Source organism: Chenopodium quinoa, unplaced genomic scaffold (genome assembly GCF_001683475.1).
Source record: "Chenopodium quinoa cultivar QQ74 unplaced genomic scaffold, ASM168347v1, whole genome shotgun sequence".
NCBI classification, from domain to species: domain Eukaryota; kingdom Viridiplantae; phylum Streptophyta; class Magnoliopsida; order Caryophyllales; family Amaranthaceae; genus Chenopodium; species Chenopodium quinoa.
The window spans coordinates 603,339-675,106 of record NW_018745650.1 but is presented as its reverse complement, the minus strand read 5'-3'; the positions used below and the strand labels follow the sequence as shown (position 1 = coordinate 675,106).

The window sequence follows — 71,768 nt, the reverse complement described above, 5'->3', positions numbered from 1 at the left end:
CCACCGAGACTAGTCAAACACCAAAAAAAACAGCATCACTAACTATATCCTAAAGGATCTACCGGAAAACCCAAATCAAATGTATCCCAAAAAACCAATCCCGTCGGATCAACACCTGGTATGACAAAAGCGGTGGTAAACCTAGTAGATCCGATGGGAACCAACTCTTTATTTAAGTTTGGAATGCCAGTGACAGGTCCGAATAATGAACCCATCATCAAAACACCTGTAACCTAGAAATCTCAGCCTGTCAATATGCCGGCCATTCTCCAAAACCTTTCTAAGTGTAGAAAAGAGCAACTGGCGGCAATGATGACAATACTTACCAACTTCGGCAAAGGAACGAGCTCAGCACCAGCAGCTACTGCTTCAGAGGCAGTGCTCAAGAAGCCTGCATCTCCAAACCTCACCCCCGAGTAGAAGGAATTGATCCAATTGAGGAAGAAAGTCCTAGAGCTGGAAGCTCGTAATCTGAATCAGGAGTGGGGAGAAGATGCAATAGCAGACAAAGGCAGCCCAGAGGCACGAGTCACTCGCAGCAGATCTACGATCTCAAAGCGACGACCAAGCCAAGATAGGGGAAAGCGTGCGCGACTCCAGGTGATTTCGGATGATTCCGCATTTTGCAGGAAGATTCTGGAAGAGCCGTTGGAGAAGATTAAAATGCCCAGCTGTAAGTACATTGGTACAACAACACCTAAGAATCACGTCTTAGCGTTTGAAAACCACATGGTGTTGTACACTATGATTGACTCGGTTTGGTGTAAGGCCTTTCCCCCAACCTTAGAAGGACTGGCTGCCGAGTGGTGTGGAGCCATCCCGAAGGGATCTATATACTCCTATAACTAGTTGAAGAGGATGTTCATGGAACACTTTGTCACGCTGGTAGATCAAACCAAAATGACTACCGAGCTGATGTCATTAGTCCAGAGGAAAGAGGAGCCAAGAGATAGCCCTAATAGCCATGCAGAGTGGTCTCCTACGCGGCTCACTATTCAAAGCATACATGGGACGAAAGAGTCTCAAGACACTGACTTAGCGCTGAGAAAAGCTCCTGAGTTCATAAAGGCAGATGAGACTGATAGAGCCATGTTGAGTAGGAGGGCACCAAACAACCCAGTCAAGTGGGCTAAAGTCACCCAAGCAAGGTTGAGCAAGGTCGAAGGGATGCGGATAGGTCAGCACGAGCTGGCAAGTTCGAGTAGTACACTCCACTTACTCATTCAAGGTCCCACATCTTCAGCGTTAATAAAGCTGATGACAAGTGGCAAAGACCACCCAAAATGGTGAACAGAAACCATGATCCTAGCAAGTGGTGCGACTTCCACAAAGATCATGGTCATACCACGGATGAATGCACACACTTGAAGGACAACATAGAGGACTTAATCTGACGTGGATACTTAAACCAGTTTAAGCAGCACTCTGACTACAGTCGACGATGAGAGGAGGATAAGTCAGGCTATGACCGCAAAAGGGGTCAAAAGGATTAGGGTGAAGGTAGAGATCGAGACAACAAGCCAGAGGGCAGGGTATACATGATCAGTGGTGGACCAGTGCATGGGGGAACAATGAATAGAGCAAGAGCTAACCTGCGAGTAATGAATCATCAAATAAACCACAATGAAAGACATAGATGGCCGCCCCTACCACCGCTGCCAAGAGCAGTGTTTGATGAGTATGCCCAAAAAGGCATAATTTATCCTCATGATGACCCCCTCGTAGTCACAGTGAGAATTGCAAACTGGGAGGTGGACAGAGTATTGATAGATGGTGGCAGCTAGGCCAACATAATCTTCATCAGCGCGTTCAAGGATTTGAAACTGGACAAAAAGGACATGAAAAGGGTGAGCTATGAAGTCGCCGGGTTCAATGGATCAAGCCTTATACCAGAGGGTACAATGGAGCTGTCAGTCCGAGTAGGGGAGGGATCCAAGCGACGTGACGTCCGAGCTGAATTCTTAATAATAGACTCACCCTCACCCTACAATGTGATTATGGGAAGGCCACTCATTCATAAAATTGGAGGAGTAGTCTCTACCTATCATCTAGCTATGGCCTACACTACCAATGATGGAAGATCCGCCAAGCTCAGAGGAAGTTAAAAGACAGCACAACAGTGCTACATCACAGCCCTAAAGCAGCCAGCTAAGGCAAAATTGCAGCCCAGTTTGGAGAGGAAGCAAGAAGGTCAAAGTGAAAGAAAATCTCGGAGGAGAAAACGAGAAGGATACCGCAGAGAAAAGGACAAACAAAAATTGGTCTTGGAAAACTTTAATCCTGCAAAAGAAGAGGCAGCCAGACCATTACCTAGTGGTGAACATGAAGTAATTGAGCTCACATAGGGAGACAATTCTAAGACAGTGAAAATTGGAAAAGACATTGAACCTGAAGTAAAGGTGAATCTAGTAGAGTTGCTAAGGAGAAATAAAAGCATCTTTGCATTTTTAGAAAATGAAATGCCTGAAATTGACCTAGAGGTCATGGTCCATAGGCTGAATGTGAAGGAAGAGGTCAGGCCAGTCAAGTAGAAAAAATGAAGCTTTTCTACAGAAAAGAACCAGGCCATACAAGTTGAAGTGGATAAGTTACTAGAGGCTGAATTTATAGAACCATGTGATTACCCAGAGTGGCTAGCCAATGTAGTCATGGTGAAGAAGGCAAACGACCAGTGGAGGATGTGCGTTAATTTCACAGATCTCAACAAAGCATGCCCAAAAGATTGTTATCCACTGCCGCGGATTGATCAGTTAGTAGATGCAACAAGTGGGCACGCATTGCTAAGCTTCATGGATGCTTTCTCAAGGTACCACTAAATCAGCCTGCACAAACCAGATAGGAAAAAAACTGCATTCATCACCGAAGGGGGAGTGTACAATTACATCGCTATGCACTTCGAGCAGAAGAGCGCATGGGCCATGTTTCAGAAAACAATGAACAGAGTGTTCATCCACCAAAAAGGGCGAAATGTGGAAGTGTATGTAGACGACTTGATTGTCAAAAGCATCACATAAGCTGAACATATTTTAGACTTGGAAGAAACATTTGCCACGCTGAATAAGTATCACATCAAGTTGAACCCAAAGAAATGTGTTTTCGGGGTGAGCTCAGGAAAATTCCTTGGCTTCATGGTAAGCGAAAGAGGAATTGATGCCAACCCTGAGAAAATAGAAGCATTTCTCAGTCTCCTAAAGCCTAAATGCACCAAAGACATTATGCGCCTATCAGGGAGGATAGCAGCGCTGACCCACTTCATTAGTAAGTCAGCGGACAAAGCTTTACCGTTTTATCAATTGTTGAAAGAAAATAGAGAATTCAAGTGGGGATGAGGGAGAAAAGAAAGCTTTCGTAGGGATCAAGGAGAATTTAACCAAGCTCCCCACCATGATCAGTCCAGAGCAAGGTGAAAAGCTCCAGTTGTATATCTCAGCCTCGACGTAGACAATAGGAGCATTCCTCTTGGTTGAGAGGAATAAACAACAGAAACCAGTTTACTTTTTAAGCCTTGTGTTGACTGAAGCTGAACATAGGTACTCGTTGGTGGAAAAGTTAGCTCTGGCAGTGGTTACAACAGAAAGAAAGCTGAAACCCTACTTTGATGCACATGTAATCCAGATCCTTACAAATCACCTGCTCTAAGTAATGATTGTTCTGTTTTCAGTGAATGTTTGTGAATGTGTCCCCAGGTGGGAACATCTCCCTATTAATAGGATCTTGGGATGCGTGCCGTTATTCCTAAGATACGGGAACCTAGGAATGATGGGCTATCCCGGGAATTGGGCCAGGAAGGCCGTCTTTTTCCCAATGATTAAGGATGCCACGTGTCAGTAGAGGATTGGTTCATTTTGAACCTCTCTTGAGGTGATACGTGTCACCATTTTATTGGGCCACGTGGCCTTGGGTATTTTTACCCAAAACATTTGCCCCTCACAGGTGTGACGTGGCATGCCACGTGGCACCTGTGACACTTGTCACTGGGATATTGGTGAACAGTTTTAACTTCACTCGTTCAGGTAACCGTCGGTTCTCTTACTCTTAATTTTCTCTTTATTTTATTCTTTTTTGAAATGGCACCACGGAAGCACACGACACGACCTAGGTTAGTGATCAGCCGGTCACCGGGGACGACTGAATATAGGACTAGGAGTGCCGCCTGCCCTTTTCCGGACCCATCTTTGCCCTTTATACAAAGTCCGACTGTCTCTGTGTCTATGCAGAACATGATGGCCAGAACAAAAAGAACTGCTAGGATTTCGAACTCAGACGGCTCCTCCCACAGGGTGCCGATTAGTGAAACATCTAACAAGGCGCTAGATGTGGAAGTTAACCAAAGGGGCTTGAAAGCCGACAGTTCTGAGGGAGGAGTCAAAGTGACCCCTTCTAATTTTACAGTTGACAAGTCTACATTCTCTCCTGCTCCTTCTGAAGGAGAGGAGGCGGGCCCCTCTGGGAGAGGGGAGGAGTCGTCCTCTTCGGACTCGTCAGAGGACGAATCCGAGTCTAGCTCTTCTGATCATGCTTCTCTGGACACAGAAGAGAAAAACAGCCGCCTACAAGAGGCAAGGCTTTCTCACGCAGTTGAGAAGGGGGACAATTGGGCGGAGCCATCCGCCTCTTACCGAGAGCAAAATACCCCCTACTACTGCACTGTCCCACGGGGCCAGATCACGGCCATGCAAGAAAAAGTGGGGAGCTTTATTGCGAACCACACAATGGGCCCCGACTTTTTAGTTTTCGTGCCGGATCCAGAAGACACAGTCGTCTGGCCGGCTGGTACTAGTTATGATGGTGCCTGCTTTGGCTGCTACGAGGCGGCCATCAAGGCTGGGCTGCGCTTCCCACTACATCCGGCTGTTCAGCGGATCTTGGATGGGTATGAGTTGGGGTTATGGCAGTTAGCCCCGAACTCCTGGGTCAACGTACTCGGCTATGTGGCCGGGTGCGAACTGCACGGGGTGGAGCCAAACTTCGAGGCTTTCGCCCACATGAACTACCTCAGCCGGACCCCTAAGGCAGGCGGTACCGGCTGGTATCAATTGACGAGCCACATAGGCTACCTCATGACAAGAGGTAAAGCAAACAAGTGGAAGGACTGGCGAAGCACCTTCCTTATCATTGAGAGTTCAGACACAGAGCTAAACAAGCGCTTCAACAGGTGGAACAGGAATTCGCCTTTTCTTGCAGGCGGCCGTAGCATGTCGCCTGTTCCCCCCAAAGCTAAGAAAGAGATCCTGGATAAAGGACTCTTTAAAGTAGAGTCGAGGGTCAACTCTACTTCAGGGGTACGAGAGCAAGTACCCCTGCACTGCGTCCCGAGCTTCAAATGGCTCTATGACGAGTACTTTTTGGCCGCCTGTGGCCTCAGCAGTCGGTGCTCAAGAGGTAGCCGGCCTGTCGAATACTCTGTTTTTCCATGCATTACTGTTATGACTTTTTATTAACTTTGCTATTTGTTCTTGCAGCGGACGCCATGAGCAAAATTACCGCCTCCAAGACTGCGGCAGCCATGTTGCGAGCCTCCATCATGCAACAATCCTCAACCGACTCCCCCAACAAGGGGGCGCCCTTGGTGAGCTCTGAACCTTTCACTCTCTTTTTGGAGTTGGGTTTATGCATATACTGACCGAGTGTTTTTTTTTAAGATGGGCACTCCAAGAGCCTCTTCTTCCCAACAGCCGGACTCCAAGACCCGGAGGACGACTGTTGCGAGCTCTCCTGGTACTGCCAGGAAACATGCGACAGCTGAGAAACAGCCATCCACTCCTTCTAAAACTCCAATCGGGCCGCCTAGAAGTATGAAGCTGTCCTTGTGAATTTAGACTTGCTCCCTTCTTTACTAGGTCTAACTCGTTTGTTTATGCTTGATGCAGCCGGCCCTCAGGAGCCGGACTTGATCGAGGTGGCCAATTCTATGATCAAAGCCGTCCTCCAGCTGAAAGGGAGGCGGTCAGGGGTGTCGGCACCCTTGACCTAGACGGGATTGCAGGGGTTCTTGCTGAGGTATACTTAGCATATTTTTGGTTATTTAAATTCCAGGACGCGTGTTTTTATTTGGAAACTGACGCCTGTTCCCTTTTACTTAGGCCCTGCTCCGAGTGAACGGCCTTCGCAAGCCGCTTGACAGGAAGAACAAAGAGGTAAAGGCTGCAAAAGCTATGGCCGCCTCTGACTGTGATAAGGCAATGTTTCAAATTGCCCAAAATGAGGTTTTGACAATTGATATTCTTTATTATCAGGCGCAGGCTACTTCTGCTATCCGGGCTCAGTTAGAGGCGGCCCAGAAGAAAAATAATGAGCTGGAGGCGACCATCAACAATCTCAAGGCCGAGCTGAGACCTCTTCGGCAAAAAATGTCCTCATACGACACCTTGGAGAAATCCTTGGCGCACGTTAAGGAACGCCTGGTGACCCAGGAGAAGAGTCTTACTCAGGAGCTCTCGGCAAAGGCCGAGCAAGAAAAGAAAGAGCTGGTCCGAGAGATGATGGAAGACTCTGCTCAGATCCAGCGCCTGACCTGGGGCCGCCTCTTCCCCAATGCCGACTTTTCCTCCTGGGAAAAAACGTACCGCAAGTGTTCTGATAGATATAATCAAGAGATCATGGCGGCTGCTGAGGACGAGGCGTTGGAGGAGGAGGAGCCGGTAGTGGCGCTTGTGCCGCTTGGGGGTGATGCATCGAAGAAGGATGCAGCTGAAGCCGAGTCTAGCAAAAAGAGTGCTGACTAGGCGGCAGCTGCTATTATTGAAGATCTGCCCCCTTCTTAAGCTTTATGTCTTCTTTTCACGGCCTGCGTGCCGTTTTTTTCTATTTACCCGGCCAAGGGGCCGGGGTTCTGAATATTTTGCCGGTCTTAATGACCGGCTTCTTTTTGTATCTTTTACCCAGCCAAGGGGCCGGGGGTATGAATGTTTATGCCAGTCCTTCGAATTTGTTTCGTTTTGAATTTGTTAAGTATCGAAACTCTGATATCCAATTGCATACTTATACCGACTGTTTTGCATGGCCGATAGTTGCGGACAGGTACGAATAGTTAGCCACGCCACCTATGCCCCTAGACGACTGGTTGTCTGTTTCCAGGATAAGCGATCAGTCGGCCACTTTAAAGACTGTATCCCCTTCAACCAAGTAGGAAGGTGGTTTCTTACCTGCCTTGTTTGTTTTTAAAGGCTAGAGACTCTAGTCGGTCCAGGCCGACTGTTCCCCGCCACAGTTAATCTAGTGTGAATAGGCGCTGTATGAACACCTTTTTAGTTTCATACTAAATTTTTAAGGAGTGACCAAGTAAACATAATTGTTACCTAGTCGCCGAGTGACTGAGTAGTAGAGGTTTCAAGCGGTGGGTACCGGTTGTTCCCCTTTATTCGCCAATGTTTGTTGGCTATTAACTCATAAGATACCGACTGTTCTTATCCCAAGTAGTTCAGTCGGTTTGGTTGACACGGATGGTTACTGCGAACACTTGTTTGACCTGATTAGTCAGTTAAGTGAGAGGTATCCTTGTCCGGGAAACGGCTACGTGGTTGTCTTGGTTAGACAGTCGTATAGGTGCCGTGTAATGATTTTATAGAACAATGTTCCACCCAAAAGGGAGCTTCTCTCTGCGACGAATTTCATCCGGATGGATGCCGTCGGACGCCTGCTATAATGTTGGGACAGGTCGAATTAAACTTATATTTGGATCAGTTGGCTTGGCGCCTGGTCTGATCATTTCAGCCATGAGCCTTTGATAGTTCTTGGTGAACTGTGTTATGGGAGAGTAGCCAGTTGTGTGGAACAAGCGGCGTGCCCCTCTTAAGTAAAAATGAAAATTAAACATGGAGAGTAGCCGACTGTTTGTCAGTAGGCATGCCCCTCTTAAGTAAAAATGAAAATTAAACATGGAGAGTAGCCGACTGTTTGTCAGTAGGCATGCCCCTCTTAAGTAAAAATGAAAATTAAACATGGAGAGTAGCCGACTATTTGTCAGTAGGCATGCCCCTCTTAGTACAAAATTGAATGAAACAGCGATCTTTTATTAAGTAGCCCTCGACTATTTACATCATTCAAAAGAAATATTTCTTAAGATTATCTACATTCCAGGTTCGAGGCAACGATTGGCCGTCTGGTGTTTCCAGACGGTAGGTACCGTCCCTGACCTCTTCATAGATTCGGTAGGGTCCTTCTCAGTTGGGAGTTAATTTGCCAGACTCATTAGCCCTACCAACTGCTTCCATTTTTCTAAGTACAAAGTCCCCCACTTTGAGTGGACGCCTGTGTATTTTTTTGTTGTATGATCTGGTCATTCTCAGGCGGTAAATTTCGTGGCGCAAGACAGCATTGCCCCTCCTTTCTGGGAGTGAGTCTAATGCCAAGCGCATGGCTTCCCAGTTTGCCTCTTCGTCATATAGCATTACTCGAAGAGTCGGCTCGTAGTGTTCAATTGGAAGAACAGCTTCCGCACCATAAGTTAGGAGGAATGGAGTTTCTCCAGTCGCCCCTTTTTCAGTCGTCCTAATGGCCCAGAGAACATGTGGTAATTCATCCGCCCATAGGCCGCCTACTCGTTCAATCTTTTTCTTGAGACCGTTTGAGATGATTTTATTTAAGGCTTCTACCTGGCCGTTTGCTTGTGGACGGCCAACTGATGCAAAGTGGTGTGCAATTCCTTGGTCACCCAACCAGCTTTTTAGAACAGGCGTCTCATATTGGAGACCATTATCAAAAACCATAGACATGGGAACCCCGAACCGAGTGATGACATTTTTCCAGATGAATGAAATTACATCCTTCGTCTTGATTCCCTTTACAGCCTCCGCCTCCACCCATTTAGTGAAGTAGTCGACTGCAACAAGTATGTACCTCCTTCCGCCTGTAGCAGGCGTATAGGGACCCAGAATATCCATGCCCCACTTAGTAAACGGTAGTGGGCTATGAATGGTAGTGAGGTCAGTAGCCGGACGGTGAATTAGTTTGCCAAACCTTTGGCACTTGTCACAGTTTTTTCACCATCTCCATTGCATCTGCTTCTAAAGTAGGCCAAAAGTAGCCCTGTCGCCTTGTCTGTTGAGCAAGCGACCTACCGCCTATATGGGAAGCGCAATAACCGGAGTGAAGATCGTCTAGTATCTCTCGTCCCTTTTCTGGAGTAACACACTTTAAGTAGGGTTGAAGGTACCCTCTTTTGTGAAGTTCTCCCTTTATCATTTCAAAACAGGCTGCCCGTTTTTTCAGCGCTGCCGCCTGGTGATGATCATCCGGCAGGGTACCGTCTGTCAGATATGCCCTGATTGGATCCATCCAGGTTGAGCTTCTGTCTAGGATTCCAATAGGGTCTTCCTCGATGCTTCTCTTCTCCATTACTTCCCAAAAAACAGTTCGAGGAGTATCACAAGAGGCGAATGATGCTAATTTTGAAAGTGCATCCGCCTGGTTGTTTTCTGATCTCGGCACTTGAGTCAGATGAAAATCTTCAAGGGATCCGACTGCTTGTCGTACCGCCTGTAAATACTTGATCATGACCGGATGGGTTGCTTCGTATTCGCCATTATACTGACTCACTATCAATTGTGAATCGGAACAGGCGTCTATCTTTCGTGCCCCTGCCGCCTTGCACATGCGGATTCCGGCTAGTAAAGCTTCATATTCCGCCTCATTGTTTGAGGCCTGAAAACTAAAGCGTAGAGCATACTCGTACCTGTCGCCTTCTGGCGACTGAAAAATGACGCCTGCTCCACAACCATTTGAAGTAGAGCTTCCGTCCACATATACCTTCCAGACTTGGTCTGGATCTCGAGAATCAGGGGGACGAGTCATCAAAGGCTTGCCCCTTCACTGCTTTTCTAGGCTCGAAAGTAACTTCGAGGCTCTGTATTTCTATGGCCCATTTGATCATCCGGCCTGACGACTCCATGGTGGTCAGTGGCCGCTTGATAGGTTGATCTGTATACACGACGACTGCATGTGTGATGGGCGTTAGAACGGTCGTACATTCCATACTCAATCAAACACATTTATTAACAAACACCTTACAAACCAAGCATAATGACAAGTAAGAGTTCGGTCCACAAGGAACGGGATATGATTGCCAAAGATCTTTACACTTAAGCTAACTCGAAGTCAATTGGTGAATTGGGGTTCGTCAAGAAGACAAACAAACTATGGTTCTAAATCAATGAATTAAAGATACTAGGGAATGAGATCCACTCAACCAAGGCAAATAGGCAAACGGGGAGTAAAATAGACAAGATATAGCAAGGACTATATGTAAAATCAACCTCATACAATTAGAAAACAACTCACACTACTAAACTTAGATTCCTCATTAGTTTAGCAATAGATGATACATAATCAAATTACAATAAGTAATGACGTACTCAATTTACACTTCCATGTCAAATTAGGCATATCATACTATCAAGCTCCTTAGCCAAGGGTAGCTAAACCTATCATGAGGAACTAACAAGCAATCTCATATAATCAATTTAATTGCAATACAACCATCAATGCTTCTCCCACATTTGCATAGTTAACCCAAAAGGTCGAGCTTCACCCAACCCCTAGCAAGAAGACTACTCACAACTCATGTTTATCAACATGCAATCAAGAATTAGGGTTCTAAATACTTCAATAATTGGGGAAAAGTGGTTAACAATTGAAATAACTATCATCCAATAACAAATTACCAAGAACTAAGAAGATTTAAATAACATGCAAATACCAAATAAAATCTGAAATTAAAAGGAAGAAGGTTGGAGAAATTACTAATTGAAGCTTCAAATGTTGAATACAAATTGCCAAACTTTGAGAATAATTCTTGAATTTCACTAATACATTGATTTGATTTAATGAAAACTAAGCTAAATTAATCCTAAGGAATGTTTCAAACTAAGAGAGGTTTTTGAAAACTAGGCTACTGTACCCCCTCTCTAAATGAGCTAAAGGGGAAGTATTTATACTCCCCGAAACACATAGGGAAATCCGTCAAAAGAAAACGGATTCCCAGCGAGGAGCGCCCGCTCCACAATGAGGAGCGCCCGCTCCTAAGCTGGGAGCGCCCACTCCTTTCAGCTGCACGCCCTCTCCAGAATGCTTCAATGAAGGATCAGATTTGAAAGTGTCAGGGAGGAGCGCCCGCTCCTCACATGATGCACGCCCGCTCCCCTGTTCCAGCAGCATGGCAGATTCAATCTTCAAAGGGAGTAGCGCCCGCTCCTGTTGAGGAGCACGCCCGCTCCTGGTGAGGAGCACGCCCGCTCCTGGTGAGGAGCACGCCCGCTCCTAACAGCACCTGAACTTGGGCAGAATGTAGCTAGAGTCGAGGAGCGCCCGCTCCATGAGAGGTGCACGCCCGCTCCTAACAGCACCTGAACTTGGGCAGAATGTGGCTAGAGTCAAGGAGCGCCCGCTCCATGAGAGGTGCACGCCCGCTCCCCTGGAGCGCCCTCTCCAATCTTTAATCCTCTTGTCTTAAACACGATTCATGCACCGAAAGCCTGCCTAATTGAGCTCATAGACCTGCAAAACATGGACAAACACAAACCAAGAGGGGGGGAAAGCCGAGAAAAAACATTTTCATTCAAAATTGGGTTAGAAAGAGGGGAAATGATCGCAAAATCGGGTTTAAATTTACACAATAAGTGGTCAAATAAACCACTTATCAAATCCCCCCAAGCTAGCCAAATGCTTGTCCTCAAGCAATTCACATTGCCCAAAAACAAACCCAAAGATCAATTTGCTCAAAGAAAAGCACATGCATAGATATGAGAATCCTTAAGCAATAAAACTCGAGCATGAGGTATATGCCTAAGATCAACCACGGTCATGACTAGCCAAGGCCTAGCTAACCTTCCCGAATGTACTCAACTTTGGTCCATTCAACCAATCTTACCGCGTCCCCAACACAAAGTTCAAATTCCCCCTAATGGTAATGTCTCATGACTCCTCGAAGGAGCCGAAAGAAAAATAGACCAAAGAAGGTTTAGAGCACTCGACATCTCAATGATAAATACCCTCTCCATATGCTTGTGAACCAACTCCCTCCACCGTCTATGGCTTCAACTATTCTACTAACATTACAAGACTCAAGGAATACGGCACAAAGTTAAGGCATAGAGAAAACTAGAAGTGCTTTGCAATTAAAGTCAAGCTAAGATATATAGCACTAAGAGCAAACCTAAAGAGGTTTCTAACTTTGACCCAAAATACAAACTATGAATAAACTTGAAACAAAAACGCACCCCCAAGCTTGTTTAATCGCTAGGGTGGTGAATATATAGCACTTTTTTTTTTCTTCAAACTTGGGCATTTACATCACAAACTATTATTAATAACAACTTAAAGATTGAACTAAGGAAACAAGAATGACATGCCTTAACTTTGTGCGAATGAACAATACATAACAACTTCATATTACTAAGAGTAGTTTAGGCCGCGATCTTGGGAGTCAGGACTCAAGTTCTCGATCTAGGTACTAAATCAAAGATGATCCTTGCCACTCATTCAAAATATAGTAGGCTTGAAAAAAAAATATTACAACCTCACTTTTGGGAACAATGTGGGATCAATTACTACCTTTCGGGGTTCAAATTCCTTTGATATGGGCGACTCCATCTTACCACAAACCTAGACTTTAAATTTCGCACATTCGGGAAAGTTATTCTCACACTAGCCTAAACTAACCAATTCTATGTTCCACCAAGGGCATCTAAACCATGCTCGAAATTTTATTACGAAAAGAAAACAAACATCCACCACATACAATTCAATATCATCATTGCAAACCGATTAAAGGCAAACAAAATCCTTTTTAATTTTTTTTTTTTTTTTTTTTTTTTTTTTTTTTTTTTTTTTTGGAAAAAGGTTGAAAATGGGGGAAAGAGAAACTAATTAAAGAATTTGGATATTAGGGATTTGGATATTAGGGAATTTGGATGTTAGAGGGGTTAGAGGATAAGAAAAAGAAATTTGGATATTAAGGGAAATCATCATCAAAATTCACCATCAAGCAAGACCAAGAACAATGCCAATCAACCATGATACCAACCAACAATCAAACCAACCAAAGAATGATCATATCAAAGCCATATATGAGATGCTCCAAATAGCACACACATAAAGAGAAGTGAGACAAAAACATCAATATGCAATTGTTCTAGCCTAGGCATGCCATAAAAACGTGAAAAGGGGTAACAACCAATCTAATATAGGCATGCAAACTAGAACATAATACCTTATGAATCCTACCACAAGTCCCAAAGGCTAGACTAATCCTTTCATGCCAAACATTCAACATACAATCTCAAATTTCTCCATACATAGCACAAAAGGCATCACAAGAAAGCACATTTCCATTCCTGCCTAATGTAGCTCATAGACCTGCAAAACATGGACAAACACAAACCAAGAGGGGGGGAAAGCCGAGACAAAACATTTTCATTCAAAATTGGGTTAGAAAGAGGGGAAATGATCGCAAAATTGGGTTTAAATTAATACAATAAGTGGTCAAATAAACCACTTATCAGTGTGCCAAAAAGTAGGGCTTTAATTTTTTAACAGCCATGAAGAGTGCAAGACCAAATTTCTCCACTAAGGGATACCTCAACTCGGCATTTTTTAGTACATGACTGACAAAGTAGACCGGTAGCTGACAGCCGTCTCTTTCAGCAAGAAGAACAGCGCTTAACGCATGATCAGAGACGGCCAGGTACATGTAAAGTACTTCTTTGGGCTAAGGACTGACTAGCCTCGGCAAGGAGTGCAAGTGAACTTTCAATTTCTTGAAGGCCGCCTCAGCATCTGGCCCCCATTCAAACCTTGCCTTTTTCTTAATGGCCTGGAAGAAGTATAAGCATTTGTCGCCTAATCGGCTTAGAAATCTTCTCAAGGCCGCCAGACAACTTGTCAACTTCTGAACCTCTCGGACGGTACGAGGCGACTGCATGTCGATGACCGCCTGCACCTTCTCAAGGTTCGCCTCTATTCCTCTCTGATTGATAAGGAATCCAAGAAATTTCCCAGACTCAACTCCAAATACACATTTCTTGGGATTGAGCATGACATGGTGCCGCCTGAGTGTGGCGAAAGTTTCTCAGAGGTCCGACAGATGATCTATCTGAAGCTTAGACTTGACAATCATATCATCAATCATATCATCAATGTATGCCTCGACGTTTCTCCCAATCTGATCAAAGAACACAGTGTTTATCATTCGCTGGAAGGTGGCCGGGGCATTCTTAAGACCAAACGGCATGACCGTGTAACAGTATAACCCTTGATCAGTGACGAAGGCCGTCTTCTCCTGATCTTTCTTCCATAAAGGAATTTGATGGAAACCAGAGTAGGCGTCCATAAAGCTCATCAAAGCATGGCCGGCTGTTGAGTCGACCAGGTTATCAATTTTAGGCAGAGGGTAACTGTCTTTGGGGCACGCCTTGTTTAAGTCTGTGTAGTCTACACACATTCGCCAAGTGCCATTCGGCTTTTTAACAAGCACCACATTTGCAACCCAGTCTGGGAAGTAACATTGCCGAATGAACCCTGCATCAAGTAATTTTTTAACTTCGGCGGCTGCCGCCTGACTTCTCTCTTCGCCATGGTTCCGCTTCTTCTGCCTTACCGGCTTCTTTTTCGGATCCACGACCAGTTTATGTACCGCCAGATCAGGACTGATGCCTGGAATTTCATGGACTTCGAATGCAAAGATGTCCTTGTATTCTTTCAATAGTTTGTGAAAGTCATCACCCAGGACTCTCAGAGCAGTCGTCCCAACTTTGACTGTTCGGTCAGGACGCGAGTCATCTAAGATCAGGTCCGTATGCTCACCAGCCAGCTGAGGGCGGAATTCATCCGACCGCTCCTCTGCCAATGATTGCTATTTTCTGTCTTTTCTTGCGGCCCCCGTCTGGGCTGCCTTTCTCTTCTTGCCGCCTGCTTCTTGAACAGGCGCACTCTCCTTGATATTGTCAAGGTCTGTTTTTCCACCACTTGACCCAGCGGCCATAATAGTGGGCTTGATATCCGAGAGATAGCACTCTCGGGCCATCCTCTGATCTCCCCTTAGGGACCCGACTGTTCCATTATCCCTCTCAAACTTGAGCAACATAAGAGATGGAATTATAACAGCCTTGGAATTATTCAGGGTTGGTTGTCCCAGAATCATGTTGTAGGCCGAGAGTTCTTCTACTACCAGGAAAAAGACTACCATGTGTCGTCCTTCCCCTTTTTCACCCAGGCGGATGGGTAAATCCACTCGTCCCAGTGGGTGGACGACTCCTCCTCCAAACCCTACTTAAGGGTGGGATGCCGGATGTATGCAATCAGTCTGATATTTTAGTTTTGACAGACATTTGCTACTGATAAGATCTGAGGAGCTTCCAGTATCTATAAGGATTCGGCCAACTTTCTGGTTGGCCACTTTACATTCAATAACGGTAGGGTCGTCATGCGGCCCCCTTACCCCTCCTAGATCTTCTTCAGTGATGACAATCTCAGGAAATGAATATTTAGAGGGTCGTTCTTGGTGAACGAAATTTACGTCTAGCCGCCTGATATTGTCTTTGTTGCCCCTAATAGAAGGGCCGCCTCCTGAGAAGCCGCCTGCAATGGTGTAGACGACTGCATCATCTGTATCAGATGTCGGCCTGTTGACTCTTTTTGGTCGACTGCTTTTTCGAGGAAGTGTTCCCCGCAGATTTCTTGATATAAGAGTCAAGATCGCCTTGCTTAGCCAGGCGGTCCAGATACCGCATGAGACTGATGCATTCGTTGGTGTGATGACCAATATCTTCATGATAATCACATAATTTTTCTTGGTTCCGGTTGCTTGCAGAACCCTTCATGGGGGCCGGCTTCTCAATTGAGATCCGTCCCTTGATTTCCTATAGAATAGCTTGGCTATCCTTGTTAAACGCATACTTTGGGGAGTATGGTTTGAATTCTTTCCTCTTCTTCTGGGCCGTCTGTTTAGAGGAATCAGCCGCCCAGACCTCTTTTCTCTTCTTCTCATCTTTATTCGACGACTGTTTCTGTCGTCCTTCTCTTTTGTCGAACCTTTTCCCGTCCGACTGTTTTCCTGTACTACAAAGATCAGTCGCCTGTATATAGGCTTCCGCTTCAACCAAGGCCTCTTGAAGAGTCGCCACCCTCTTTCGGACCAAATCAAATTTGAATGTCGATCCGTCTTTGAGGCCTCTGAAAAAGTCAGTATAGGCTACCTCATCCAGTAACCCTTGAATCTGTATTCTCATCAGGTTAAACCGCCTGATGTAAGAACGAAGCCCCTCCTTCTCGCCCTGCTGAATCGTTCCTAAATCAAGGGTCGTCTTCTTCGCAGGTATGTTCATGGAAAAGTTGGAGGTGAATAAGTAAGCAAGCGTCCTGAAGTTATTCACACAACCAGTCGGCAGGTTGCCGAACCATTGTTGTGCGATTCCTTTGAGAGTCGTTGGAAAACACTTGCACCAAGTGGGATCATCCAACCCTTGAAGGTACATCAGGTTTGTGAATGCCATCAAATGGTCTTCTGGGTTAGTAGTGCCGTCATAGGCGCCTACTAATACATTTTTCACTTTGGCCGGCTGAGCGGCTTCAGCAATTTCCTTGGAGAAGGCCGACGACTGTTCCCCAAGTCTAAGCAACCGTAGCTGCCAGTCTATAGGTTGGACATTCTTTGCTGCATGCCCACCAAACAGAGGTGGCTGCAAAAAATATTGTTGTTGCGGTACAAATGGTAAGTTTAGTACCGCCTGGTCACTATGAAAGCCGGACTGACGGGAGGTGCCGCCTGACTGAGTCTCATGATGCGACTGAGTATACTTCATCGAGGTATTGCGTAGACTGTCTTGGAAGTTTGAAGTAGAGGCCGACTCTGACAATCGGTCATTCTTCTTCTGCTCTAGCAATAGCCGAGCATCTGTGTATGTTTTCTTCGACCCGTCCGCCTGAATATGACGAACAGGTTTCCTCTTTCCTGGAGTAGGAAAGCGATACTTTGTGAAATCAAGGACAGGTGGCTCCCACTTCCTAGAGTTAGGATGAGGGGTCGCCTCTCGCCCTCGAATAGGCTTCCTCCTCCCTGAAGAGGAAGGTTTCTTAGCCGACTGCTCCTTGGCCAGAGCAGGCGGCTTCTTGTTGAGCAACTCTTGAATCTCTCCCTTGAAGCCCCTCATGAAGGTCATGAGTTCGTTTCTTGTAATGGGAGCAGACCCATCAGCCGGCTGCTGCTGAACAGGCGGTGCGCCCGGCTGGATCACTGAGTCCAGTTTGAAGATGTTCCCGTTCCCTTCTTTCGGTATGACGGGTGCGTCGGGCCCTTAGGGTCCCGTCTGAAGCTGTGTGAGCTTCAACTTCAAATTCTTCCTCAGTATCATGGTCCGACTGAACTTGAGGGTCGTCTAGGGGACGCCTCTCTTCAGGCTCGGTACAGACGTGGATGCCATCTCAGAAGTACTCTCCCCACAGACGGCGCCAAAATGTTTCGGGGTTTTCTGATGTCCTGCGGGAGAGTTACAATTCCGAGACTGGAACCGGACGCCTGTACCTGCAAAACAAACGGATGCTCCAGATGATTGGAGATCCGCCTTCGACGGTCAAGTTAGTACTTTATTAAGGAGTAATTAATGCGGAAATAAAAGTGATATGGTCTCTCTAGGTGAGAGTGTTAAATGTGCGTCCTGCCCCTTAATGAGGATTAAGGGAGGTATTTATAACCTTGGGAAACGTGCCAATCCTAGGTTTAGGTTAACCTAGGGCTGATTGGGCTTCCCTTGGAAGTTGGGCCTAGGTGGCCGGTTTTTCCATTAGGCATGGAGGATGCCACGTGTCATGACATAATAGGTCCAGGGTGGACAAATAGGCGTGTGCCACGTGGCAAACCTTGACAGTTCCAACTGGAGGACACTTGGCAGGACCTGATTGGCCCACGTGGCGCATTCCGATTGGTGGGAGGAAAATCCCCTAATCAACTACTAATTCAGCAAGTATTTTGGGTTTTCAATTACTACTAATTTAGCAAATAACTTTGGGTCAATACTAGTAATTCAAATTACTACTGATTGAAATTACTACTAGTGAAATTACTACTGCCACTTCAAATTCATCCACTTCAAATTTGGGTCGAAAAATAATTCAGCAAATGAATACCTAGAAAAACAAATTCCTAAGTAAGACTAACAAACCTTATGAATGAGAGAAGAAAGAGACTGAGATGAAAAAAGGCGAGCAAGATGAATAGCAGAAGAAAGACTCGACCCACGACTCTCCAAATAAGGGATTTTCCCATTATCACCTTTCTCCATGGCAATGTGCTTAATCTTCTCCTTCAAACTGAGGGGTGCTGCCGTCATTTCCACCCTCATCAAGGAGTTCCACCCAGCGACAGATCGTCGAACTCCGAAACACTATCCCTCAGCATCTTCGCATACTGCGGAGCCTTAGAAGCGATTAGTTCCAAAGCAAGTTGTGGTTCCACCCCGGCTTCGGCTACAACCTCGGCAATGCCTTCCACAACTTCGCTCGAGGAGTGAGATTTTAGGGTGAAATTGGTGTTGTTGTGAGAAAGTTGTTTGAGATATTGATGATGAGGAGGAGGAAGAAGATGATGATAAAAGAGGTTGTAATTTCGGTGAAAAGTTGAATAAGAAGATGGTGGAAATAGTGGAGAAAATGACATTGTTGAAATTGAAGGTAGTAGCATTTGATTTTGATTTGCTGAGTTTGATTCTGTGACATGTATTTTGTTTGTGTAAGGAGAAATGATTGTGTGTATACCTCGCAAAAACAAACCCGACACGATATTGGCCTGGAAACCGAGTCGAAAAATTTGGGTCATGAACAAAAAATAGAACCCAAAACACATTTTTGACTGAACCTAGAAACATGCAAGTAACATCAATGTAGTTGTATTTAAAAAATTTCTTGCAAATGTCACTTTACGCACAAAAATAATGACTTGTTGCTATAAATAAAGGCTGAATTGGATTGAATTTGAAGGGTGCGACTTCATAAGAGAAAGTTTTCTCCAAAGGAGGTCACTAGATTGATTAAAATTAAAATGTTAAAGGTGGTGCTTTGTTAGAAGGTTGAGTTTTTCTTATATAAGACACTAGATTGATTTGAATTGAATAGTATAAAATTGAAGGGTCCAAATTTGTAAGAAGTTCATTATTCTTGTAAGGAAGATGTATAATAAAATTTGAATAAAATAGAAAGGTAAAATTCTCATCTTGAATTTGGATTTGAATATGAATTGATTTGAATTTGGAAAATCCCGCTTTACTCAAGGACTTGATTTACGCTAAGAGTGTGTTTGATTTTGAAATTCTAAGCATAGACTAGTTTAACACTAATAGTAGGATAATGGTTGGCTTGACAGACATAGAGTTGACTTGTCTAAGGTGTAAAAGCGACTTATTTGAGACATAGAGTTGGCTTTACCAACATGGGTTACAAGTGAGACAAATTTGGTCATGAGTGTTTTTAAAAATTATTTTATAATGGCAAGATCCGTAAGATGAGTGTACGGATTAATATTTAAATTAATTCGAATCAAAGTGTCTTAGCTAGAATAATAATTGTTATTTTGTAAATATAACCCCTTGAAAGAGAGGGAACCCTACCTTGAGAGAGAGGAAAACCACCTTGCGAGAGAGGTTTATCTACCGTGACTTTTGTGTTGCGGTTGCCGGCAATAATGGCCGACGAACTAATTAAACAGTATGAGGCTCTAAACATTAATACAGAAGAGGAGGAAGTCATCGATATAGGAGAAGTAGACACGGAGGGAGAAGAAGCTAGGGTTTCTTTGATGCTGATTGGAAGATTATTAACATATAGGGGGATTAACGTAGAGGCTTTTAAGCGTACAATCTCCCAATCCTGGGCATTGAAAGGGTGTGTAATTATCTGTTGCATTGGAGTAAACCTTTATGCGTTCCAATTTCTCCATTGGAAAGACAAAGAGAGGATCATGATGGGTAGACCGTGGTGTTTTGAACATAATTTGCTGATTCTCAATGACATTACTGGAGGTGAAAAACCGCGCGATGTTAACCTAAATTTCTCACCGTTCTGGGTGAGAATTGAAGATTTGCCTTTTAACAGCCGCACAAATAACCATGTGCGAATGATAGCATCGAAATTAATTGGGAGAGGTAATTGAGGTGGAAGAAGATTCTGTGGCTATATGCAAATACCGCCGAGTTAAGGTAATGTTGGATGTCCGAAAACCTTTGAAGAGATATCAGACCCTACGTACAAGAGAGGGTAATGTGATTAAAATCAACCTTAAGTATGAAAGATTAACTTTCTTCTATTTTTCATGTGGAACGATGGGGCATAGTGAGAAGGACTGTCTTTTGGTTGCGGATGACTTGAACGAACAAGGCCACAGATGGGGAGTGTGGCTAAAGGCCTCTCCGATGAAGGGTAAGACACAGGATGGTATGGAGGTGAGGGAGATGTTAAAGGGGAAAAAATTAAATTTCACCTCAAAGCTGGAAGTTCATAATAAGGCTAATACTAAGTTAACACCTTATAGCTATGGGAGAGGGAGGGTGGAGATGGAGGGGGGAAAGAGCTCTGGAATGGACTATATTGAAAAGCAATCAGTAAGGGGGGATAAGGATGTGAATACAGGGGAGGGTATGGAGAAGGGGGAAGAGGCCTTGACTATAGTTAGAGAGATAAGGAGTTCACCTCAATCTTTAAGGGATGAGATGTTACATGAGGGAGATGAGGCGTTAAGTGTTACTGGGGGGTTGAATTAGGAGTAGCAGGGAGGAAGTCAGAGGGAGAACAGGGTGATAGGGGGATAGAGAGAAGGAATGAGAGATGTCAGGTTGGATATGAGGGAGCTCTGTCTACTACTATGCTCAATTCAGAGGGGGCCACTTTAGTGATAGGGGAGCCACTGAAGTTTAATCTAGGAAAAACTCCTATTGATAGGAGGAAACAGATATCTGAGAAGAAAAGAAGGACCATGAAAAACACACACAAGTCAAAATTCGGGAGTGGTCAGGATGTCCTATCTTTGCAGAAAGATGAACTTAATAGACCAAGGGAGTTGGGAGAGAAAAGGAAAGCAATTGATGAGATGGAAGTGGATGGAGGGGATGATGAAAATGAAGTGACAGTAAACAAAAAAGGGAGGTTCCAGCACCTTATGCAAGTCGATGAACAAATTATGAAAGTAGCGGAGGTGGTCAAAACTCCACCCCGTGAACAACAATGAAAATATTTAGCTGGAACTGTCGAGGGCTTGGCAACCCTCGGACAGTGAATTCTCTCCGGGAATGGTGTTGGAGAGAGATGCCGAACTTGGTTTTTATAATGGAAACCAAAATAGATGCAAAGAAACAAGAAGGTGCAAGGAGGAAATGTGGGTATGTCAAAGGGTTTGGGGTGAGTAGTATGGGCTTATCAGGTGGTATGGGCTTGTGGTGGAGAGATATTCGAGTAAAAGTGGTGTCTTACTCAGCAAACCATATTGCAGTAGATGTCTTGGATGAGAATGATGTGGTGAAATGGAGGGTGGTGGGTGTTTATGGATGGCCGGAGAGTGTTAACAAGAATAAAACGTGGTTTCTTATGAAGAGCTTGCGACATGAATGTCCTGATAGGGTCATATACTTTGGGGATTTTAATGAGATTCTGAGTGATGATGAGAAACTAGGAGGTGTTCAGAGAAACGAAGGTTGTATGGATGGTTTCCGTGAGGCTATTGATAGCATAGGGGTTCGGGATTTGCTTTACAAGGGGAATAAATTTACATGGCAACGTGGGCTGTCCATTAAAACGCTCATCCAAGAACGCCTAGATAGGTTCCTAGCAAGTAATTCGTGGTGTAATCTGTTCCCAGCGCACGAAGTAATCCATCTCCCAATTAGACCACAACGTTCGGACCATGCCCCTATACTTCTGAAGGCGGGCTTGCGTGAGGAAAATAGAAGGAAAAAAAGACTCTTTCGTTTTGAGGCAATGTGGCTGTCAAACCCGGAGTGTGAGAAAGTTTTGAAGGAGGCATGGGAAAATGCTATCACTGGTAATACTTCGGACAAGGTGGTCTCATGTGCGACTAATTTGAGTAAATGGGCGGCCAAGACCTTTGGCAGTATTAAGAAGAGAATAAGGGAAGTAGAGGAACAACTCCTGATCAATCAATCGGGTGTGATGGATAATGTGAGATTGGCAAAGTGTAGGGAACTGTCGGAAGAAATCGATAACCTCCATCTACTTGAAGAGTCGTATTGGCATGCTAGAGCTAGGAATAATGAGCTCCGTGATGGGGATAAAAATACCTCCTATTTCCATCACAAAGCAAGTGCTAGAAGGGCAAAAAAATACGATTGTGGGTATCGAAGATCAGAGGGGTAGTTGGGTGAAGGACGAGCAGGGTATCCAGAAGGTAGTAACAGATTACTTCTCCCACTTGTTCACTTCAGAAGGGGTAGCTAATTGCCAGGAGGCTCTGGAAGGAGTTCGTGTAGCTGTTACAGCTGGAATGAACGACGAGTTATGCAAGGAACCAACGTTTGAGGAGATTAAAACGACACTCTTTGAAATGCATCCAAATAAATCTCCGGGGGTAGACGGTATGCATGCTCTTTTTTACCAGAAATTTTGGCACATTGTTAAAAATGATATTGTGAGTTTTGTCATTAATTGGTGGCATGGTTTTGTGGACATTTCGAAAGTTAGTAAGACATGTATCGTACTCATTCCTAAGTGTCATGATCTAAAAAAGATTACCGAATATAGACCAATTAGTCTGTGTAATGTGTTATATAAAATTGTGTCAAAATTCCTGGCAAACCGGCTTAAACCATTGTTACAACAATTAATTTCCCCTCAGCAGAGTGCGTTTGTTCCCGGGAGACAAATCACTGATAATGCTCTAATTGCTTTCGAAGTTTTTCATGCTATGAAAAGAAAAAGGGAGGAGAGACATGGTACAATTGCATTGAAATTGGATATGATGAAGGCCTATGATAGGGTGGAGTGGGGTTTTATTGAGCAGACCATGATAAAATTGGGCTTTGATATCAGTTTTATACAGAGAATTCTGAACTGTTTATCCTGCTACTCTTTCAAATTCAAGATGAATGGCGAATTGGTGGGAGATGTCAAGCCTCAACGTGGACTCCGGCAGGGTGACCCTATATCCCCGTATTTATTTTTATTGGTTGCTGATGCTTTCTCCTGTTTGTTGTCAAAAGCAGTGTTTGATAATGTTATCCATGGAGTGAAGATATGTAATGGAGCTCCCTGTATTTCCCATTTATATTTTGCAGACGACAGCATTTTATTTGCCAGATCTACTGATGTAGAATGCAAGGAAATTGCCCATATCCTTAATGTATATGAGAGTGCCTTGGGCCAAAAAATAAATCTCCAGAAATCGGAAGCGATTTTTGGCAGGAATGTTCCAGAACCTCAAAAACAGGCTATATGTAACCTGTTAGGGGTCAAGCAAGTTAACAGGCATGAGAAATACCTAGGTATACTTACGGTGATTGGGAAATCCAAGAAGGCTATCTTTGCAAATCTGAAAGATCGAATATGGAAAAAGTTACAAGGATGGAAGGAGAAATTGTTGTCAAGGGCGGGGAAAGAGATTCTCATTAAAGCTGTAGCTCAAGAAATACCAACATATTTAATGGGAATTTTTAAAATCCCGGATAGCCTGTTAGAGGAAATCCATGGTATCCTAGCTCGGTTTTTGTGGGGAAACGGAACTCAGAAGAAGATCCACAGGAAACGGTGGGAAGATTTATGCTTACCAAAGGCAAAAGGTGGCATGGGCTTTAGAGACCTCAAGGTGTTTAATCAAGCTCTTCTGGCAAAGCAATGTTGGCGGTTACTTCATGGAAAAAACACCCTAGTATATAAGGTGTTAAAAGCACGATATTTCAAAACTACGGAGTTTCTGGATTCGTATAGAGGCTTTTGTCCGAGTTACACTTGGAGAGGTATATGGGGAGCTAAGGCGTTGCTAAAGGAGGGCTTACTATGGAGAGTAGGAGATGGCTCAAGCATCAGGGCTTGGAGGGGTAGTTGGGTTCCATGTAATGGAATGACTGTAACTATTGACCCTCCTCGTAATGGTCTTCATGATGGAGATCTTCGGGTGGCAGCTTTAATTGATGAAGAACGTAGATGCTGGCAGGAGGAGGAGCTAGCTTTGCATTTTAGGCAGGAGGATATTAAAAAAATTCTGTCTATTCCGTTACTTCAGGATGCTGGGCAAGATATGATTTTCTGGAGTTTGACAACTAATAGAGCATACTCGGTCAAGTTAGGGTATTGGGTTGGCATGTTGGGGAGAGCAACTACGAGTAGTGTGATTAGGGAAGACTTATGGCGGTGTATCTGGAAGATGAATGGCCCCCCTAAGCTCCGCCACTTCCTATGGCGAGCATGTAATAACACTTTGGTAGTTGGGGGTGAATTGCAAAGGAGGCATATAAGCACCTCAAGGATATGTCAGCGATGTAACGATGAGGAGGAGTCTTTACAATATGCTCTATTTTTTTGCAACTCTGTAAGCGAAATATGGGAGCAGTGCAGTTTCTGGAGGGATGCCCAACACAGGGTAGGAGGGAATTTTGTAGAGACTTTCACCAATATGCGTGATCTTTTGCCAAGTCAGGAGCTATGTGTTTTCTCAACTCTGGCCTGGGCAGCGTGGACTAGCAGGAACAAGTCAGTGTTTGAGGAAACCACCCACAACCCTCAACAGTTAGCTGTTCAATTAGTGAACTATGTACATAGCTATCAACAATATCCCAAGAGAGTGAGTAGTGTAAAGCAAAAACAAAGCTCTCGTAGTAGAAATAGCTGGAAAAAACTGAGAGAAGGGGTCACTAAAATCAATGTGGACGCTGCTATCTTACACAATGGGGAAGTGGGTGTTGGTGTTGTTGCCAGGGACTACAGGGGAGAGATCTTGTTTACAGGTGCAAGGAGATACAAGGGAAGGTGGGAAGTGAAAATTGTTGAGGCCACTGGCATGCAATATGGGATCGAGCTTGCTATCCGACTAGTATATGAGAAGATATGGCTAGAGAGTGATGCTCTTGGGATTGTGCAACAGGTGAATGGGATGAGGCGAGGCTTCAATTATCTCCATTTAATCACTGGTCGTATCAACTCTTTATACAATTTTTTCTCCTTCTTTTATTGTATCCATGTTAAACGTGGGGGTAATACAGTGGCCCATTTACTTTCTAGGTCATGTTTATCTGGCACTGAGGAACATGTATTGATTAGGGGGATTTTCCCTCCAATCACCCCCTCGCCATGTGGACCAATCAGGTCCTGACAAGTGTCACCCAGTTGGACTTATCAAGACCTGCCGCGTGGCACACTTCAGCTGGTCCACCATGGACCTCCTATGCTATTCCATGTGGCCCTTTCAGCCTTGTCTAAACAGGTAGCAAATTGGGCCCAAATCCCAAGAAAGCCCAATCACTCCTATGGTTGGCCAAAAACCCTAGAACCTGGCACGCTTCCCAATGCTATAAATACTGTCATAAATGCTCATTAATGACATAGACTGTTCACAAAAAACACACGGATTGCACAAATCCCAAGACAATCACACACCACTCGGTACCGCCTGCTAGACCCTTTCTAGCATCCGGCACCTATTTACATTCCGCATTACAACTCCTTCACTCGCTAACTTGATAGTTGGAGGCGGAGCTCCCTACCCAAGGAGTCTCCGTTATCTTGCAGGTACAGGCGCGTGGTTCCAGCCTTGAAGTTGTAACTCTCCCAAGGGACACAAAAAACCCCCGAAACATTTTGGCGCCGTCTGTAGGGAGAGTACCTTTAAGATGGCATCACAATCTGTACCGACTAATAGTGACAAGCGTCCCGAGGAGGACCAGGCGGCCGAGTCCAGCTCAGAAGAGGAGGAAGAAGTAGTGGCCCTGTAGTCGATTGGGGTGGAAGCATCTAAAGAAGCTGCCCCTGATGCCGAGACAAGTAAGAAGGATGCCTCTCAGAACCAGGCGTCCCTTGCTGATCAGGCGGCATTCAATACCGAAACTCTACCACAAACTTAGAGCTTTTTATATTCAATCTTATCTTCGGCCTGCGTGCTGTTTGTTTTTGTATATCTTTACCCGGCCAGGGGGCCGGGGCTTCTGAATATTTTGCCAGCTTGCCTGGTTTTAACTTAACCTTGCCAGCTTGTCTGGCTTTAATTTGATATGATTTGGCGACTGTTGAGTCGTCTTTTGCTGTTACATATGCTGTTGTCTTTTGACTTTTATTTTTGTTGAATTTGCCAAACATTTTTCATGTCGCGACTTAATAGCCGCTTGTATGGCGTATCCATGTTAAACTTTTTAGCTAAGTTGTTGGATCCTGATGCCGACTGCCCTTGCCCCTGGACAACTAGGTTACTTCTTGAAAAGAGAGTAACTAGTCGGCCATAGACAGTCGGACCTCAGTAGCAAACATAACCAGTCTTGGGTGAAATGCACTTAGTCACAGTTGTAAGGTACCGACTGAATTAGTGCATTTCAAGTCACAGGAGTCGCCTAGTTCTTAGAGAACAGTCGGCTAGTCGCTGTTTTATCAATTGTCGTAAGTTCCTTGGTATGTTTACGAGAAACATAGTAGGATGCTTGTTGTTTGGACGACTGTCAATTCAGACGGTTGTATCAGTCGTTATCACATCCAGTCGGACACCGAGAGTAGGGGAGAGCATGGGACGGGTACCCGTTCCAATAACGTTATTGGTTCGGGTACCCGATAACCGTTAAGGCTAAAACCAATTTTCGAAACCGTTCCGATAAGGTTCGGGTACCCGTAAATTCGGATACCCGAAAATACGGGTACCCGAACCAAAAAACCGAGCCGAACCAATAAGCAGAATATTTTTTTTCGGGTCTTTTTATTTATTTTAAAACCTGCTTTGCAATTCGTTTTTAGATGCTTTTTTACTAGTTTTTTTTAACTTCATATTTTTTGAACTATAACAATTGAACTTAAATACATAAATAACAAAAATAATTACAAAAATCGCTGCCTTAAGCTTTGGAAGCCTACCAATCCCTGTCCTTGAGGCTGCTGCTTCCTCACCTCTCCTGCCTGGCTGCCTGAACTCCTTCTTGTACCCACCTACTTAGTAATTTTTGTTCAAACTTCCACCTATTTTTCTAGTATTAATTATTGTTATTAGTACAATGAATTTTTGTAACAAATAACAGCCTAATAGGCTAATATTTAAACCTGAATACACATATAACACAGCACATCAACCCGATTACAAATGAACAAATACTTGGTACAAACATACTGTTTCTTTTAAAAAAAGTCCATAGTTAAACCAGTACATAACAAAAAAACAATTCCATAGTTTATAGTTTTAAAAAAAAAACAGTCCATAGTAATCATAATTCATAAAATACTCCAAGCCTTCAATGACTTCCAGCCTTCAATACAATCACTACCAACCTTCATGATTATAAGTTGCTACCTCTAATCATCATTAACAAAGAGAGAATGTTCCTCACCAAGAGGTAACGTTTCTTCAAAAAAAATAAAAATAAAAAAAGTTAATGAATAATTAACAAGATAATGAGATTAAAAAAAAGAGAAAATATTTAATTGTTACCTTATTCAATTTTTTCCATATCTTCAAGTCTCTCCTCAAGTATAAGAGGACCTTGAGATGTATGTAACCAATTGTAACACCCCAATAATTCTCTCTAAAAGAAAACCTGCAAAAACTTGTAAATACTTTTAATAACCTGTGAGAGAATTACTGGTGTGCTACAGCCACGTGTTAAAACGTTAAGGCTAGTTTCAGAAATTAGCAGCGGAAAACTAACTTAGTTTTAAAAAGGAATATTAGTTTCAAAACTAAAAATCAAAACTCAATTTAGTCTTACAAGTTGGAACCATAACGGCCCTTATTCAAAATCTAGTATACTAGGAAGTAAATGGAATTAGAACCAAATTAAAATTCAATCTATGATATAAAATAAGCTAAGTGATTAAACAACGCTCCACTCAAATCCCATCACCCTGATGCAATTCAGTTTATGCAAAAACCTGTGATAAATCTGCTCCCCAATATTACAAGTGTAAGAATTGGATCATTACAGGGTCATTGAAGGCGAAGGCCATGACCAAGAGAAACACACAAAAGCACGCAATCAGCATCGCTGAGTACATACAAGCTACGAAATATAGTAAAGAGTCTTAGCATGATACTATCAAGAATTTCATACACTCACAATATAATCATTGACTCGAACACATGATTCAATTGTTACTTATTATAAATTTTCTCTAATAGTATTGATCACTTCATTAATTTAATTGGATTAAGCAATAGACCGGGTTGTCCCCCTGTGCTCCATTCCGGAACATTAAATAAGAAAACCCTATGCCTCCTTTCGGAAGACATTAATAAACATCCAATGGCAGACGGCCGCGACTCCGTGGCCATAGCTAGTATGAGATCTCATCTAACTCATTATAATTTTAAAAGAATTTAAAACAAGAGACTCGTAGATCAGACGACCTCTGAAAAGTGCACGGCTAATACCCCGTGAACCCAACCCCTGTTTGTCATTACTCTAGATGTGCACAAATCCAAAGTTTTATTGCTCATCCTTCTTGCACTTTACGTGATTTACCAGTTTAAATTTGGTGATGACTCGTATGCAAACAACGCAACCAATCATACATCAAACATTCAAATCATTCAAGTTTCCAATTTAATTCTTAATTTATAAGTGACAAGTAACATTTATTATTGAATACTTTAACTACCTCGGTGTATAAACACCTCAAGTGCATAAGGCACCTCATATCCAAAATCTTGTCTTATAAGACTTTAACTCTACCTTTACTCATTCCATTTCAATACAGATGAATAAGTAATTAAAATGATTCATTCCATATGTATACTTGTAGCTTTACTTTTTAAGCTCTCCTTGCAAATTATTGCATAAATAATACTCATAAGGAAAAATCAATGCAATCTCTCATACATGAATTAAGGCAATCATCACATTGATCATCAACCAACTCATTACCAAACAATGTCAACCAATTCACAAGTTCCCTAGCATGATTCTAGGTTTTTTTTTTCCCCAAGTCCTTAAACATGCTCCTAAAATCAAGTTTTCTCATATTCTTATACGTACCTTAATTAAATTATCTTTCCAACTAGCCACAATGCTAGAAATTACTCAACTTAAAGTCTCCTACAATACCAAATACATAAACTCAATTACTTCCTTGATTACACAAATTTCTAGCAACTTTTAAACACTTTAAACCTTCTCTAATAAGCTGAAATTTTGGTTTAAAACCTTTAAAACTCTTTCTTTAAGTGGGTAATTAAAACCACAAAGTAAAAACTCATTCATGGTGTTTATATAAAAATTCCAGCACACTTTTTAAAATTTAAACCCCCAAATAAATCTGAAAATTATTTTTAAAACATTAAACCTTCGTCAAAAATCAAAAACTGTCCGAAAACCCTATTTAGAGGCTGATTTTGGCCACGAGAGGGTGGTGCTCACTACAAAAGATAGTGAGTTATGATTAGAACATTGTTTACACACGAAAAATGTTATTGTTTTGTAAAAATCAGATGAGTTATAATCTCAGCGGGATAAAAACGTGATTAAAAATAATTAAGAACGGAGATCGGAATTTGATTACCGAAAATCAGTTTTTATGTTTAATTAATCTTTATAAATTCAATAGGAATTAAAGCCCTAATTTAATTGATTATTAGAACCCTAAAAATCAACACTTTAATAGTTAAAACCCTAACTTTTTAATACTTTATAAAAACCATAATTTAAAACCATACAAAATCAGAAATTTATACTCTTTAGTTATCAAAACACAATTATAAAATATATTAATCATATTTAAATAACAAGAATCAAAACCCAAAAATATATACTACATAAAACAATAATTTAAAACAAGGAGGAGGAGAGATGGGTGGCTCACGGTGTGGGTGGTTGCCGACGTGGGTCGTCGGAGCTCTGGCTGGCTGGGGAGTGGCGTGAGGTTGCTGCAAAACATGAAAGCAGCAATTGGCCATGCATTCACGCATGAACCAAAGCAGCATGCAAGGAAAGAAAAGAATAAGAAAAAGGAGAAAAGAAAAGAAAGAAAAAGAAAAGAAAAAAAATAAGGGAAAAGAAAAGATTACTTACCCCAAAATCTTATTTTTGATCTCTTGTGTGGGAAAATTTTGGGGTATTGAGAGGTATTTATAGAGTAGGGAATAAAGATTATGGTTGGGCTTAACAAACAAATGGACTTTATTTATGAAATATTTGACCCACAAGGGTTCAAATAAAAGAATTGGGCTTACTTAAATGAAATGGGTTGGTCCACAAGGTGTATGTAAGGATTGTTTACATACTATTATTTAAACGAGCCTAAAAGATTAATAAACGTTTAGCCCAAAATAAATTTACTTTTATAAAACTCAATAATTTAAATACTTTAGCCCTTTAAATATTTAATTAAAGTACTTGAGTATTTTAAAAAACTATTTTATAATTAATTAAATAATTTATAAAATACATAAAAAATACGGGGTATTACACCAATCTTGTGCACAAATCAAGGCTTCAACCATCTTAGTTGAGAGTGAGCTGCGAAATGAATCAAGCACTCGACCACCGGTGCTAAAAGATGATCCGGAAGCGACTGTTGATACGGGAATGGCAAGTACATCTCTAGCCATGAGAGCTATTGTTGGATACCTTTCACCATTTTTTTTCCACCACCCCAAACAATCAAAGCTTTTTCCGGCAGGATTAACTTCTCTATCATATTCTAAATACTTGGCCAACTCATTTTTCCCTTGTACTCCAACACATGAACCCAACTCCTTTTCAAACTCTGATTCCGCCACATCTACATCAGAATCCATATCTTCTACTTCCTCCGGAAAATCAGAAGTTTTAGGGGGAAAAGACTCATTTGGAGGGTTTACAGAAATATAAAGTTCATACATGTCACTCAAAGTTTACATCACTTTATCACACAAGTACTTAGCTTTTTCAGAATCATATTGTTGATTAATTGCCCATTTAGTATATCCCATTTTCCGCCTAGGATAAAGAATTACAGCAATATACAACAAGAGATTCACATTATCAACATTTTCCCAATATTTGTCATGCTTTTTCTTCATTCCACTAGCCATTAAACTCACCCCCGCATCATTACTCAACATTTTTTTCTTGATTAACACACTAATCCCAACAAGTTCTGGTAAATACACATTAGAGGCGATATAAAACGAGCCGGAAACTCGTAGAGTAGCATCATAGAATACTTTAAGTAAAGGAAGAAAAGAGGCAACACGATCCCAATCACTAGGTTCAGGCACCCCGCCTGACTTAAGTAACTCATACCTAAATTTACCACCATCTGAACATTAAAAGCCCTACGATATGCCAAAGCACCTTCCAGCATTAAAAAAGTGGAATTCCACCTAGTATCCACATCTAAACAAAGAAAACGTTTTGACTCCAACTTTTCTTGTTTAACACAACTCATAAACTTTTGCAATCTAGCACCCGATGATCTTACATACCTAACAGCACAACAAATTCTTTTTATTGACACATCACTTTCTTTCAATCCTTCTTTAACGGTTAAACTTAATATGTGAGCACAACATCTCATGTGTAAGAACCGACCACCCAAAACTAATGTCTTCCAACTTTCAAACCTTCTTTTCAAATATTGAATGCCAACATCATTTGAACTTGCATTATCTACAGTGACAGTCATTACTCTAGAAATACCCCATTCAAGTAGACACTTTTGGATAGATTTACCAATTGTTTCACCAGAATGACCAGCAATTATACAAAAGTTAATTATTTTTTTGTGCAATTTCCAGTTTTGGTCAATAAAGTGAGCGGTTAAACACATGTAATTCATATTTTGGCAAGAAGTCCAAGTATCAATGGTGAGACTTATACGTGAAGTGCACTTGCTAAAAAACCTTTTCAAACTTTTTTTCTCATCCAAATAAATCCTAAAACAATCTCTAGTCACTGTCCATCGAGAAGGAATAATGAAAAAGGGTTGTGTTACCTTCATAAAGTTGCGAACACCTTCATGCTCCACCATTCGAAAAGACATTTCATCCATGATCACCATCTTTGTCAGAGCTTTCGTAGTATCTTCTTGATTGAATTTGCACAGGTCAAGTCTACCTTTTTTTTTTATCCACAAGATTCCCATCAAGAGTTTGTTGACCAAGGGACAATAGTTGTTGATTTTGATCAATGTTTGGGGGGTATTCCTTACACCTCTTTATGTGGTTCTTCATGCCGGAAGTACCTTGAAGTGATGCACAACCAATGAATGTATGACAATAGATACATTCAGCCTTGTTTTCTCCATCCTTCTTTATAAAATGCTCCCAATGAGGAGAGCGCCTTTTTCTAGTTTTTTTTGAAGTTTCACTTAAGGGGGCAGCAACATCTGTAGGTTCAAAAGGTTGGTATGATGTATTTTGCTTGTCAAAGGGGTCATTATTTTCCGTCATTGGACAAGGGTCATACTCCCAAGGCTCGGGAGGAGGACTTGGAATTGGAGGAGCTTGACTTGTAGCCCATGAGTCTTCCATATCCCCACTACTTCCAGATTCCATACACTCCTACAAATGAAAAAAAAACAAATAAGTTCAATCATGTATACACAAATAACAAGAATGAGTCATAGCTATACGAGGGTTGAAAGGGTGAACATCTAGGACATATGTCTACTAAACACTTTTCCACGTCACACAAATACACAATCATAAAATCTCAGACAAGCAAGTGAATTAAAAAAACTATTGATACAACTACATCATATAATCACTCTGTGAGCCTTGCAGTACCTTATGCAAGTATTACTGAAAATGAGTCCAAAAGATGATGTACAGTTGTACACAGCAACACAAGTTACTGTTAAACCAAATTCCAGCTAACGAATATTACTCAATTCTGTTAAACAATACAACAACATAAAAACAGAACACCCAAAACAATTTTGTCAAATCAATCATGCATTACAGAATATTTCAGGTTGATGATCATAGCAGGCAATTTCATCCATATTTCGTTAGGACATAACAACAATTGTGGAACAAAATATGTATTACTTAAACTACATATAGTTCAATCAACTTATATACATTCTCCTTTAATTTGGGTACTTGCAGTATTCTACAACATGCATTAGTAACATTACATATAACGGCTTACCCATTATCCATTACAAATGAGTCAACTTTACGGCGTTATGTTCATCTTATAACAATGAGTCAATGATAGACATGCCAAATCAATATGCTTACGGCTTACCCATTATCCATTACAAATCCAAGAAAGGTTGATAAAAAATTAAAAATCCACAATGTCAGCAATGTGCAAAACAGGAGTGATACTTCAATTTCCTATCAACTTATCAAGTATCAAGACAACTATAGTCTACTACTGATGTTTGATGCAACTATAGTCTACTACTGAAGTGCTGATGCAACTATGTAACTCAAGTCATACCTAGTTACCTACTATAATCTAGATGCTCAGCAACAACACACAGGAAGCCATCACACAACACTAGAATATAGATGCTCAACACACAGGAAGCCATCACACAACACTATAAATGTTCAACAACATTATTACATAGCTACTATAGATGCTTAGCAACATCACACAACAACATCACTCTGAATCTTGGTTTGTTCTCAACAACCTTATTTCCACATCAAAAACAGAAATCTCACCTTACTCACTAATCCAAATCTAACAAACCTCAATTCTGAAAACCAAAATAAGTACCATTCCTCTAAAAAAAAACAAAAAAAAAATAAAATAATAGTACCACAATAAAAAAAAATCAGGAAAAAAACAATTACAAATCCGAAAAAAACCACAGATAGTCAAATACTATAAAATGTAAATTACCTCAACAGTGAAAGCTCAAAAGCCGCTCCAATGGAGAGCCAAAGTACGCTTTAATGGAGGAGATGAAGGAGTGAAAGCTCAGAGTCGCTTCAATGGAGGAGATGAAGGAGTATAGGTGTATAGCTCAGAAGCTGCTTCAATGGAGAAGTCGAAGTACAAAGAACCCTAAATTGAATCACCGACTTGTGAAATTAAAACAAGAGTTTAAGTTTAATTGAATTTAATCAATTCATTGCAAATAATTAGATATGGCAAAGGGATAATTACTTAATTACCTGAGGACATTAGGAGATAAAGGAGTGAAAGCTCAGAGCCGCTTCAATGGAGGAGATGAAGGAGTGAATGCATGAATGGAGATTAGAGAACCAGAGGTAGAGACATTAGAGAAGAGGAGGAGAGATAGGGGGATGGAGGCTGAGTGAAGTGAATGACTGAGAAATGAGAAAAGAACGAAGTTTAGGGTTTTCACTTTTTTTCTGTTTCTTTTTTTTAAAAAAAAACTGACATTTCTCATTTGAGATTTCGAAAAAATATATTTTCGGGACATTCGGGTACCCGAAATAGTGTTAACGGGTACTCGTTACCCGAACTGTTAAGTTCTTATCAGTTCAGTTACCCGGCCCGTTTTCTTTAAACGGTTCGGGAACCTGATTTTTCGGTTCGGTTACGGTTTGGTTTTTCGGGTTTTCGGTTTTTCGGATTTTTTTGCACAGCCCTAACCGAGAGGTCCTTCTAGATTGTTCAGATTCATTTAGTATTTCTTAGTGGGAATGTTTTTTTAAGTGCGTTTTTGCTAAAGACCAGGCGGACTGCTCAAACTTTTAGGATTCCGGACCAAGTGTGGAAGAACAACTATGGTTTAACTATGGTGTTAACCAATCGTGGCTGCTCCTAATCCTTAGTAGTAGGGGTATCAGTCGTCAATGGCCGACTAATCCCCTTGATTCGTCAATTTTTGTTGACTATTAACTTAGAGGGCGCCTCCTGTATTTATCCCAAGTAATACAGGCGGCTATCCGATGCAGATGTCAATTGCTGACACTTATGAAAGTGTTGAGTTATCCTTGTCTCAAAACGGATACGTTGTCCTTGGGGACAGCCGTATAGGGGCCGTGTAAGTAGTTTATAGAGCATTATTCCACCCAAATGGGAGCTTCTCTCTGCGACGAATCTCATCCAAATGGCATGTCGTCGGACGCCTGCTGTTTATTGGGACAGGTTGTATTAATTTAAAAATTAAGCGTAATCAAGCGGCTTGGTTCCTGGGTTGATTAGCCGTATGGTGGGCAAACAGGCGTGCCCTTTAGTAAATATGTGTTGGAGAGCATCCGTCTGTCTTGGGACAGACGGAGTGTACTCCTTTTTGAAACATATGAAAAGAAGGTAAACTTGGAACTTTCATTAATAAACTTTAAATAGTTACATCAAAAGTAATATTTTTTTCAGATTATCTACATTCCAAATCCTAGGTAGGGGTCGGCCCTCTGGAGTTTCCAGACGGTAGGTGCCGTCCCTGACCTCCTCACAGATTCGGTAGGGTCCTTCCCAGTTAGGAGTTAGCTTTCCCAACTCGTTGGCCCTGCCGACTGATTCCATCTTCCTTAGTACAAAGTCCCCTACTTTGAGTGGGCGCTTGTGTACTCTTCTATTGTAGATTCGAGTCATTCTCAGGCGGTATATTTCATGGCGTAGGGTAGCATTTCCCCTACGTTCTGGAAGGGAATCCAATGCTAGGCGCATTGCTTCCCAATTTGCATCTTCATCATACAGCATAACTCGGAGAGTCTGCTCATAGTGCTCAATGGGTAGGACAGCTTCTACCCCATATGCTAGGAGGAAAGGTGTTTCTCCAGTCGCTCCTTTTTCAGTCGTCCTTATGGCCCAGAGAACATGTAGTAGTTCGTCTGCCCATAGGCCGCCTGCTTTCTCAATCTTCTTCTTTATACCGTCTGAGATGATTTTGTTAAATGCTTCGACCTGGCTGTTTGCTTGCGGCCGTCCGACAGATGCAAAGCAGTAGGCAATGCGTTGATCCCTCAACTAAGTTTTGAGAAAGGGCGTCTCAAACTGGGGACCTTTGTCAAAAACCATGGACGTAGGAACCCCAAAACGAGTGATCACATTCCTCCAAATGAAAGAGATTACATCCTTGGTCTTGATGCCCCTGACTGCCTCGACCTCCACCCATTTGTTGAAGTAGTCGACTGCTACCAGGATGTACCTCCTGCCGCCTGATGCAGGCGTATAGGGTCCTAGAATATCCATGCCCCACTTAGCAAGTGGAATTGGGTTGTGGATAGCCGTTAGATCTGTAGCTGGACGATGAATCAATTTGCCAAACCTCTGGCACTTGTCACAATTTTTAACCAGATCCATGGCGTCTGCCTCCAGAGTCGGCCAGAAGTACCCTTGCCGCCTCACTCTCTGAGCAAGCGACCTATCGCCTATGTGAGAGGCGCAATATCCAGAGTGTAGGTCTTCTAGGACCTCTCGCCCTTTTTCTGGGGTAACACATTTCAAGAAGGGTGGAAGGTACCCTCTCTTGTAGATTTCTCCTTTTATCATTTCAAAACTAGACGCTCGCCTTTTTAGTGAGGCCGCCTGATGATGATCATTCGGCAAGGTGTCGTCTGTTAGGTATGCCCTGATTGGGTCCATCCATGTTGAGCTTCTATCAAGGACTGCAATGTTGTTTTCCTCAATACTCCGTTTTTCCATTACCTCCCAAAATACAGTTCTAGGGGTGTCGCATGAGGCCGAGGATGCCAGTTTGGACAAGGCGTCTGCCTGGTTATTCTCGGACCTTGGGACCTGGGTTAACTGGAAATCTTCAAGCGAGCTTGCCGCCTGCTTTACTGCTTCTAGATACTTGACTATAGCCGGATGAGTAGCTTCATAATCCCCATTGTACTAGCTGACTATGAGTTGTGAATCAGAACAGGTGGCTATCTTTCTTGCCCCGGCTGCTTTGCACATGCGGATACCAGCCAAAAGGGCTTCATACTCAGCTTCGTTGTTTGACGCCTGAAACTCGAAACGAAGCGCATATTCATACCTGTCGCCCTCTGGAAACTGACATACAATACCTGCCCTACAACCATTTACTGTGGAACTCCCATCAACATAGACTTTCCAGAGTTGGTCAATTTCTTCATATTCTGGTGGCCGGGTCATCTCAACTATAAAGTCTACAAAGGCTTGCCCCTTCACAGCTTTTCTGGGATCGAACCTGACCTCAAGGCTTTGGATCTCAATTGCCCACTTTATCATCCGTCCTGATGACTCCATGGTCGTCAGGGGTCGTTTGATTGGCTGGTCTGTGTAAACGACCACCGGATGTGCTAGGAAATAAGGCTTCAGTTTCTTCACTGCCATGTACAGGGCGAGTCCAAATTTCTCAACCAGTGGGTACCTCAACTCTGCATTCTTCAAGACATGACTGACAAAGTAGACTAGGAGTTGGCAGCCGTCTCTTTCAGCTAAGAGAACGACACTTAAAGCATGATCCGATATTGCGAGATACATGTAAAGCACTTCTTTTGGCAAAGGACTGACGAGTCTCGGCAGGGAATGCAGATGTTCTTTCAGCTTTTGGAGGGCCGACTCAGCATCCGGTCCCCATTCAAACTTTGCTTTCTTTCTAATTGTCTGGAAAAAGTAGAGGCACTTGTCGCCTGCCCGACTGAGAAACCTTCCGAGGGCTGTGAGGCAGCCTGTTAGCCTTTGTACCTCTCGGACTGTGCGAGGCGACTGCATGTCAATGACCGCCTGCACCTTGTCAAGATTTGCCTCTATTCCCCTTTGATTTATCAGGAATCCGAGAAACTTCCCAGACTCAACTCCAAAGACACACTTTTTTGGATTAAGCATGACTCGGTGCCGCCTGAGTGTGGCGAATGTTTCTCGGAGGTCTGCCAGATGGTCCTTTTGGAGTTTTGACTTTACAATTATATCATCAATATACGCCTCCACATTTCTTCCAATTTGTTCAAAAAACACAGTGTTTATCATTCTTTGGAAGGTTGTCGGGGCATTCTTCAGACCAAACGGCATGACCGTGCAACAATAGAGTCCCTGCTCTGTGACAAAGGCAGTTTTCTCTTGATCTTTTTTCCATAGAGGGATCTGGTGAAAGCCTGAGTAAGCGTCCATGAAGCTCATCAAGGCATGGCCGGCTGTTGAGTCGACCAAGCTGTCGATCTTTGGCAAAGGATAGCTGTCTTTCGGACATGCCTTGTTTAAATCAGTGTAGTCCACACACATGTGCCAGGAACCATTCGGCTTCTTAACTAGCACAACATTTGCAACCCATTCTGGGTAGAAACGCTACCGAATGTATCCCGCATCAAGTAACTTCTTTACCTCGGCGGCGGCCACCTGGTTTCTTTCTTCACCATGATGCCTTTTCTTCTGTCGTACCGGTTTCTTTTTTGGGTCGACAGCTAGCTTGTGTACCGCCAAATCTGGACTAATACCTGGCATCTCATTCACCTCAAATGTAAGAATATCTTGGAACTCTTTCAGCAGTTGGCGAAGGTCATTGCCAAGTTCAGTCAGAGCAGTCGTCCCCACCTTAACAATTCGGTCAGGACGACTGTCATCGAGGGCGACATCTAGGTGCTCCCCAGATGGATGAGGGCGGAATTCATCCGGCCGCTCCTCAGCCAGTGATTGCTATTGCTTATGATTTTTCTTGACCTCCGTCTCGGAGGCTTTTCTCTTCCTGCCGCCTGCCTCTTGGGCAGACGCCTCTTCTATGGCTTTGCCAGTTGGGCCGTCTGAAGTCACCGTTGTTTTGATGTCAGTGAGGTAACATTCTCTGGCCATTCTCTGATCCCCCCTTATGGGACCGACTGTTTTTTCATCCTTCTCAGACTTGAGCAACATAAAGGATAGAATGATAACTGCTTTAGAGTCATTAAGGGTGGGGCGCCCAAGGATCATGTTGTAGGCAGTAAGTTCTTCCACAACCAGGAAATAAATGACCATGTGGCGGCCCTCACCTCTCTCACCCAGACGGACGGGCAAGTCAACTTGACCAATCGGATGGATGACTCCCCCTCCAAATCCTACGAGAGGATGGGAGACAGGTTGTATACTCTCAGGCCTATACTTGAGCTTGGTCAAGCACTTATGGCTGATGAGGTCCGACGAACTCCCTGTATCGATAAGTATCCTACCGACTCTTTGATTGGCCACTTTACACTCGATGACCATTGGGTCGTCATGCGGCTGTCGGACACCACCCGAATCTTTCTCAGAAATAATAACCTCAGGAAACGAGGTACCAGAGGTCTCACCCTGATTAATAGAGTTAACATCCAGTTGTCTTATGTTATCCTTGTTTCCCCGAACAGTCGGGCCTCCCCCTGCATAGCCGCCTGCTATTGTATAGATGGCGGCTTCATCGGTGTCAGAGCTGTCGGCCGGCTTCTGTCTTTTTTGTCTGGCTGACTGATTCTGTTTGGCGGGGCTGTTTTCCTTTAGGTTTCTTGACATAAGAGTCCATATCACCTTTTTCAGCCAACTGATCCAGCAGACGCTTGAGACTAATGCATTCGTTGGTCTCATTCCCAACGTCATCATGAAAATGGCAGTGCTTGCCTTGGTTGCGCTTGCTAGGATCACCCTTCATAGGTGTCGGCTTCTCAAGTGAGAGTCGGCCTGTAACTTCTTTGAAAATGGTATGATTATCTTTGTTGAACTCATACTTGGGGGAGTATGGAGTGAATTCCTTTCTCTTCTTACTGGACGGCTGACTAGTGGAGTCCGCCATCCAAACATCTTTTCTTTTTTTCTCTTCCTTGGGGGCCGCTTTCTGTGAACGACCCTCCTTTTTCTCGTACATTTTCTAGTCCCCTTGCTTTCCCATGTGACAGAGGTCGACTGCCTGTATGTAGGTCTCGGCCTCCATCATTGCTTCTTGGAGAGTAGCCACTCTTTTTCTGACTAAATCGAATTTGAAGTTCAACCCGTCCTTCAATCCCTTGAAGAAATCAGTATAGGCTACTTCATCCGGCAGGTTGGGTATTTGTATCCTCATCCGGCGGCATAATGAGCTTTTGGAAAGAGAGTCATCCAAGTCATCCTCATGATTTGAGCAGAGTCGTCCATCATGGCCCGGGCCAGCTCCATTTTCTCTTTTTCGGCCTTGGCCGAGAGCTCATCGGTAAGGCTCTTCTCCTGCTGGACCAGGCGCTCTTTGACCGAAGCCAAGGATTTCTCCAAGGTCTCGTACTGAGTCATCTTCTATTTAAGCGGCCTCAGCTCATCCTTGAGGCTCTTGACCGTCGCCTCCAGTTCGTTGTTCTTCTTTTTGGCCGCCTCCAACTCAGTACAGATATTGGCAATGGCCTGCGCCTGATAATAAAGAATGTCAGTCGTCAAAAATTCATTTTGGGCAATTTGAAACATTGCCTTATCAGCGTCAGAGGCGGCCATAGCTTTAGCAGCCCTTACCTCCTTGTTTTTGGCGTTGATCGGCCTACGAAGGCCGTGTACTCTCAACATGGTCTGAAAACAGGAAAAACAGGCGTCAGATTTGAGAAGAGCAGGCGGTATGACAAGTATGAAAGTTTAAAAATATTCTAAGTCTACCTCAGAGAGGAGACCCGTGATGCCATCCAAGTCAAGGGTGCCGACTCCCTTGACCGCGTCCCTCTCCTCTTGAGGGACGACCTTAATCATAGACTTGGCCATTTGGACCAAGTCTGGCTCTGAAGGGCCGCCTACATCAAAACAGAGAAACATTAGAAACATGAAGAGAGTGATAAAGAAATAAGCAAGTCTAGCAGAGCAGGCTATACTTCTCGGGGGTCGTGTCACAACAGGCGGAGGGTTCCCCACACTTTGTGGGGTGGCCGGCTGCTTGTCAGCCGATTGCTTCCTGGTAGATCCAGGCGTACTCTCACCAGTTAGCTTCCGAACCTTCGAGTCCGGTTGGTGGGAGGATGAGGGTTTGGAAGTGCCCGTCTACAAAAGAGACAACTGGTCAATATTCATCAAGCAGTCTTTCAAAGACGAGTTTTAAGAATCGACACTCACTGTGAGCGTCCCCTTGGTAGGAGAACCAGAAGCGGTTCGCTGTTGTTGCATTATGGAGGCTCGCAACATTGCAACCGCCTTCTTGGAAGCAATAATTTAGTCCATAGCCTCAACTACAAATGAGAACCACAAAAGTTAGAAAAGTTTTCAAACAAATCAAAGTGAAGGGTACATAATTTCAAGTGGTCGGCTACCTCTGGAGGACCGACTGCTAAGGCCACAGGCGGCCAGGAAAAACTCGTCATAGAGCCATTGAAACTCTGGGACGCATTTAAGGGGCACCCGTTCTCGTACCCTAGTAGTAGAGTTTGCCCTAATCTCTACTTTAAAAAGCCCTCGGTCCAGGATCTCTTCCCTGGCTTTGAGGGGAACCAGCGGCATGCTGCGACCGCCTGCTAGAAGAGGCGGACCCTTGTTCCACCTATTGTAGCGTTTGTTCAGCAGGCGCTCGGGGCTGGAAATGATGAGGAAGGTGTTTCTTCAATCCTTCCATTTATTCTCTTTGCCTTTGGTCATAAGATAGCCCTTATGACTTGTTATTTGGTACCAGCCGGTACCGCTTGCTTTGGGGGTTCGGTTGAGGTAGTTCATATGGGCGAACGCCTCGAAATTTGGTTCCACCCCATGCATCTCACATCCGGCAACATAGCCAAGAATGTTGAACCAAGAGTTGGGGGCTAACTGTCAAAGCCCCACCTCGTACCCATCGAGGATCTGCTGGACGGCCGGATGCAATGGGAACCGCAATCCAGCCTTGATGGCTGCCTCGTAACAGCCAAAACAGGCGTCCCCATAGCTGGCGCCCTCTGGCCAGACGACTGTGTCCTCGCCATCCGGCATGAATACTCTGTAATTCGGACCCATCGTATGGTCCGAAAGAAAGGTGTCTATGCGCTCTCTCATGGCCTTGATTCGGCCCTTGGGTACATGGCAGTAATAAGGAGTGTTCAACTCCCTATGAGAGGCGGATGGTTCCGACCAACCTTCGCCCTTTTCAGCCGCATGAGAATCTCTCGCCTCATGCAAGCGATTATGTCTCTGTTCCGAGCTTATAGAGGGACGGCTCGACGAGCTAGAGCTAGACTCGCTATCAGAAGAGTCCGACTCCTCTCCATTTCCTGAAGGGGCCGACCCCTCTTCTTCTTCGGGAGCCGTCTGCTGACTGGCAGGTCAACTGTAAAGTGAGAAGGGAGTACCTTAGATCCCTCCTCAGAGCTCTTGGTTAAAGGGCCGTCTTGGGTCCCTGCGGTATCAGGCGGCTGGTCCGATATTTCACTAATCGGAACCCGGAAAGAGGAGCCATCAGAGTTTTCTATTCTTTTGGTCTTTTTTGTTCTTGCCATACTGACCTGCATAAATACAAAGACAGTTGGATTCCGGGACTTGCGCAAAGTTTGAAGTACCGCAAGGCAGTCGGCACCCCTAGTCCTAAACTCAGTCGTCCCCGGTGACCGGCTGATTGCTAACCTAGGTCGTGCCGGATGCTTTTGAGGTCTCATTTTCAAAAAAGAAAGAAAGAGTGCAAAAGCAAAAAGAATTAAAGAACAGACGGTTACCTGAAACTTAAGTTCCGAAGAAGCTTGATCAAAGTAGGCGCCCAGTAAAATAGTCGTTCTGGCAAGTCAAAAGTTGCAAAGGGTCAGAGCTCAAGTTCAGGGGTCCGAGAGATCTCTTTCTGGAAATAATGTGAACAAATGTGAACAAAAGACTTGTTGACCAGCCCTATTTATAGGGAGGGAAAGAGCAGAAGAGCATTCAAATTCAAAAACTTGGGCGGGAAAATTCTCGGCCAAGCTATCCGTCGACACTTGTCGCCTCCCCACTGGGCGACGCTTTTCACAGGTCGCACGTGCCAGGTCACGTGCCACCTGTGAGGGGCAAATGATTAGGGGGATTTTCCCTCCAATCACCCCTCGCCATGTGGACCAATCAGGTCCTGACAAGTGTCACCTAGTTGGACTTATCAAGACCTGTCGCGTGGCACACTTCGGCTGGTCCACCATGGACCTCCTATGCTATGCCATGTGGCCCTTTCAGCCTTGCCTAAACATGTAGCAAATTGGGCCTAAATCCCAAGAAAGCCCAATCAGTCCTATGGTTGGCCAAAAACCCTAGAACCTGGCATGCTTCCCAATGCTATGAATACTGTCATAAATGCTCATTAATGACAGAGATTGTTCACAAAAAACACACGGATTGCACAAATCCCAAGACAATCACACACCACTCGGTACCGCCTGCTAGACCCGTCCTAGCATCTGGCACCTATTTACATTCCGCATTACAACTCCTTCACTCGCTAACTTGATCTTTGGAGGCGGAGCTCCCTACCCAAGGAGTCTCCGTTATCTTGCAGGTACAGGCGCGTGGTTCCAGCCTTGAAGTTGTAACTCTCCTAAGGGACACAAAAAACCCCCGAAACATGTATGTTTTAATCCTTTTCCGGAAAGTCTCATACGACTTGCGGAAATGAATTTATTTTAAATGAGAAGTTCATCTGGTTTTAAAAAAAAAAAGTGTCTTAGCTAGAATCAATAGACATCATTCTTCAAGTAGCATAAGCCCCACCTTGAGGATGACCAAGTGAAAGTTGTATGATGATTTGAAATTTAATTGAGCTTAAGTGGAACAAAAAATCTTGCGTAGACCTGATTCACAAAATATTATTGTGAACCCGAGGTTTTTACTCTTGCAACTGACATTATATAATGACCCTTATTTTACATAGTAACCATATTTTTTAACACATTAACCTTTATTAAAATTTGTGTGATATTTAATATTATTATGAACGTACGACATTATGTTAAACATAGTTACCCTAATTTTAACATAATAACCTTTATTATTTATATTGATCGGTATATAAAAAATTTCATTTAAAAAAATAAAATAACCTCTTATACCTTTATAATACTATAATAATTTTTATTTCAACATAATAACCTTTATTTTAATATAGAGGCCTTTTTTTTATAAGAAAAACCATAATATCTCTAATATTAGTGGTGTACAATAAATTATTGTGCACCAAGTCCATTTAAAAGTTTGTATAAGCCGAATGGATAAATTTAAGTTTCTCTCTGAGATAAATCTGTGAATATATCTCCTCTCACAACCTAATCATTTTCTTTTATCTTTTAAATGATAAAAGTAAAATAATAAAGTGGCATAAAAATCAATGCATAAAGTTGTGAAAGGAGATAAACCGAGATTAACTGGGGCTTCCTCCGAGCTGAATAGGGTCATGTACAAATTGAGTCTTGGAAGAGTAATAGAGAGGGTCCATTGGGGTTGAGCAAGTAAAATGGCTTAAATCAGGAGTATGAATTTGTGGGCCGGTGGCTGAGAGGAGAGGTCTGTTCATGAGGAAGGAGAGAAAAGAAAAAGGGTAATGTCGACAACACCAAAAAAGTTGCGTAAAAAACTTACCGACTAGTTATATGTATCAACAATTTGGAACGGAACGCTGTACATAGTGAAAAAAAATATAGAATTACAAACAATTTAGAAAGTCTCATGCCGTTCCATAACACATAAAGCTATCATAACATGCTACAGTATTTGATTCTTGTCCCTGTGGAGTTTGGAGATCCCATATCAGGGCAAATTGAAAGAGAAACAATAAATGTAATAGACTTAGTTCACAAGTAATGTATTTCTTATGCAACTGACTGAACTGCCCTCTCAAAACTGTCTTCTGCATCAGACAAACGTTTAACGAACATGTGCTCAGGATGTGTAACCTTCAACTGACTGCAAAAGTTGATGATCATTTAATATAAGCTTTTTCAAAACACATAATTTCAAAATAAAAAAAGATTTCAATTTCAATTGTCTAGAATAGAACCTAGAAACTGCAAGTACACTACAAGTAAAGACAGGAAATACAATAATTAAGCACAGGATCAAATTTATTATATGCTAAAACAAAAATGACAACAATACATAGCATAGGACAAATAAAAGGACGTGAGACTACTATTTGTATTGAATTTGCAAAAAATGGGTACAAATGAAAGATCATGGCTTATATAATCGTAAAGACTTCAGGGGCTATGATTCATCATCATCAACGCTAAAAGTGGTAAAATAATCATGAATCTGGAATGAGGTGCAGTGCAGCATATTAAGTGAAGCTTCTGACCTTCCCAGATGACTTAACACATACCGATGTCTACTTGAAAAACCAAATGCTTATAAAATTAAACATGGAAAAGAACTTTATTTCTATTTTTTTAACAAAAAGATGATCATGACTGCTATTACGTCTACTAGGACTTTGAAAACAGAATTAAAGGAAAGAGAAAGTCCTGGCATATGCAGGGCATGTTAAACCTATTCTGAGATGAGGTAATAACTCTAGGATGATCAAGATAGTCTTGCAACTTTTATATTTCACAAGGCTATAAACAGCTTTGGTTCTTGGCACAGGTAAAAAAAATATAAAAATGGCAGTGTCATTCAGAGAACGAAGTTGATTATCCCTACACTCTGATGGTTCTTACTCTTGGTTTTTTTTTTTTACCATTTCTCTACCTGAAACATACAACCAAAAGTAGCTTTTGCGGCATAGAAGTAAAACCCATAGTCCAGTAAAGAAGTTAGCACCAACTACCAAGAGCAGCAACAGAATTAAAGTACATAGATGTGATATATACTGCACTACTTAAGTAACATAATATCACAACTGCAAAGAATATTTAAGTTTTTTGTAACAAAGGCCAAGCATAACAATACAATGGATTACTCCATTAGTCATTACCTCAGGTATCGGGTTGTTGGCTTGCTAAGGTGAAGACAGCACACAACCAAATTTGACAATGTTTCAGCATCCTTTGCATCCTGCATCAGACACAAGTTAAACCATCTGTTATCAGGTATTTCTGTGGACCAGATCAATTTCCATGATAGAGTCAACATGGTTCCCAAGAATGAAAGATAAAAGGAGCAGTATCAACTACAAATCTACAACACACAAACTTATTGACAATAACCTTTTATTATCCATCCTTCAAAATTTCCCATGTACCCCCCATGGATTTAATTAAACAACCGGCAAAAAAACCTTGTGATTGGAGGTTACCCATTTGGCACATGATTCTTGTTGGCAGTTTTGTTCTAAGAACATAAAATAGATGCTCTTGTATCACTAGGTGTATGATAGGAGAGCACTGATGATCAAGAGAGAAATGCGAAAAGAAAGTAGATTGTGGAGTATCAGTCTTAATGGATTCTTAATAGATTATTTTAGGACCATTTAGCATAGGAATTGAATGCCTGAGATCATCAAGCGAATGAAACGCAGCACTTTACTGAAGTAAAGAGCAGAAGAACAAACTAAGGTACCATTGATGTGGTAGCAGCTGTATAGGAAAGAAAGTTCCAAAAGGTTATAAAGTCGAAACAGGGTGCATTAATTTGGTTTCATTAAAAACATCCATTGTTGGTCAATCTATCCATCAATTGTTTTGCCAATGTCAAAACCTAAACCTTAACAACAGCTCCTGGCACCGGCATCTGTGATCTAATGTTCAGAGTGTGAAAATCATGATTTCTGACTGTAATTTTACAGTTTTAAACCTGGCTTGGGAAGATAATGGTCTGTCCATTTATTCAGATATTCAAAAGAACACATTTAGATGATAGCAAGAACACAGTAGGGAAGGCAAATTTTAGCCAAGCAAATTTTTTGTCTTATGATGATGTGGCATTTAATTCAAGTGAATTTAAAGCTGATTATGGTTACCTATGTGATGAATAATTAAGAGAACACTGAACTTATTATGTTTAACTTGTATACTAATAATAACAGTTAAAGTCAAAAGTTATCTAATGTTGACCCAATTATTTTACATAACCATTTCTTTCTTTATTATATACTCCGTATCTCATAAATCGCTTCCTAGTTTAGTAAGTCATATCAAAAAGCACCCTTGATTGATGATACTATCCACTACTTAGAGGCAACACTCCTATATCTTAACGTGTCCAAGCTCCTAATCAAATGGGGTTTATACTAGTCATGTTTCAGTTTATAAGAGGAAACAACAACCTAGAGTAATATATTTAAAATATAGACAAGTTCCAATAAAAAAATCAGAAAATCTTTAAAAGCCGTCAGAATCATTACCACTCATACAACCAAACTCAATGGTCAATAGTCTCAATACCCACAATCTTTTAAGTAATTCAAATATTTTACCTTGTTCAGAGCTTCAAGTAACAGTGATTCTGCTTCATCAAAATTTCCCATATGCATACAACAGACAGCCTTGCCATTCAGGATCAATCCAGTCATTGAATACTTCTCAGAGAAATCCTGGAAGATGAGATATGCCTCCTGTATCTTGGAACCTCCCTATAACAAAGAAAACGTATCTTTAGCAGTCAACTCATGTACCTGGAAGAGGAACAGAAAAACAGCCGCACATACCACTGCCAAATTTAGCCAGGCATTAGCAAGTTGAGTCAATGTGTGGTCCTCATCAACTTGTTGCATAATCTTTAGCTGTTTATCTGCATGTTCTGATCTATGCATCTTGATATATATTTGGACATTCAATGCATGCCTGTGTAAGACAGTAAGAGAGGAAGCAAACCTCAGGATACAGGAAAACATCTTTCACACAACCAAATAAGACTTCCTAAAGAGTATGTGCAATGTTTCCATTATATTCAGCAAATAATAAACAGCGAAACCATACACATAACAAGTCCTACAGCTTCTTCATTATTAGTGTTAACAAGGAATCATAATAGTAGCACAGATGTTGATCAAGCATAAATCAAACAAATACCGATCTAAGCCACATTAACATGAAATTGGAACATGCAGTTATAACTTATAAGCAATAGCCCGGCTTTGTATTTCACCTCTATACATAAGTTTCTGCAAAGTAACTTGTTCGACTTACGGACAACAAATACCAATAAAGCTCATTTCAGCATAAGGTTTTTAGGTGAAATAACAATGCCAGTGTGGCTATAATGGTATGAACCTATAACCAATATATTAAGCTAATGACACGCAATTATCGAGCATTAATTAAAGTTTAAGAATCCAAAAAACCAATAAATATCTACAATAAAAACTTAGAATGTGGGAAAATACTAACAATTCCATAGTTCCTCCAACATGAGTATGCTTCAAAGCTTCACTGTAATCTTGTTCATGCATAAATATAATACCAGCAACAAGCCTCAATGTCGGTATGTTTCCAATGGCAGAATCCGCTAACCACTCCTTTAAACTCGAAATCGCCGATTCCTGCAATCATATCAATCCATTTCACAATGACTAACATCTAAACATCCCTTATCATAGTATCAGTAACTCAAAATTCGTCACAATTGAGATCCCAACTGCTAAGATGAAAAAGGCTACAAAAATCAAATCAGTCCTTTGATCTATCAAAACGAACCTTACGATTGTGCAATATTCTTTACATTACAGCAATTGAAAACATGAATTATGAAATATTAACACTAATCTAGTGACAATTAAAACAAGAAATCATCGATAACAAGAAAAATGAAGATGAAACTTGGCGAGATCTGAGAAAAGGGACCTTATTATCGGGAGAAGAAAGATAGAGAGCGAGAAGTTTGACGGCTTGAAGAGGAGTGGCAGCAGAAGAATCGATTTCATTGATGACAAGTTGGTGGCTGCCAAGAGCAATGTAAGATCTGTAAACGAAACAATCTCTTTCGATTGCATCTTCGGGAGAAAGATTGGGGATGTCGCTATTGTTGATGGCTGATTGGTAAGCTCCCAAGTAGAAATTATTCCGTAGATTGAACAGAAGATCTGGTGCCGCCATTGATGATAGATCTCGAGATCAGAATGCTCGGGGTTGGGGAGGAAGAAAGTGATTTTATGTATTTTTTGGTGTAAAGGAAGAAGAGAGGAGTGATTATGATCGCACAACACACTCCTGAGGGAGAAATTCCCAATTTATTTCGAGTATATCGGCTATCGACTCGACTACGAATATATTAAAAAGCGTTTCTAAGAACGTCTGTAGAGGTTAGTACTGTCAAAATGGTTTGCCAGTTTAGTTTCGGTTCGGTTTGAAATCGGTTCAAGTGTCTTACGGGTCGGTTTCAATTCGGTTTAAATAATTATCGGTTCGTTTCAGTTTCGGTTTATTCTTGAACGGTTTAAATTCGATTCGCGTTGTAAACGGTCCGGGTAGTAAACGGTTTGGTGCAAACGGGTTGCGGTTTGTTAACGGTTCGGTGTAAACGGTTTTTATCCCGGTTTAAATTCGGTTTGGGTTGTAAACGGTCCGGGTAGTAAACGATTCGGTGTAAATGGTTTTTATCCCGGTTCAAACGATTTCGGGTTATAAACGATTCAGTTCTTTTTTGGTTTAGTTTTATTTTAGTTCGGTTTGATAATTGGTTCGGTTCTTTAACGGGTTCGGTTCTTCTACGATTTAACATTATTTGGATCGGTTTTATTTCAAGTTTACTAAATTACGATTCAGGTCTGTTTTTTATCGAGTCATTTGGATTCGGGAAATTAAACGGTTTTGGTTTGAAATTTGATACTACTTTCTAACTTTTTGCTGGTTAACAAGTTTTATATCAAGCCGAGACTTCATCACTTCATATTGAGGCATCATATTATATGCAAATTCTCATTAATTTTATAAATACATATCATGTTATGTTTCAAGTTTAACCATACTGATCTTACTAGTTTATTACGAAGTAGATTATAAAGTTTAGTGCATTAAGGTATTATTGTTTTACTATCAGATTATTATCTGCTTCTTATTTGATCATTTAATTAATAGTGTCATAATCATGATTTGATGAGTTGTTGTGACATCGAAATTTGCAATTTAGTATTCGATACTTAATTAGTCAACAAGACTGATAATTAAGACTCGTTTATCATTATATATTTGCATAAAGTTATATATGACGATATTACAAAGTAGTTTGATTTGTATAATGAAAGAAAACATTAATGAATAAGAAGGTAATATTGATTCTTTCAATCGATTATACATATACATAACATCTAACCATCTCATATTCTCATAGTTAAATATGTATTAGTGTTTCGGGGGTTTTTGGAGTCCCTCGGGAGAGTTACAATACTGAGTATGCGCGCCTGACGTCTGTACCTACAAAACCACGAAACTTTGGTTGGTGGAGTTCCGCCTCCGACGATCAAGTTAGTATGATTCTGGATGGGTAAACGTGCGGAAAGTAAATGGGTTTTTCTCACTGATTCAGAGAGATTCCGCAATTAATATTGCTCGGGTTTTGTGTATGTATTTATGAATGAGTAATAAATGAGGATTCTTTCTCTATTTATAGCAGATGAGGATTTTCTCCCCCATTGGGAGTACATTGCCACGTGTCATCATCCGATTGGATCCCGTTGGGCCTCTGGTGGGCTGCCACGTGTCATCATGCTACTGGGCCACGTGGCATAGGGTATTTTTACCCTAAACATTTGCCCCTCACAGGTGTGACGTGGCGTAGCCACGTGTCACCTGTGACAGGTGTCAAGCACAGGGTAGGCGACGGTTGATTTGCTTCCCGCCTCTCTCTTGAATTCGAATTTTGAAAAGTTGAGGCAGAAGGTGGCGATTCGCCTTCTGGGCTTGTCTATAAATAGAGACACACCCCCTTTCACCTCTTCACTTTACACATTTTGCAAAAATTCTCTTGAGAGCTCTGATACCGGCTGCTTAATTGTGCACCCAACTCCCTTGTTCGAACGCATCCGGATACCGGTTAAGTGCTTCTTCAATCGACTCACCCAGGTACCGTCTGGCTCTTGATTTCTTCTTGATTTGAGTACTACAGACGGTCTTAAACCGTCTGGGGCACCTCAAGCCCTTTCTTCCATGTCTTACATTTTATAGACCCACTGACGGTTTGGACCGTCTGGGGTATCTTCAGACCATTAACTTTCCAATAATGCATTCCATAGGCACACAGACGGTGAGATACCGCCTGCGGCATCTCTGAACAACTGTCTTCAGGGGGTTGGATTCAAGGGACCCACAGACGGTTATATATCGTCTGGGGCATCTTTAGACAGTAGTCTTAACATTTTGCATTCAATAGACCCTCAACCGGAAATATTTCGCCTGGGTCATCTTCAAACAATTGCTCATCAAAACTTGCATTTCATAGACCCTCAGACGGCTAGTAACTCTCTGGGGTACCTTCAAACAAAGGATCTCTAAATCTAGACCCACAGACGGTTTTGGATCGTCTGGGGTATCTTCAGACAATTGCTTCATAACTAGACCTACAGACTGTTATGGACCGCCTGGGGTATCTTCAAACAATTGTTTTTCCAAAACTGAGATATATCATACCCTTAGCCCGACGTATGTCGTATGGGGTATGCTCGAGCAATTTTCTTCATAACTAGCTCATGATATGCTCTTGTAAAACCCTCAGCCGGTTCTCATGCCGTCTGGGGGTCTTTGAGTAACTCTTCCTGGATACCGTTTGAGGTATCTTTTGAGAAGTTTTGTTTTGTTTTGTTTTTTTTTTCTTTTTTTTTTTGGCATTCATAAGACTCTCAGCTGGTCTTATCGCCGTCTGGGGGGCTTTTGAGCAATCTTTATCGATACCGCCTGTGGGGTCTTTGAACAATGCTCTGCAACCCAATTCACTAGACCTTCAACCGGCCTTTATGCCGTTTGGGTGATCTTTGGGCAAGCTTCCTTGATACTGCTTGGGGTATCTTTGGGTGATGTTTCTCCAAAATGTCTGACTGTTTGTCTATGTGCTTCAGATTCTCATACACAAACGGACTGCTCCGCCTGTGGCCTCTTCAAGCCACACTTGGAAACTCAGACTAGTCTTCTACAAACATCTTCGCAAATTCAAGGTATCACCTTTGCCCCCTTGTAACCTTTTGAGTTTACCGGTTTTATAGGTTGTTAGAGTAATGGACTCTCCTAATACACACACGGCACGACCTAGGGCAGTTGTCAACCGGTCACCGGATACGGCTGAATCTAGGACTGGGGATGCCGTCTAGGGGTGTGTGGACCACCTTTATTCTTCTACGAATCCGACCGTCTCTGTTCATGTGCAGGACAGAATTGCTCGGACAAGGAAAACGGTTGTTGACCCCGAGTACTAATCAGATGATTCCGCCGGAACTCCGGTTGAAGATGTTCCTTTTGACCAACCGGGCGTCCCGAGTACGCCCGGTGATGAGATTCTTGAAGAATCCGGGAGCTCAAGCGGTGAGGAGACCGATCAGGAGGCCGGATCTACTGAGTCAACCATGACATCAGATGCCCCTTAAGATAATGAGGAGGCATACAACTGGCCCTCAGTAAATAATCCATTAGAGACGCACATAAGCGCCCGGGATGTTGTGACGCTAAACGTAACACTCTCAGCTTTTTTGGAAAAGCACCCGGTTGGAGCCAGATGGGAGGTTGGCGTCCCGCCTGCCACGGCAACCGTTGTCTGGGAAGACGACCTGGAGCATGTCGACAACTATTTCAGCTACTATGAGGCGACATTCAAAGCCGGCCTCCGGTTCCCCCTCCATAGAACAATTAAATCCATTCTACGAGGTTATGACCTTGGTGTCTAGCTGCTCACACCCAACTCTTGGGTTAATATCATTGGATACATTGCCGCCTGCGAGATGCAGGACATGACGCCTAGCTGGGAGGCGTTCGCGCATATGCACTACTTGAGCCGTGCCCCAGGCGGCTGGAATGTGTGGTACACACTCACCACGCATCCGGAATTTATGATGACCTTGGAGAAGCCCTCCATTTGTCTTTTCACAATCTACGGCTGCTAACCGGATGCGCCGATATAATAAGAACCCAGCTCTACTAGGAAAGAAATGCGGCCTACCAAGGGTGTCGGCTGAGGCTTGGGATGCCATTATGGAGCCGGGGTTGTTTAAGAAAACCACTCAGCCACTGGATGATGGGACACAAATCATTGTCCCCAAATTCTGGGTCCCTCATCCGGACTGGTTCAAAGACGAGGCGTTCCTTTCCGCCTGCGGTCTCAGCACTTTCTAGGACAAAGGTTTACTGCTTAACCGGCGATTTATGCCACCTGTATGGTGTTTGAAAGCTGTTAACATTTTCCTTTTTCTATTTTGCAGAGAAAGGGCTCGAGATGACTCCTCCTGAAAAAACACCGGCTAGGTCAGCCGCCGAGATTAGGAAAGAGCAACTCGAACGGAAGCGGGCCAAACTTGCGGCCCGAGCCAGTGGGGTAAGAACCGGCTGATCTTATGCCGTCTGTATGCCTTGTAAATAATTTGATTCTAACTCAAGCTTTGATATATTCTACAAACGGGGAGCCAAAACATTCCTCGCTCCTTAAGGAAAATGGTAAGGAGGCCGGGAGAGGAACTCCCTCAGCCAGCTTTGCAGAGGCGGAGGGTCGCAAGCGGCCCTGCATCAACATCAGCCGGCAGGGCACCGGCTCCTGAGAGGCCCACGACCGCAGGCAAAAGTCTGCAAAGCCTGGGCTTAAGCTTAGAGCCGGCTGGGGCCGGGTCTAAGGAGCCTGCGGCTCCTTCTAGCCGGGTGCCTGCTATTGCATCCGGCTCAAATGCGGCTGGGGGTGGTGGCACCCCTCAGCCTGATAACCAAGGTATGGACTTCACTTTTGACCCCCCTGGCCGCTTGGGCCAATTCGAGTCAAATCTCATGCTTCTTAGTCAGGGGACTCTATCGGCAACCGGCTGAATATAGGAGCCGTTTATTCCCAACACTTAACCGATATCTCTCATGATGCAGATATAGCTTCTTGTTGGCCGGATATGCAAAACTACACCAAGAGAATGCTAAGGACATTGACCCGGTCCGAGAGGGAGGCTGTGCCGGGTATCAGCCAGGTCAACCTTGACCTGATTACCTTACTACTGGCTGAGGTAAGTTATCGGATGGGGTATTTTTGTGCAATCTGCTTATTTACCAGATGGAGTATTTTTGTGGAAGATTGCTAGTTGCCGGTTTATTTATGACTGAAACTGACTTCTTTTCCGGTTGTATCTGCAGGCGTTGCTGAGGGTTGATGGGTTGAAAACCCCCTTGCGGAAGAAGCAAGAGGAGGTAAGGGATGCCTAGAAACGGGCAGCCGAATTAAATGATATCTGTCAATACAACTCCCTAATGCTTGAAATCCAAACTAAAGCCCGGGAGATGAAATAAGAGGAGCTCATCCGGGAGCTGACGGCTGCTGCCGATACCGCCAATCAGACTGCTGCCGACCGGCAGCTCCAGATTGACCAACTCAAAGTCGACATCCAGGCTCTGAAGGATGCGGAGAAGGAGAGAGCTGGGTTGAAGGATGAGGTCACCCGGCTGAAGGAGGAGCTGGACAAAACCAAGAACAATCTGGTTAAGTCCAAGAAGGAAGCTCTAGATCAGCTGTCGGCTGAGCAGACTCGGCTGGTCACCGAGAATGAGCGTGACTACAAAGCACGCATGAAGATGGCATGGTCCATGATCCACCCGGACACCGACTATGCCTTCTTCGACTTGAGGTACAAATACGCAACCGAAGTATTTGATGCTCAAGTCCTGGGCTTAAGCAGCCGGCGCCTTTTGAGGAGTGGGCCGGCATTGGGGATGAGCAGGCAGAGGAAGAAGTGCCGGGTGGGGAAACTCAACCCCAGCAGACCCAGGATGCCCCTAATGCCGGTCAGGGCTAGCAGCCGGAGCAGCAGCAACAACAGCAGTAGAATCTTTAAAGTTCTTTCTTTTTACCGGCCTGCGAGCCGTGAATTTCTATATCACTTTCCCGGACGGGGGTCCGGTTAACATTTGAATTTAAAATTTCAATATATATATACCGACTGTGTCGGTTTGCTTTGCATATTTTCAATTCTTTTTATTTTTTGCACTTTGCTTTGCATGAAATCTTGTGATATGCCGGATGCACTGGCTCTGCTTGCCCCTGGATGGTTGTTTGCTTATAGTTACCAACTCTAAGCAGGCAGCCGTCCATAAGCATCCGGATGAACAATTAGGCGGTCCTTGACCGTTATACAATAGGATCAATTCAAGTTGAATCTGCTGACTGCACCGGCTGAATTAATCTGACGCTCACCCGGCTACAGGTTACCACTTGGTACCTGCCGATGCCTATGGTGGCATGCAGGTGGCCTCGTGCCGGACGTATGCGCTTCAAATCGTATCAGGCTGAATGTTTCTTCGCAAAAGTCGGATGCGTACAAAAATATAGATTATCGCCTGTACAAAAATATAGGTATCTCTTTATCTAGATAGGGTTTAATCCATATTTTTGGAAATTATTGCCGGCTGTATTGCTTTTGGCAACGGACGGCTGCGGATGGCGATTGATTTCTCCGTCTGTATTACCTTGGGGCGATAGCCGGTTGCAGTATACGACAAAATTTATCGGTTGTATTGCCTTAGGGAAATAGCCGGTTGCAGTGTTTAAGATATAAAATTTGAAGTCAATCAGGTTGAACTTCAACATGGAAGCGGGGCCGACTGCGGTGCTTTTGGGTAAAAGCCGGATGCTTAACAAGATTTAATTTACTGCCTGTATCGCCTTGGGGCAATAACCGGGTGTATCTCGTTTGCGATTGGTCATTCAAACGTTCACGAGTTTAACCTAACCAGTTAAAGCCGTTTGAGTTTTTGACGCATAGAACAATGTACCACCCGGAAGGGAGATGTTCTCTTCCACGAATTCACCCGGATGGGCATCGCTGGGTGCTTGCTCATGGTTAGAGCAGGCGGTTTAAAATATACTGGCCTTGGGCCTTTAATTAGCTAAGTTAGGTACTTAGCCCTAATGCCCGGTTGCTCATTGCACACGGGACTTAGAAGGTTCCTGGTTGTGCATTTCACATAGGAATTAGAAGGTGCCTGGTTGTGCATTGCACATGGGACTTAGAAGGTTCCCGGTTGTGCATTGCACATGGGACTTAGAAGGTGTCCGGTTGTGCATGGCACATGAGACTTAAAAGATGCCCGGTTGTGAATGGCACATGGGACTTAAAAGGTGCCCGGGTGTGCATGGCACATGGGACTTTATACAAAAAATTGAAATAAAGTATTATTTTCATTCATTTACTCTATTTACAAGAATATTTACAATCTCCTTAGAAGTAGTACTTTTTCAAGTTATCTATATTCCAGGTTTCGGCTAACTGCCTGCCGTCTGGTATTTCCAAGAGGTAGGTGCCGCCTCTCACTTCTTCAAAAATCCGGTAGGGGCCTTCCCAATTCGGGGTTAGCTTTCCTTGCTCATTTTTCCTACCGGTTGCTTCCATTTTTCGTAGCACAAAGTCCCCCACTTTGAGGGGCCGCTTGTGAACTCTTTTGTTGTAAGCCCTTGTCATTCTCAAACGGTATATCTCATGACGTAAGACGGCATTGCCCCTGCGCTCCGGGAGTGAATCTAATGCAAGACACATGGCCTCCCAATTAGCCTCTTCATCATAGAGCATGACTCGGAGTGTTGGTTCATAAATTTCAATTGGCAAGACGGCTTCAGTGTCGTATGTCATGGGAACGGGGTTTCACCGGTTGCCCCCTTTTCAGTTGTTCTGATGGCCCAAAGGATGTGAGGTAACTCATCCGCCCAAAGGCCGCCAGCTCTTTCAATCTTCTTTATTATGCTGTCTGAGATGACCTTGTTGAAGGCTTCAACTTGGCCGTTTGTGTTTCGGGGTTTTCTGATGTCCTGCGGGAGAGTTACAATTCCGAGACTAGAACCGGACGCCTGTACCTGCAAAACAACGGAGACTCCTGGTGGTGGGAGCTCCGCCTCCAACGGTCAAGCTAGTACTTGATTAAGGAGTAATTAATGCAGAAATTAAAGTGATTGAGTCTCTCTAGGTGAGAGTGTTTAATGTGAGTTTTTTGCGTAATCCCCCCTTAATGAGGATTAAGGGAGGTATTTATAACCTTGGGAAACGTGTCAATCCTAGGTTTAGGTTAACCTAGGGCTGATTGGGCTTCCCTCGGAAGCTGGGCCTGGGTGGCCGGTTTCTCCATTAGGCATGGAGTATGCCACATGTCATGACATAATAGGTCCAAAGTGGACAAATAAGCGCGTGCCACGTGGCAAGCCCTGACAGTTCCAACTGGGGGACACTTGGCAGGACCTGATTGGCCCACGTGGCGCATTCCGATTGGTAGGAGCAATATCCCCTAATCATTTGCCCCTCAGAGGTGGCACGTGACTGGTCACGTGTTACCTGTGACAGGTGCTGCACTGTAACAGGCGACGGCCTGCTACAGGTGTCAGTCGGCGAAAGGCCGAGAGATTTTCCCGCCCAAATTTTGAATTCTGAAAGTGACCTTTCGCCTTCTCACTTCGCCTATATAAGGGAGAGTTGTCTTGAGTCATTTTCACACTTGAGAACTTTGTGAGAGAACATTCGGACCCCTGAACTTGCTCTGACATTTTGGACCTTTTCTGCCTACCGCCTGTTCTGACAAGCCGACTGCACAGGATTTTCAGCACTTCATCAACCGTCACTCGTTCAGGTAACTGTCGGTTCTCTTACTCTTAATTTTTTTTATTTTTTGAAATGGCACCACAGAAGCACACGACACGACCTAGGTTAGTGATCAGCCGGTCACCGGGGACGGCTGAATCTAGGACTAGGAGTGCCGCCTGCCCTTTTCCGGACCCATCTTTGCCCTTTATACAAAGTCCGACTGTATCTGTGTCTATGCAGAGCAGGATGGCCAGAACGAAAAAGACTGCTAGGATCTCAAATTCAGACGGCTCCTCCCACAGGGTGCCGATTAGTGGGAAGTGAAACAATTAACAATTCTGAGGGAGGAGTCATAGTGACCCCTTCCCATTTAACAGTTAACAATTCTGCTCCTTTTCAAAGAGAGGAGGCGGGCCCCTCCGGGAGAGGGGAGGAGTCGTCCTCTTCGGACTCGTCAGAGGGCGATTCCGAGTCTAGCTCTTCTGGCCATGCTTCTCTGGACACAGAAGAGAAAAATAGCCGCCTGCAAGAGGCGAGGCTTTCTCACGCAGTTGAGAAGGGGGACAATTGGGCGGAGCCATCCGCCTCTTACCGAGAGCAAAATACCCCCTACTACTGCACGGTACCTCGGGGCCGGATCACAGTCATGCAAGAGAAAGTGGAGAGCTTTATCGCAAACCACACAATGGGCCCCGACTTTTTAGTGTTTGTGCCGGATCCAGAAGACACAGTCGTCTGGCCGGCTGGTACCAGTTATGATAGCGCCTGCTTTGGCTGCTACGAGGCGGCCATCAAGGCTGGGCTGCGCTTCCCATTACATCCGGCTGTTCAGCGGATCTTGGATGGGTATGAGTTGGGGTTATGGCAGTTAGCCCCGAACTCCTGGGTCAATGTACTCGGCTATGTGGCCGGGTGCGAACTGCACGGGGTGGAGCCGAGCTTCGAGGCTTTCGCCCATATGAACTATCTCAGCCGGACCCCTAAGGCAGGCGGTACCGGCTGGTATCAATTGACAAGCCACAGGGGCTACCTCATGACGAGAGGTAAAGCAAACAAGTGGAAGGACTAGCGGAGCACCTTCCTCATCATTGAGAGTTCAGACACTGAGCTGAACAAGCGCTTCAATAGGTGGAACAGGAATCCGCCCCTTCTTGCAGGCGGCCGCAGCATGCCGCCTGTTCCCCCCAAGGCTAAGAAAGAGATCCTGGATAAAGGACTCTTTAAAGTAGAGTCAAGGGCCGACTCTACTTCAGGGGTACGAGAGCAAGTACCCCTACACTGCGTCCCGAGCTTCAAATGGCTCTATGACGAGTACTTTTTGGCCGCCTGTGGCCTCAGCAGTCGGTGCTCAAGAGGTAGTCGGCCTGTCGAATACTCTGTTGTTCCATACATTTCTTGTTATGACTTATTAACTTTGCTATTTGTTTTTGCAGCGGACGCTATGAGCAAAATTACCGCCTCCAAGACTGCGGCGGCCATGTTGCGGGCCTCCATCATGCAACAAGCTTCAACCGACTCCCCCAAGAAGGGGGCACCCTTGGTGGGCTTCGAACCTTTCACCCCTTTTTTTTTTTTTAGAGTTGTGTTTATGCATATACTGACTTTTTTTTTTCTTCTTTTTTAGACGGGTGCTCCAAGGGCTTCTTCTTCCCAACAGCCGGACCCCAAGGCCCGGAGGACGACTGTTGCGAGCTCTCCTGGATCTGCCAGGAAACATGTGGCGGCTGAGAAACAGCCGACCACCTCTTCTAAAACTCCAACTGGGCCGCCTAGAAGTATGAAGTTGTCCTTGTAAATTTTAGACTTGCTCCCTTTTTACTAGGTCTAATCCGTTTATTTATGCTTGATGCAGCCGGCCCTCAGGAGCCTGACTTGGTAGAGGTGGCCAAGTCTATGATCAGAGCCGTTCCTCCAGCTGAAAGGGAGGCGGTCAGGGGTGTCGGCACCCTTGAGCTAGACGGGATTGCAGGGGTCCTTGCTGAGGTATACTTAGCATATTTTTGAGTATTTGAATTTCTGGACGCCTGTTTTCTTTTTTGTTTGGAAACTGACGCCTGTTCCTTTTTACATAGGCCCTGCTCCGAGTGAACGGCCTTCGCAAGCCGCTTGACCGGAAGAACAAAGAGGTAAAGGCTGCAAAAGCCATGGCCGCCTCCAACTGTGATAAGGCAATGTTTCAAATTGCCCAAAATGAAGTTCTGACCATTGATATTCTTTATTATCAGGCGCAGGCTACCGCCGCTATTCGGGCTCAGTTAGAGGCGGCCCAGAAGAGGAATGGCGAGCTGGAGGCGACCATCACCAATCTCAAGGCCGAGCTGAAACCTCTTCGCCTAAAGATGTACTCATACGAAGCCTTGGAGAAATCCTTGGCCAACGTAAAGGAACGCCTGGTGACCCAGGAGAAGAGTCTTACCCAGGAGCTCTCGGAAAAGGCCGAGAAAAAACAGAAAGAGCTGGTCCGGGAGATGATGGAAGACTCCGCTCAAATCCAGCGCATGACTTGGGGCCGCCTCTTCCCCAATGCCGACTTTGCCTCATGGAAAAAAACGTACCGCCAGTGTTCTGATACATATAATCAAGAGATCCTGGCGGCTGTTGAGGAAGAGGCGTTGGAGGAGGAGGAGCCGGTAGTGGCGCTTGTGCCGCTTGGGGGTAATGCATCAAAAAAGGATGAAGCTGAAGCCGAGTCCAGCAAGAAGAGTGCTGACCAGGCGGCAGCTGCTAATATTGAAGATCTGCCCCCTTCTTAAGCTTTATGTATTCTTTCCACGACCTGCGTGCCGTTTGTTTTGTATTTACCCGGCCAGGGGGCCGGGGCTTTGAATACTTTGTCGGTCTTTAATGACCGGCTTCTTTTTAATAAATTTTTGTTTTGCTTCAAATTTGTCTAAGTATTGAATATTCTGATATCCAAATGTTCACTATACCGACTGTTTTACATGGCCGATAGTTGCAGACAGGTACGGATAGTTAGTCACGCCGCCTATGCCCCTGGACGACTGGTTGTCTGTTTCCAGGATAGACGATCAGTCGGCCATTTATCCAATCGGTATTCGAACTATTTTAAAGACTGGATCCTTTTTAGGCAGGCGGTCCTGTCATTTGTAAATTTAACCAAGTAGGAAAGTGGTCTGAACAAGTGAACATGATTGTTACTTAGTTGCCAAGGAACTGAGTAGTAGAGGTATCAAGCGGTGGGTACCGGTTGTTCCCCTTTATTCGCCAATGTTTGTTGGCTTTTAACTCATTTGTTAACCTAGCAGGAGTAGTGGTTGAGAGCCCCTGTTTGCTAAAAACAGGCGGACGACTCATACCTTTTAGGCTCCATACTAAGTTTGAGAGAGTGACTATGAGTTAACTTTGGAGTTACTCAATCGCCGTCACTCCTGCTTGAGTAGTTAAGGTACCAGGCGGTCTACTCAAGAGGTTACCTAGTAGGAATAGGGGTTTGAGTGCCCCTGTTTGCCAAAAAACAGGCGGTCTACTCAAACCTTTGAAGTTCCATACCAAGTTTGTGGGAGTGATTATGAGTTAACATTGGTGTTACTCAGTCACCGTCACTCTTGTTTGAGAAGTAGAGGTACCAGGCGGCGGAGGCCGGCTAGACCCCTTGATTCGCCAATGTTTGTTGGCTATTAGCTCAAGAGGTACCCCCTGCATTTATCCCAAGTAATACAGGCGGTCATCTGACTCAGATGTCAACTGCTACCACTGGTTTGGTTAGTGATAGAGTTATCCTTGTCTCAAAAACGGCTACGTGGTTGCCCTTGGGGGCAGTCGTATAGGTGCCATGTAATTAGTTTATAGAGCAATGTTCCACCCAAAAGGGAGCTGCTCTCTGTGACGAATTTCATCCGGAGGGATGCCGCCGGACGCCTGCTGTGATGTTGGGACAGGTCGTATTAGTTTTGAAGATTTGATCAGTTGGCTTGGCGCCTAGTCTGATCATTCGGCCTGTGGCCTTGGTAAGTTCTTGGTGAACGTAGGTGCTAAGTAAAAGGAGGGTAGCCGCCTGTTAGGCACAGGGTCGGCCAGGCCCTAATCTTTTTAGCTAAGTTTTAGGGGGGTGGCTATGTGTTTGGAACCAGTCGGCCATCTTCTTATGGAGAGTAGCCGACTATATGTCCAGACGACATGCCCCTATTGTGAGTAAAATACTCAATGGAGAGTAGCCGACTGTAAAGGTACAGACGGCATGCCCCTCTGAAAATAGTAAAATACTCAATGGAGAGTAGCCGACTGTAAAGGTACAGACGGCATGCCCCTCTGAAGATAGAGTGAAATACTCAATGGAGAGTAGCCGACTGTAAAGGTACAGACGGCATGCCCCTCTGAAGATAGAGTGAAATACTCAATGGAGAGTAGCCGACTGTAAAGGTACAGACGGCATGCCCCTCTTAAATAAAAATTAAACATGGAGAGTAGCCGACTGTTTTTCAGCAGGCATGCCCCTCTTAGTACAAAATTGATCACTAAGTGCAAACTTTTATTAAGTAGCCCTTGACTATTTACATCATTCAAAAGAAATATTTCTTAAGATTGTCTACATTCCAAGTTCGAGGCAACGGTCATCCGTCTGGTGTTTCCAGACGGTAGGTACCGTCCCTGACCTCTTCACAAATTCGGTAGGGTCCTTCCCAGTTGGGAGTTAGTTTGCCAGGCTCATTAGCCCTACCAACTGCTTCCATTTTTCCAAGTACAAAGTCCCCCACTTTGAGTGGACGCCTGTGTACTTTTTTGTTGTATGATCTAGTCATTCTCAGGCGGTAAATTTCATGGCGCAAGACAGCATTGCCCCTCCTTTCAGGAAGTGAGTCTAATGCCAGGCGCATGGCTTCCCAGTTTGCCTCTTCGTCATATAGCATTACTCGAAGAGTCGGTTCGTAGTGTTCTATTGGAAGAACAGCTTCCGCACCATAAGTTAGGAGGAATGGAGTTTCTCCAGTCGCCCCTTTTTCAGTCGTCCTAATGGCCCAGAGAACATGTGGTAATTCATCCGCCCATAGGCCGCCTGCTCGTTCAATCTTTTTCTTGAGACCGTCTGAGATGATTTTATTAAAGGCTTCTACCTGGCCGTTGGCTTGTGGACGGCCGACAGATGCAAAGTAGTGTGCAATTCCTTGGTCACCCAACCAGCTTTTGAGAACAGGCGTCTCAAATTGGGGACCATTATCAAACACCATAGACATGGGAACCCCGAACCGAGTGATGACATTTTTCCAAATGAATGAAATTACATCCTTCGTTTTGATTCCCTTTACAGCCTCCGCCTCTACCCATTTAGTAAAGTAGTCGACGGCAACAAGTATGTACCTCCTTCCGCCTGTAGCAGGCGTATATGGACCCAGAATATCCATGCCCCACTTAGCAAACGGTAGTGGGCTATGAATGGTAGTGAGGTCAGTAGCCGGACGGTGAATTAGTTTGCCAAACCTTTGGCACTTGTCACATTTTTTTCACCATCTCCATTGCATCTGCTTTTAAAGTAGGCCAAAAGTAGCCCTGCCGCCTTGTCTTTTGAGCAAGCGACCTACCGCCTATATGGGAAGCGCAGTAACCGGAGTGAAGATCGTCTAGTATCTCTCGTCCCTTTTCTGAAGTAACACACTTTAAGAAGGGTTGAAGGTACCCCCTTTTGTGAAGTTCTCCCTTTATTATTTCAAAACAGGTTGCTCGTTTTTTCAGTGCTGCCGCCTGTTGATGATCATCCGACAGGGTACCATTTGCCAGATATGCCCTGATTGGATCCATCCAGGTTGAGCTTCTGTCTAGGATTCCAATAGGGTCTTCCTCGATGCTTCTCTTCTCCATTACATCCCAAAAAACAGTTCGAGGAGTATCAGAGGAGGCCGATGATGCTAATTTTGACAGTGCATCCGCCTGGTTGTTTTCTGATCTCGGCACTTGGATCAGATGGAAATCCTCAAGGGAGCCGACTGCTTGTTGGACCGCCTGTAAATACTTGATCATGGCCGGATGGGTTGCTTCGTATTTCGCCATTGTACTGACTCACTATCAATTGTGAATCGGAACAGGCGTCTATTTTTCTTGCCCCTGCCGCCTTGCACACGCGGATTCCGGCTAGTAAAGCTTCATATTCTGCCTCATTGTTTGAGGCCTGAAAACTGAAGCGTAGAGCATACTCGTACCTGTCGCCCTCTGGCGACTGACATATGACGCCTGCTCCACAACCATTTGAAGTAGAGCTTCCGTCCACATATACCTTCCAGACTTGGTCTGGAACTTGAGAGTCAGGAGGACGAGTCATCTCAACAATAAAGTCAGCAAAGGCTTGCCCCTTCACTGCTTTTCTAGGCTCGAAAGTAACTTCGAGGCTCTGTATTTCTATGGCCCATTTGATCATTCGGCCTGACGACTCCATGATGGTCAGTGGCCGCTTGATAGGTTGGTCTGTATACACGACGACTGCATGTGCTAAAAAGTAGGGCTTCAATTTTTTAACAGCCATGAAGAGTGCAAGACCAAATTTCTCCACTAGGGGATACCTCAACTCGGCATTTTTCAGTACATGACTGACAAAGTAGACCGGGAGCTGACAGCCGTCTCTTTCAGCAAGGAGAACAACGCTTAACGCATGATTAGAGACGGCCAGGTAAATGTAGAGTACTTCTTTGGGCAAAGGGCTGACCAGCCTCGGCAAGGAATGCAAGTGAACTTTCAATTTCTGGAAGGCGGCCTCAGCATCCGGCCCCCATTCAAACCTTGCCTTTTTCTTAATTGCCTGGAAAAAGTATAGGCATTTGTCGCCTGATCGGCTTAGAAATCTTCCCAAGGCCGCCAGACAACCTGTTAACTTCTGAACCTCTCGGATGGTACGAGGCGACTGCATGTCAATGAACGCCTGCACCTTCTCAGGGTTCGCCTCTATTCCTCTCTGATTGATAAGGAATCCGAGAAATTTCCCATACTCAACTCCAAAGACACATTTCTTGGGATTGAGCATGACATGGTGCCGCTTGAATGTGGCGAAAGTTTCTCGGAGGTCCGACAGATGATCTTTCTGAAGTTTAATCTTGACAATCATATCATCAATTTATGCCTCGACGTTTCTCCCAATCTGATCAAAGAACACAGTGTTTATCATTCGCAGGAAGGTAGCCGGGGCATTCTTAAGACCAAACGGCATGACCGTGTAACAGTATAACCCCTGATCAGTGACGAAGGCCGTCTTCTCCTGATCTTTCTTCCATAAAGGAATTTGATGGAAACCAGAGTAGGCGTCCATAAATGATAAGTGGCATTTATGCCACTATTTAGATCCTCTAATCGCGGTATTTTTCTACGTTTGTCCCTTGTTTGTACCCCTTTTGCTCCGTTTCTCCCTTTATTATGTTTTTGTGCTTTTCCTCGTGTTTTGTAGGCTTTTGGAGTTGATTTTATTAGAATGAAGAGCTTGGAGAATTGGAGTTCATTTGAAGAGCTACAAAGGAAGTTAAGGAGCAAGCAAGCAAGGCCATGCGGACAACGCGGGTCGCGCTTTCAGAATGGCGCGGGCGCGCCAAGCCAAGCGCGGGCGTGCCTAACATTGGGGTTGAAAATATTGAAGGAGGCAGAATGTAGGCGCGATTTGGGCGCGGCTTAGGCGCGGGCGCGCCTAAGATAGGCGCGGGCGCTCCTAAGATAGGCGCGGGCGCTCCTAAGATAGGCGCGGGCGCTCAAGGGCCTGAACTCCGAAACTAACCTTTGTTCACTCTTTTAGCCATAACTTTTTATCTACAAATTGGATTGAGGTGATTCAAGTTGCATTGGAAACTAGACTTAAAGAGCTTTCCAAAGGTAGGTTGCACGCCCATAGAAGACTCCTAGAACAGAAGTTATGGCCGTTTGAAAATGAATGTCGCTGTCAGGCCAATCCCAGTGCGCGGGCGCGCAGGCAAATATCGCGGGCGCGCACGAGCAGCTACGGGTCTTTTAAACGCTTCTTCCTCTCCTCTTTTTATAAGTTTTGGTGGTGGGTTTCTTTGGGGGTTTTCTCTCTCCTCTTTGAGGGGTTAAACCCTAACATCTCTCCATCAATCTTCACATAAATTAGGCTTAGATTTAGTTTTAATCTTTGTTTTTATACTTTGCAATGTAGATTAAGAGTAATTTAGGGTATTTTAGAGAGAGAAAGTGAAGAGCTTCAATGGTGGATTGAAGAAGATGAAGATGCAAAGTGACATTGTTTTGGATTCCTTTTCAATACTTCAATGAGCATTCTAAACTCTATCTCATTTATTGTTCTTTCTTAATTTCTTGCTTGATTAGAGTAGTTGTTTAGTTTAATTGCTTCTCTTTGTTCTTCTTGTTGGGTTTTGTGTTAGTTGTTCATGATTAGTGAGTAATTCCCTTTACTAAGGGATTGGTGATAGCATGTGGTGAATCTTGAATGTATTAGGCTAGACAAATGTTGGTTATATGTGATTAAATATACCTTGTAACCATGTTTTACTAATTACTCCATGTGAATGGCCAATCATGTGTTGTAATTGGGTGGATTGAACTAAGTTATGACGATAGTGTAACTTAGGGATATCCATTAGGTGATCGATTCTATGCAAAAACCTTAACTTTCACAGCTTATGACGATAGTATGAGCATGTGTTAAGTTGGGAAAGCCTTTGACCCCGATAGGTGGTTAGATGGTATTGTTGGTATTGCCTTATATGAGATATTTGGTTTGCATGTAAACTCATTTCCATTGCCTAACTTTATTGAAGATCATTGTCATGTTTGACCCTCTCCCTTGGTGTTAGTTTAACTTAATATAAATCTCATTTTTGTTTATTGTTCTATCCATCCTATCTCTTTGACCTAGCTTAATTGGTGGTGGTGTTGATAGTGTTTATGTCGTCTCCGTGGTTCGACCCTCTACTTACCACTAAACTTGTTTAGTGTAGGTGTAGGTTTATAAATATTGTTTGGTTGAGGGTAGTTAGTCCAACGACCTAATTATCCTTCACCAAAATGGCGCCGTTGCCGGGGACGGCTTCCATTATTGTTGTATTACCTTATTGAGTCTAGGTCTTTGCGAATATTTTCTTTTCTTTTTGTTTATTTTTTTGTTTAAAAAAAAAAAGGAAAAAAAAGGGGAAATTCCAAAAATATTTGAGCTTTCTTATTTGGTTGCTATTTGTTTTGCCTCATTGAGTCATGGATCAATTTGTCCAAAATGAAATGTCATGTCCTTCTTTGCCTCAATTTGAATATGAGCCCTTTTGGGTATACTTTAATAGGTTTGAAGACTTCTCTAATTACCTTGGTTGTTCTTTATGGGAGTCTTGTGAGATAATTTATTGGGGTTTGAATGAGTACACTAGGGGGGTGGTTGAAAACATATTTAATGGTGAATTTCGAGCCACATCTTCGGATGAGGCTTGGGATTTCTATTTGTGGTTTGCTCGGGATAGCAATGAGCAAGATAATTATGATAATTGTCGTGATTTTTCTAACTCTTGCATAAACTCTAATGATGATTCTTATGTTCCCCATGATGATCCCTTGATGCATGATGGCAACCCTTCCCTTTTGTATGCTAATTGTAATGAGATGCATCCTAATGTTGATAATGTTCATGATATTTTTCAATGTTCATCAATTATGTGCATGAATTCCAATGATGCTTCACACACCCAAAATTCTCAAATGCATAATTCTTCATCTTCCTTTCCTTTTTCATACACGATTCCTAATGAGTTCCCCTATGTGTCTAATGAGCCTTTTTGTGAGGGTAATTCAGCGGGGAGATCGAAGGAAGAAGAGTGTATGGAGATGCTTAAGGAGTTTATGAGAAAACAAGATGAAGAGAGGAATGAAAGGGAAGCTTGGATTAAAATGATGGAAAGTAAAATTTCCCAACTAGCCTCATCCCAAGAGGATGCCTTTCCTTCTTCTCCCTCCTCCCATTTGAGTGAGCCTAAGGGTAATCAAGAGAGTGAGACAACTCATTTGAAATTTGAGAATGTGATTGAGGATGATGATTTTGAAAGTGATGGAGGGAGTATGGATGGTGAGATTTTTCATGACTTCGTGAATACCAACCCCTCCACCCAATTTGAGCCTCAAAACTCTTCGCAACCCATTGACGATACAAAATTGATGCAATTAAACATTGATTTGAGGTTGCTTAGAGAAAATTTTGGTTTAGGTGATGATGAGATACCAATGTTCATTCATGGTGACTTGGGGAATGTTAAAAATGATGATCATGCTCTTGTTGAGAGTGAAATATCCCAATTGGTGATTGAGAATACATCGAAAATCTTTGAGGGTATTGAAGATGAGTTGGAAGAGAAAGCTTGTGATTCAATGCTAGGTGGTGTAATTGAGGTGGTGAGTGCGATCCCAATTCAAACCCCTTCAACTTACATCCCTTTTTCAAGGAAGTTTAGCAATAGTCCTTCTTTTCCCATCTCACTACCATATTTTCTTAAAAATAAACCAATTGAGGACCCCCTTGCCTCTCTATACCACCATGACCTTACTTTTGATTTCAATGATGAGCTTTCACCTTCCAAAATGCAACTAAATGAGTTTGTTCCCTCTTTTTCTTTTTCTTATTTTAATTTTTCTTTTGATTCTTTTGATTTTTCTTTTCCCCCTCCCCTCAAGCATAGAGTTTCTTTCAACTTTGTGCTTGCTTGTCATATGAGCATCGTATATGCTCTATTTCTTGAAATGTTTTCCGATGCGTATGACAAGCTTTTGCGTTCTTTGTCCGGTTATTTACTAATAAGGTCAATCTTGGACCTTAAACAAGACTTTCTCGGGAAGTAACCCGTGTTTATATTGCTTTTACTTTTCTTTTATATCTTTTAATTTTGTTTTCCTCTTGTTTATCTTTGTATATAGGTACTTGATGTCTATACTTTTGCGCATGACCTTGGACCGAGAACCATAAGAAGTAGCAAACCAAGGAATATTTTTAAATGGAAGTTGAAGCATCAAAGAAGAGCAATTTAATGGAAATGAGGAAAATGACTTAATTTGCGGGTTTCTACACCCACCTAACATTTTGGTTCACTCTTTCCATCTCCTCTCTTTTGTTGCTTTACCCTTTTATTTTCATATGGTTTGAAAGCTAAATGTTTGTGGTTTTGTTGTTTCCTTCTTCCCTTTCTTGGTCTCTTGATTGCTTGATTTACCCCCCATACATACCAAGGTTTATTTTTGACTTCGGTTATTCTATATTTGGATGGCCATGAGTGCCTTATTGACTTGACTTTTGGTATGCATGGCTTTGTCGTTGATCATGCTCTCTTCTAGCGCAATTTGTATATACATTCTCAAGTTGTTCTCGTTTTGTGAATATTTGTTTGTATAGCGTATTTTCCTTTGAAAACAAGGCAAGTTTGCATATGTGTTTTGATCCGTTCTTGTTTTGGTCTTACTACTTTGAACTTGTGTCCTTGAATGTTTTCCTTCCTAATTGGTAATGGTATGCACGGTTTGAGAGTGTTTTGGGTTGAGTTAAACATATTTTAATGCTAAGGTAGCGGTTTTAAGAACTTTGGGATACTTGTAGCCTTAATCCATGGTTGTGGTAAGACGGTGTCGCTCTCCATAGTGGATATGAACCCCTTAGGTCGGTAATTGCTATACAAATCCCGTGTGAGGTTTATTTATTCTAGCCTTCATCAACTTTGTTGAGTGGCATATTTAGATCCTTGGTTATGCATTTCTCAATCCAGAGTTTGACTTCTATCTACCCGAGATCGTGACCGAACCCTTTAAGGGAGGACATAGGCATTTTTCATTTTCTTATCCTTCTTTTTGTTTTGTTACAAAATTGGTTTTCTTTTAAATTTGCCCCTCTTGCTAACCCTTTGAGCCTATTTCCCTTTCTTGATTTTGAGCCACATTACAAACCGAATGACCTTTTGTTCCCCTAAACCTTTTGTTTATGTGAAGCATGTTGGTTTGAGAATTGTTTTGTGTTGATTTTGAACGCAAATGAGAAAGTTGTAGTTCTTTGGTCAAGCAAGTGAGTAAACTGTGTTTCTATTCAGTGAAATAAGAGAAAATGCTTATGAAAAGCCGTCCTTACTCAAATAAGGTAAGGACCAAAAAAAAAAAAAAAAAAAAAAAAAAAAAAAACTTCATATCCCTCGTGTTTGAGCATTGAGGACAATGCTCCGTTCAAGTGTGGGGGAGTCCTGTTTCTTAGTCTTGTTAGTGTGTGTTTATTGAATAAGTGTGGGGGAATACCACCAAATTTTTAAATTTTTTTAAATTTTTCCCACCTTACACCCCAAGCATACCCTTACAACCAATAAAAGACCTTTAGACCCTATAGAGTTTAGTCTTTATCGATGGAGGAAGATAGTTGTCAAGCTTATAGAGAGAGAGTGCATAGCCAAGACGTCGGGATAACCTTCTCATCGTTTTCATTTCTTTATCTTTTTCCGGTTCCTTCGAGGAACCATGAGAAGCCCACCTAATGGTTGACTTGAAGCTAGTGGAGAGAACGCGGCTAGCTAGTTTGGGATGAAAGGTGAATTGTACGGCTCTTAGTTCTCTATGCTTAGCTTAGTCTATGTTTCTTTCAACCCTAAACATCTTGGAACGTGCATACCCTTATTTGTTTAGAAAGTTGTGCATTCATTGGTGCTTGTTTCGTTCCAAAAAGTCCACCAAGAACGTCTTGTTTTTGTGTTTATTTTATTTGTCTATGCATTGCCTTGTTTGTGTTGCTTTATGTGTAGAGTTATGGGTTAAACTCTTTGGAAACCCTTACGAGAGCACACTCGTCCTCAAAGGCGACTTTGAGGTTTAAATGGCTTGTTGTTTACGCTAAAAACAACCGTGATTCCTACGAAAGTGAGTTAGTGTATATTCTTTTTCACCCCTCTCCTTTTAGTGTTATTAGATCCTTTTTCTTTCTTTTTGTTTCTGCTTTTGTTCTTGCTTGAGGACAAGCAAGAGGCAAGTGTGGGGGAATTTGATAAGTGGCATTTATGCCACTATTTAGATCCTCTAATCAAGGTATTTTTCTACGTTTGTCCCTTGTTTGTACCCCTTTTGCTCCGTTTCTCCCTTTATTATGTTTTTGTGCTTTTCCTCGTGTTTTGTAGGCTTTTGGAGTTGATTTTAATAGAATGAAGAGCTTGGAGAATTGGAGTTCATTTGAAGAGCTACAAAGGAAGTTAAGGAGCAAGCAAGCAAGGCCATGCGGACAACGCGGGTCGCGCTTTCAGAATGGCGCGGGCGCGCCAAGCCAAGCGCGGGCGTGCCTAACATTGGGGTTGAAAATATTGAAGGAGGCAGAATGTAGGCGCGATTTGGGCGCGGCTTAGGCGCGGGCGGGCCTAAGATAGGCGCGGGCGCTCCTAAGATAGGCGCGGGCGCTCAAGGGCCTGAACTCCGAAACTAACCTTTGTTCACTCTTTTAGCCATAACTTTTTATCTACAAATTGGATTGAGGTGATTCAAGTTGCATTGAAAACTAGACTTAAAGAGCTTTCCAACGGTAGGTTGCACGCCCATAGAAGACTCCTAGAACAGAAGTTATGGCCGTTTGAAAATGAATGTCGCTGTCAGGCCAATCCCAGTGCGCGGGCGCGCAGGCAAATATCGCGGGCGCGCACGAGCAGCTACGGGTCTTTTAAACGCTTCTTCCTCTCCTCTTTTTATAAGTTTTGGTGGTGGGTTTCTTTGGGGGTTTTCTCTCTCCTCTTTGAGGGGTTAAACCCTAACATCTCTCCATCAATCTTCACATAAATTAGGCTTAGATTTAGTTTTAATCTTTGTTTTTATACTTTGCAATGTAGATTAAGAGTAATTTAGGGTATTTTAGAGAGAGAAAGTGAAGAGCTTCAATGGTGGATTGAAGAAGATGAAGATGCAAAGTGACATTGTTTTGGATTCCTTTTCAATACTTCAATGAGCATTCTAAACTCTATCTCATTTATTGTTCTTTCTTAATTTCTTGCTTGATTAGAGTAGTTGTTTAGTTTAATTGCTTCTCTTTGTTCTTCTTGTTGGGTTTTGTGTTAGTTGTTCATGATTAGTGAGTAATTCCCTTTACTAAGGGATTGGTGATAGCATGTGGTGAATCTTGAATGTATTAGGCTAGACAAATGTTGGTTATATGTGATTAAATATACCTTGTAACCATGTTTTACTAATTACTCCATGTGAATGGCCAATCATGTGTTGTAATTGGGTGGATTGAACTAAGTTATGACGATAGTGTAACTTAGGGATATCCATTAGGTGATCGATTCTATGCAAAAACCTTAACTTTCACAGCTTATGACGATAGTATGAGCATGTGTTAAGTTGGGAAAGCCTTTGACCCCGATAGGTGGTTAGAT

At 43.2% G+C, this 71,768-nt stretch overlaps 3 protein-coding genes across 3 annotated transcripts; 1 reads left to right on the top strand and 2 right to left on the bottom strand.

The window, feature by feature from the left end:
* Window positions 1-21,303: 21,303 nt before the first annotated feature.
* LOC110716880 lies at window positions 21,304-25,238 on the top strand. Its single transcript, XM_021895531.1, has 3 exons — window positions 21,304-22,015; window positions 22,173-25,066; window positions 25,185-25,238. The coding sequence occupies exons 1-3, from the start codon at window positions 21,304-21,306 to the stop codon at window positions 25,236-25,238; spliced, it is 3,660 nt and encodes a 1,219-aa protein (XP_021751223.1).
* Window positions 25,239-38,624: 13,386 nt separating this feature from the next.
* On the bottom strand, window positions 38,625-39,798 carry LOC110716878. Its single transcript, XM_021895530.1, has 2 exons — window positions 39,406-39,798; window positions 38,625-39,251 (listed from the first exon to the last, which is right to left on the bottom strand). The coding sequence occupies exons 1-2, from the start codon at window positions 39,796-39,798 to the stop codon at window positions 38,625-38,627; spliced, it is 1,020 nt and encodes a 339-aa protein (XP_021751222.1).
* A 4,670-nt stretch (window positions 39,799-44,468) lies between these two features.
* On the bottom strand, window positions 44,469-48,952 carry LOC110716820 (coatomer subunit epsilon-2-like). Its single transcript, XM_021895462.1, has 6 exons — window positions 48,566-48,952; window positions 48,113-48,264; window positions 47,431-47,566; window positions 47,200-47,355; window positions 45,760-45,839; window positions 44,469-44,750 (listed from the first exon to the last, which is right to left on the bottom strand). The coding sequence occupies exons 1-6, from the start codon at window positions 48,815-48,817 to the stop codon at window positions 44,657-44,659; spliced, it is 870 nt and encodes a 289-aa protein (XP_021751154.1). The 5' UTR covers window positions 48,818-48,952; the 3' UTR covers window positions 44,469-44,656.
* Window positions 48,953-71,768: the final 22,816 nt, after the last annotated feature.

Bases quoted from the DNA above. Each gene is read 5' to 3' on its own strand.
- LOC110716880 (XM_021895531.1), top strand. From the start codon at position 21,304: ATGGAAACCAAAATAGATGCAAAGAAACAAGAAGGTGCAAGGAGGAAA. The intron at 22,016-22,172 runs GTAATACTTCGG...GGCAAAGTGTAG, and splicing joins ATGGGAAAATGCTATCACTG to GGAACTGTCGGAAGAAATCG. The intron at 25,067-25,184 runs GTGAATGGGATG...GGGGTAATACAG, and splicing joins CTCTTGGGATTGTGCAACAG to TGGCCCATTTACTTTCTAGG.
- LOC110716878 (XM_021895530.1), bottom strand. From the start codon at position 39,798: ATGTACGAGAAAAAGGAGGGTCGTTCACAGAAAGCGGCCCCCAAGGAA. The intron at 39,252-39,405 runs GTCAGCCAGACA...TCTATTAATCAG, and splicing joins AGCCCCGCCAAACAGAATCA to GGTGAGACCTCTGGTACCTC.
- LOC110716820 (XM_021895462.1), bottom strand. From the start codon at position 48,817: ATGGCGGCACCAGATCTTCTGTTCAATCTACGGAATAATTTCTACTTG. The intron at 47,356-47,430 runs GTATGTGCGGCT...TCTTTGTTATAG, and splicing joins CCTGGCTAAATTTGGCAGTG to GGAGGTTCCAAGATACAGGA. The intron at 44,751-45,759 runs GTAATGACTAAT...CAACTTTTGCAG, and splicing joins CCAACAACCCGATACCTGAG to TCAGTTGAAGGTTACACATC.